Consider the following 72089-nt stretch of genomic DNA (forward strand, 5'->3'; position numbering starts at 1 on the left):
TGGGCGGGCGCCCACTCCCGGGGCACTTGGAGGAAACTCTCGCTCACTATCTGCGCACACAGACCAGGATATCGGGCCGGCAGTCTCACCCTCTGAGTGAAACCCCCGCCCCCATGGAAAAGCATTGGAATTGGCTCTCGCTCCATCCCTGTGCGCGGCTTTTTCAAGGTGCTGGGGCAGCCCGAGATTCCGCTTTTGGTCCACACAAAGGCCCCTGACTCTGCCCCTCTGTGGGATAACACAGGCACCCACTGCTGAGGCACTTGGAGGAATCTCTCGCTCACTATCTGTGCACACAGACCAAGATATCAGGCTGGCCGCCTCACCCTCTGGGTGAAACCCCCACCCGCACAGAAAAGTTCCAGTGTTGGAATTAGTTCTCGCTCCCTCCCTGTGCGTGGCTTTCCCAGGGCGCTGGGGCAGTCCGGAGATTCCGCTTTCGGCCCACACAAAGGCCTCTGACTCTGCCTCTCTGGGGGATAACACGGGCGCCCAATCCCAGGGCTTTGGAAGGAATCTCTCACCCACTATCTGTGCACGCCGACCAGGGGATCGGGTAAAATGGCTGCCCCACTTGTCTTTCTTTGTCTGGGTTTGGCACAAGTGTTAGCTTGTATTCCCCAGGTTGCCACAGGAACAGTTTTTCCTTGGCTTGGATCTTCGTGCCACAGCCTGGTTTGGCTGTTTGTGCCGTGGCCTGGATCTATTCACCCCCTTTGCCCGCCTTAGTTTCTATATTCTCAGTTCCCAGTGAAAGCCGCCCTGTTTAGGTTAGTGAGGAAGGCAGAGCATTTCTTACTCCCTATTTCCTTCGGGGTTTGGTTATATATTTAGCCAATTTTTCGCTCGACCATACCTTCGGGTGTTTTGCGAAACATCTGGAGTCTCCAAGGATGGGTTTTTCTGTTTCTGGTTGAAGATCTTGTTGAGTTTTGGGGGAGATTTATCAGTATCACTTCCTACCCTGCCACTACTCTGACGTCATCTCTCAGTTACTTTGTCATCAAAGAATGCAACAACAGGCATTACCTCATTTCTGCCTTGCCCAGCTCCTTGTTTCTTTTCCTGTGTCTTTGTTACTCCATAACCCCCAGAGTGATATGAAAAAGAATATAGTAAGGTTAAAAGATGGGAAAGTTGTTTGTGTTGTACATTCTCAATTATTAAAAGGTGAACATTTTACTATTTGTAAATATATTAAGATCGTATTTAGCATGTTTTTTCTCTAATATAGTAGATGAACAAGAAGGTCTTCCTAAGCCCATGACACTGAAGATGACAAAGTGGGAGAATAAATTGATTTGAAAAATTGACTTGATGAAATGGAAAATATATTGAAGGGCATTTAGAAGTAAACCAAAAACTTCAATATCAAAAGCTTATCTGAAGGACAACTTCATGAGCAAAAACAATTACAAGGTATGTACAGATCAAAGGTCGATGTTTTAAACAAATGCAGGGCTATTATATAAAACTGATTGTCATTGCCCTTATTGGACTTCTGACCAATGCCAAGTGCAGTTGTGGAAGCACGGGTGTGGAAGCCTCAGGCACTGCTAGTGAAAACATAGATTGACGCAGCCATTCTATGAGGAAATCTGGTAGTGTTTGGTGAAATTCAGTGTGTACACACCCTATGACCCAGTGGTTCTTCTTTGAAGTAAAAATCACACAATGTAGGATAAGTACTCACACTGATCTGTAAGGGGGCATATTTAAAATGTTTATGACAGAATTATTGCGCTAGAAAAAACTGGAAGGAATCTCAAGAAATGAGCAAATGTAGGTACAGAGCACAGGTTTCTAGCCAGCAGTGAGAAGCCATAGACTAGACGTACATGATGCAACATGGACAGACCTTAAAAACAAAGACCTGTGCTTAGTGTATGTGTGTATACATGCACACGTCTGTATATATGCACATATTGGTATATGTAATAAATAAAATAGAATTCTATTATCCATATAAATCCATACATATATATTATACAACTATAATATGTATTTTCTATATATACATATCAAAGGATGTATTAAACATATTTAAATGGTTGCTGGAATGGGGATGGAGAGAAATGGGAAAAGGGATAAAAAGAATAAGTCAATTACAATGCTAGGGCCTTGTGACTGCTAATGACAGTGACTCCAAATGAGTGTTAAATTAATTAAACAAGGAGGTCTTTGACTGAGGTCAAAGACTGAGGTCTGTGTAAGCAACCAAAACCTAAACCTGTAAATACCTATGAGTTAAGAAATCAAAGCCTAAGACAAACCAATCACAAAGAGCCAACTAGGCTTTCCCAAACAAATAAGGCAAACAGATAATTCCCTTGCTTGGCCTTTACCTTGTTTCTGTAACAATCTTTCCCTGAGCTCCTGGGGGAGAGCACCCCTAACCACTCCAGTTTGGCGTTACCCAATTAATTACTCTCCTAACTGTAACACCTTGTACTCGGTCATCTTCCTGCATATTGTGTATTTATGCTTTCTTGGTGGATCATTAATCTTCTATATCTTGTTTTTTTGAGCATGATTCTTTTGCTTATATTCTCTCCATCAGTTTGGTGGTTACTCATCTCATTTATCATGCCAGTAGGACTGTGTAATAAATGTTTGTCAAGCACTTATTATGTAATAGGTTTTGTGTGTAAGAAAAAATACAATTAAAAATGAGGCCTTAGGTAGGGGGTATCAGGTCCCAGACATTGAGCCCAGGTGCAAAAGACATCACCAAACTCGAACCCCTAGCCAGAAGAGCAGGACCTAACATGCAGGCCACTGGCAAGGAAGACTGGGTAGGTGGCCAGATAGTGTCATCCTCAGAAATAGCAAACATATGACAGGGACAGAAAAAAAACGGTAAGTCCTTAGTTCTCCTTGTTGGAAATAAGGGAAAAGACTTTCTCTTCCTTTTTTTATTTACTTTTTTTCCTTTGAAAATCAATTTAATCTTATTTAAATTAGAAATATTCTGTTTCTCTCCCAAACTCCCTCCAAGCAAAGGCCTCCTCATCCCCCTTCCTCTTAAGTATGAGTTGTTTGGATTTTTTAAAAATAAAAATTGGATATATTTAAGTTGTACAACGTGGTGTTTTTGGTATATTTACTTAGAAAATTTGTAGTTGAGTTCTTTCTCTGTCTTTTTGAGATGTATATAAGTGTTTTAAAGACTAAATAAGCCTCTTCCCAGGTTTGTGGCTCAGGAAGGTCTTTTTCAAGGACCCGGGAAGCATCTCTTTGAAATATAATCATCAAGGAAGACAGCACCTCTGTTTCCCAGTTTCTGTGCAGGGCAAGAGCAAACCATCAGCGAGTGCCTTGCTCCACGTTGCAGAACTACCTTTTGTCACAAAGATATTAGAAATTTATATTCCTTTGGAAAAAACCAATTAGCTAACACAGATGGTCACTCCAATTACCAAGTGAGTTTAGGATGAACTATGTGACAAATGGTGCTGTCAAGCCCACTTATTTGAGGACAAGTTATTGTTTATCTTGAGAATATGTCTGTAATGGCTTGTATCTGCTTGGCGATATAAAAAGGTGAGATTTATTTCTGTTTTCACAATCCCTTTAGCAAATTGCCGGTGATGTGCACCACATTGTGATGTAATGCTCATTCAATGGTAAAATTGTTTCCTTTGTCTTCTACCTTTACTGAGAAGTGTTCTGGGTTCGGGAGAAAATTTATTTTTAATTATATTTTTCCAACATGTGCAAGAATTAAAAGTTATATAGTAAAGAGTTAAATAATGCTTAGAATGATTTATTCCATCACAATACTCACATCAGTCTGTGCTTATAGATGAGTTTATGCTTCCATAAATATGTCTAATGTTACCCCCTTCTCTCGTAACTGAGCATTTAATAGCCAAACATCTGCTGCTTTGTTGAACAAAAGGTGGCAAGTTGATCCATGCAGCACACAGTTGGCATCAATGTGTGCTAAATTTATAATCCAGGTACACCAGCTGCCATGCCACAGCCAAGATTGTAACTTTGAAACTAAGAAAGCTGCACTCTGTTACATGAAGAGCTCAGTGCTTTCATGATGCTTGTAGAGGGTTGAGCTCTGCCTTCCACCAATGAGTATCATGTAGTCCTCCTCTTGCCTACCCCTAAGATTGGGGCTGTGACCCTGAACTGCAGCATAGCCCCTGGCACCTCGGAATCTGCAGGTAAATTAGCCTTTGGGGGCCTGCATTCTTGCTCAGACTTTGGAATATTATTCATCTATTCATCCTCTTTTACTTCGAGCTACCACTGGCCAATACCACAATATATTTCATTCTAAACTATCCCCGAAAAGGGGTGAGAGAAGGAATCACTGGTTGGGAAGGAACCGTCTCGCACAATAGCCAAGTAATTGGGAAGGCAGGGGCAGAGAGAAATGCCATACGGGAGGCAGCAAGAAAGGAAACGTTAAAAAGGAAATTATGGTAACCATGCAGCTAATACAGTATTATGTTCTGCAGGTAATTCTGAAGCATGTGTGTGAGCACATATACATATGTGTGTGCATGTGTATTTCAGCTCAATTTCTTTAAATATAATAATTCAAACCAGCCAGCAAAGTTTAGTTATTTATTATAGCTATAGTTTCTGGATAGCTTTAAGGGACAATATTTATAATCCTTTCTGTTTTCAAACCAAGCCTGTGCTTCTTATATGTCTTAGCCCTCTAGATGTCAGGTAGCCAGCACCCAAAGGTAGAGCTCTAGACAGGACAGCCCTGTTTATAATTGAAGTCTTCTCTCTCTTTTTATTCTAATTTGTTAAGATGAAATTGGTTTGCAAAACTATATAGGTTTCAAGTGCACAACTCAACAAACCACCATCTGCTCCCCCAACCCCCGCATTGTATGTCTCTGTTCTTAGCAATGTCTCTTTCTGTCCCCATTCCCCCGCCACCCTCTTTGATCTTTTGCTCCCTGTTTGAGCACTTATTCTTGTCTGGCTTCTTTCTTCATACAGCTGCTGAGCCCTTGCCTTGCCTACAATTGGGATCTCAGTGCTTACTCTTCAGAAGTACCTGAGGACAGGTACACATTAGTTTTGTTTTTGAATGTTGGCTATCCTTCTTGGACATAGCTTTATAGGCCCTATAAGTAGCTGTATCTCTTATCCAGACACTTCTAAAAGATAATTTATAATGTTTTATATGAATTGATTTATTCTAAATTGCTAGAAGTTTTGTTCCTAAGTATTTTAACCAATATTCCATCATATATCCAAAATGTGTTTAAAATGTCCACTGACTGCATTTGGGAATATTGATTATGGAAAGCAAACAAGAGTGTATTCTGGGTCACATAGAATTAATGAGGTACAATTTATTTTGTTTACTTGTACCAGATGTGTATTAATCATTGACAAAAAGATCCACATAACCAATGCAGGCCTAGAGAGGTCTAGAGTAAAATAATAATTCTGAAGTAGAATTAGAGGTCAGAGTGGCAAAGGTCAAAATCTAAGAAGTGTGTGTTATTAAAGAGTTGTGTTCCAATTTTTACACTGCAAAAGTGGTAAAATCAACTGGCGACCTAAGCATTTCAGGTCAATGCTTTATCCATGGTGCCACCACAGGTTAGAAAGAGGGAAAATCAAAAGGGATGGGCCAGCATATTGGATCACTTGCCTAGAGAAATGATGGTCAGAAAAGGGGCATCCTAGGGCAGTTCAAGGCGGTGAAAGGTGGTGAAAGGGACAAAGAATGAACAAGAAATATTTCCATTTCTTTTCAAGGCAAAGGTGCCATTAACTTGACAAATGGCTAGTTCATGTTTGTGCTGTTGATCACATACATTTATAATGTCAGAAAGATGTGAAGTGACAATGAGAAATAGGGTAGTTTGAACTAACAAGAAATAAAAAAAATGAAAAATTGTCTTAAAAGTTTCCTAGATTATGTGGAATAAAAAAAGCCATGAGCCTTTGCCACCCTCTGGAACTCCTTAGTCTTTGAATATCAAAATCAGAAGAGTTAAATTTATCTAAAAATATCATCAGCACCCAAAGTCATTTATTTCTAGAGGACAAGTCTTATGTCCATTAAAAGAGTATGCCAAGTGCTTTTGATAAATACATCCCCAAACCTGAAATACATGTCCCTGGGCTAGAGATTGAGAGGGATAATATAAGAGACAAAGCAGCTTGGAGGATTCTTGAAAGAGGCAAAGTGGAACGTGACAAGATCTGAGATAGAAATGAAGTATACCTGTTGTCAGATAGACCATCATAATCTTGCAGAAAAAGGCTCCATGTCCTTAACATGAAACGCAAGTAACAAAGAAAGACCCAAGGGTGCGCCTCTGTGAGACATTGTTTGAGTGGCCAACAGCTGCAGGGAAGCTGAGTCATACAGCAATGACTACTCAACCTTCAGTGGTCCTATACACAGGGTCTTTGATGTTGGCTGTGTGAATTTTTATGTGGACTTGTGTTCACCAGTAACTAGAATCAAGCCTAAGGATGTCTGTCCCAGCAATGATTTAATCTTGGCTATGCCCTAAGATTTTGTCTAAAGTCTAGTCCCGATCTCTCTTAAGCTATGTGGACACTCAACTATCATATATACAAAGTCCAGTGATACCCATAAACTCAGGAAGTGGTGTAGACCCTCTCTTCTTGATAAAGGTGAGGGAAGAATTAGCTTTTGGGAGAAGCTGAGTGAGCATCTCAGTTACATTTTTATTGAATCAAACAAATGATAGATGTTCCATAAATGGTGCTGATTGTCATTACCATCATTATTATTTCATTCAATGTATGTTGCTTATTATTATTTTATTCAATGTATGTTTATAATTCAGTAAATATTGTTTAAATTTAAGAAATGATTTTTGAAATGACTCCTTAAAATATTGTAATAGAGAAATACACAAACAAATGGAACTCAAAACTGAAATGCTCAAAGGCCAATCTTCCTTGTAATGTGCTGGGGTGGGACTCGTTTTTGGCTGGCTGTTTTAGCATATTATTTGATATTGAAAAATGCATCTAATATTGAAAATTTTATTTTCTTTGGCTTAGTTAATATTTGCTTTGTAATTCCGGGACACATTTTGTGCATCAGTTGGCCACAATTTATTTCTTTGTATGTAGTTCATACTCTTTCCTTCTTTATGAATATAATAGTGATCTAACTGCCATATCTGACGCCCTTAATTTTTACCCCAGGATTGGTTCAGATGATCTATCTGTCTAACAGTTTCCACTTTATCTTTTACTTGTCCAAATGTTCTTTCCTAAAATTGTATTCTTAACGGAAAAGACAAGCCTCTCATTCATTCAATTTTAGTGTTTATCATATCCCTGGCCTCAGAGAACTTAAGAGTGTACTAGAGGAGAGAGAGATGTTAATTAATCAATTTATTTGTATGCAATTACATAACTATATAAACTAATGTAAAAATTTCAATATGATAAATTACGTGGAAAAAGACTCTCAAGACTCTAAGAGGATATAGCCGTAATGGTGAACCTTTTTATAAAAACCACTCACTTTTGCAGTGCTGGTCAACCTGGTCCCTCCTGCCCACTAGTGGGCATGCCAGCTTTTATGGTGGGCTAGCGGAGCAAGCAACCAAACTGTGCCGCTCTTGGCCTATTGTGAGTAAATAGTTATTATGTTGACTGTTTGTTTACACAATTATTTACTCACTTAGCTTGTCATTTAGTGAGGTAGAGAGTAACTAACCAAATGATTACAATATAAGTATGAAAGTTCAAATGCCAAATTATAATAGTACAAGATGCCTTTATAACATATAATAGAAGGAAAGCTTCCCTGAGAATGAAATTCTTAAGCTGAGAGCTGAAGGATGGATAGATATTTAAGAAAATCAGGGAGGGAGTTAATTTCAAGATGAAATAACAGAGGGCCAGTGTTAGAGAAGGGCATATCAGATAATGTGTACTACAAGATGAAGATGGAGAAGTAAGTAGAGGCTAAGCCGCGCTGGGCCTTCTAAGGAGGATGTGTTAGTCTGTGTTCTCTAAGAAGCAGATGCCAAGACAGAATTTTATTAGGGGGAATAACTGCGAGAAGAAATAAGAAGGAATTGGGGAAAGCTGGGCGACCTTTCAGACCATAAAGTAAATTGAGTGGAAGCATCTTAGACTGAGATTCAATCTAAGGACATTGCAGTAAAGCTTTCGGGGATACCTGGCACCAGTGTCCGCAGATGGAAGAGTTTGTGTTTCTCAGGAAGACATCTTCCTTAGTAATTGACGGGGAGAAGTCCATGGGCATCATGGCCTTGAATAAAAGAAGAGACAGATTAAAAAAGCCAGCAAATTTGTGTTTTGCTAATTGCATCTCTGACCTGCCAATGCAGTTACATATAGAGAACAGAGCAGATGCAAATTTCTTTACAAGAATAGCTTTTCTTTGAACTTTTCAGGGTACTTTTTGATATACAGGCATTTTATATTTTGCTGTGGTCCAGTTTGTCAGTATTTTCCTTTTCATTCTCTTTCTTGTTTATACTGTTTAATCTGCACCTATGCAGCTCTGTGTAGTAGTTAAGAGCATATGGAATTTAGACTACCTGGGTTAAAATCCTGTGCTAATCATCATATAACTTTAAACAATTTCTTTATAAAACCAACATTTATTCAGTTCTTACAACTTAACAGGTACAGTGTAAATTTTATTTCTTTGGTATTTGTTTTATTGCATTTGTGTTGGCCTTTTTTGTTTTGGTATTGGTATTTCTTTTCCATATTTTGTACTTACAATCATTTTGTACTTTTGCATTTTAGATGTGCCTTTTGGGGTAGGTTTTGTGTTTTTATTCAGACTGACAATCTTTTTTTTAAGTAGAGCATTTATGTATTTGTGCTTGAAAAATCATTAACATGTTTGGAAGATTGCAGAAAATTATGTAAGAAAATTCCATGCAAACAAAGGGCAGTAGATTTTTCTCTGTAAAATGGGCATAAAAAGCTTTTTAGGGTTGATAGTTACTGCCTTACTTTTAGAGAAAGATAACTCTAGTATTAGTGTAGAGAAGACAGTTTCTAAGATGTAAAAGTAATTAGATGTATTTACTGAGGAAGGGCAGAGCTATAGATTTTTAAACGTTATAGCTTACAAAGATGTGTAATCAGTCATTTCTATAAGAAATAAAAATGACTAAGGAGACTTCTGCTAGGGGAAGTAATAGTTATTGTTTTAGGTAGGTTGAAGTTGAGAACCTGGAAGTAATCTAGGAAAAGAGATCCAGGGGTTTAACATTTAACGTTCATGTACATCGTCATGCCTCCTGACCATCCAGAGTACGATCGTACAAAAATTTTCATTTTAAAAATGTATAAGGCAACATTAAAAAATATATAAATATATGTTCTTTTTGTTTCCATAAATTGGTTATTAAACAAACATGATTTTAAGTTAATAAAACTGTAATTGGAACTAATTTCAGTTTTTGAAAAATACTCACTCCTGAGGGTCAGCGAGCATGAAAAGAACTCACTACTCAAAGGGTTAAATCTAAATTTTATGAGTTATATTAGAGTATAAAGTGTTGCTTATTGAATTACCAACACGTAGGTGGTAGAGGTGATAGTTGAATTTATGTGAGTATATGATTTCAAGGTAAGAGTGCATCTATGGAAAAGAGGGCCAAAAACAGACCCTAGGGAACAGCAACATGCTGAAAGATAAGCAGAGCAGACTAGGAAGGAAGAGGTGGAGAGAGAGCATTGTGACAGTGGGTCGTGATGGAAACCCAGGAGGGAAAGTGTCTCTCACAGCAGGAAGTGACGATGACTGTCAGAGACCTCAGAGTAGTTTTCATAAAGTAAGAAATGAAGAGAGATCACCTATTGGGTTTAGAAAACTGAAAATAATTTGGAAATCTTAGGAAGGACATTTACTGAGAAGTACCAAAATAAAAATTCTTGCCCCGGGTCACAGGCACTTGGGCTGTTCTTTGCAAATGCACAAAGGCACTGTCTAACCATTGTGTTTCTGTGTGCTTCGGTGGCAGGTGGAGACTGAACAAATCCCACCAGCTGTGACAGCCACTGAAAGTGCTGCTGTATTCTGGCAACAAAAGTATCTGTCATCAATCAATCAGTCTTCTCATTCATCTTGAATCCTTACCACCACAGTCCCTGAAATATAGGAGATACTTATTTGTTTAACAGACATTACTTTCCATTGGCTCTAGACTAAGTATTGGAAACACAGAGACTGAGTTCTTCTATATGAGCTCCTTTTTGACTATTTGGAGAAATGACACACATTAGAAAGCTGACTATTCTTCCAGTAATAACATAGTCTATTAGGTAAGGAGCAAAGGTATACCAAAAAGCCATATATGTATTATTTCAATACATATATGTAGCTTAAGTCTTTTAGATCTAGAGTAATTATTTTTTACTTCTCTGTAGTGGAATACAAATAGTTGGATACATGTGCTTCCATGAAAAATTACCAATATAATCAAAGATTATCTATGAAAAGATAAGATCCTTCACTGTAAATTTAATACCTGTCTCAGATCTTTTCTGTAATAATTGACAGGTGCTGAATTATTATTAGGTTATGTATAAAAAGATCCAATGAAGTGATTTTTATTGTGTCAACACAAAACCAATAAAATTAATTAGATATAAACATTTGATTATCTTTATTTGTTCTGCAACAAAGATATAAAATATCTGATGTGCACTTCCATTTGTTCTTCCTGCAGTTATGGTGGACACTGTAATCAATAGTTACCTTTTTCTTTCTAGTCGCAGGTGTGGACACAGACTCTATTTCAGCACACTGTTCCAGGCAGCTGTTGCCAGTCAGTTCACATTGGTGCATGTCACAAAACCTGTTGGTTCTCCATGATCTGCTTAATGTAAAGCATCTCTTAAAAATATAACATAAATGACATAATCAATCATTTTAAAGCAAGTCTCTTAAATGTGTACCTGCTTAATAGGTATTGAATGTAACAATATAGCTAGCATTTATTGATAGTTTATTACATATTAAGCACTATATAAGTACTTTCCTTATGTTAGCTAATTTAAATTTCAGAGTACTAATAAGTAGATACCATTGTCATATCCATTTTCCAAGAGGAAAACTGAAGCACAGGATGATTGAGTGAGCTGTGTATTGAACAGGAGACCTGGGATTCATTCTGGCCACTGAGCCTATGAATTAACCACCGTGGACCAACCTGACCCTGTCTCTGTAGATGTGCCTGAACACTGCTTTATCCACAAAATTAGGAGAAAACCAATACTAACAATCTGATTTGGGCTAAGGCATTTGAATATATACGTATTTTCAGGAAACATTTTTGGAAGTTAGACCACATGGTCAATGTGAAGGTTAGCTGCTGCAGTGATACCTCCCTTTTGCTGGTGTGCTATGGTCTGTGGAACACATCACAGGCAAAGTCAGGAAGGAGCAAACTCAGTGTCTGTGCTGCTGCTCACCTCTCCAGGCTCAGGGCCACTGGGCGTCGGCAGCGCTTCTCAGAATCAGTACACATATCCATTGCTGTCAGCATTGTCAATTAAAATAATATATTCGGAAACTGGTTTGGCAATAAATACCCAGTTTTGAAAATGTTAGTGTTTTCTGACCCAGTAATCCTAACCTGAGGATAACTTCCAAACAAATCATTTAAAAAATTAATAACAACAGATATTTAGCCAGCAAGATTATTTTAGCAACTTAAAGTTATAAACAACTATTATGCCTCAGACAAAGGTGATATGGAATGAACTATTATAAAAATTTTATTACCATTCTCATGATCATAGCTTTAAATATTAGTAATAGCATAGAATAATAGATGCCAGGAATGAAGAATTATTGCCATAGTAAGTTTCATGGCTTTAAATCAAAGAATCAATGGTAGTTGAAATGAAAATTATAATAGTGAACCCAGACGGCTTCATGTTGATAAATCAGTGAGAAAGACGGGTCTGCCATGCGTGTGTGAGTGCACGCATAGATGGCAAATTTCCAGGGGCTGAAGCTGGTTCAGGTAGGAGTTTTAATAGACTTGCTTAACTAAGGAAATTCTTCCAGAGAGAATTACAGATGGTTGGCCTGATGCCAGAAATCCTAATAATGTCAAGATATTGACTTGTGGCCAACGGATACAGTCGCCAAGATGCCAGGCCTTCCTGACATGACCTACTAGGCTAGTTATTTAACATATCAGAATAGACAGTGGACCTTGCAGAGTGACAAAGAGGGAAAAAATCAAGTTGTTTCAAGTAAGAGGTAATATGTGTGTCACAGTCCCATTGTTGTGTATAAAATATCCAGGAAAAAAGAAATTCTTCAATGTCTTCTATCACAACTAGTGACTAGAGTCTCTTAACTCTTGCAAACCAAAAATTAGGGCAATTTGTTACTTTAATGTATCCACTGCACATTCATTATGTGTTAAACAGTCTGTTAGGCTCTTCCCAGGTGTTAATTCAATCTTCACAACAGCCTTACTGATTTATTTAACAAGTAACCACAAGAAAGGCACTGCTCACAAAAAATTAGGGGATATTTCAAAGTGAATATAAAGCGATAAAAAAAGAAGCACTTTATTTTTTTTTTATTAAACAAGAACATCAGAAAAGCAAACGACAATACAAAGAAAGTTGTTTGATTATGCAAATGAATGCAAACTCAATTATCGTGATTGAGTAGCAAGTGACATTGGTGGGGGTGAACAGAAGCATGTCAAACTGGACGAGAGTGCCACACATTGTTCCATAGGGTGTATGGTCACCCAAGACTGCCAAAACACACTGACAGCAATGGGGCATGGACAGGATCAGACTGTCCAGCAGTTCTTATGGGATCCTCTGCCACTCTTGCTCCAGGACAATTCCCAGCTCAAGAAGTGTTGTGGGAGGCATTGGACGGTTTGCCAGACATCTTCCCAGTGCATCCCAAGCATGTTCAATGCGATTCAGGTCTGGAGGACCTGAAGGCCAGTTCATGTGTCCGATTCCTGCCTCCTGAAGCATGTTGTTAATGAGATGTGCACGGTGGGGCCTTGCATTATCGACCATGAGAAGAAAGTTGTTTCCAACCGCTCCAGCATAGGGTACCACTGGACTTCATCTCAATATCTGACAGCACTCAGCGATCCGTTTCTGATGACGTGGAGGTCGGCATGACCACCAATGCTGATGCCAGCCCATACCATGATTCTACCACCACCGAAGGAGTCTCTTTCTCGCATGAAACATGGATTCTCCCATGTTCTTCGTTCATGCCAGATCAGAACACAATGATTGTCAGGCTGCAGACTGAACTGTGACTCATCAGAGAAGAGGTCTGTTGACCACTCATCATTGATCTAATGACGATGCTCATCAGCCCACCTTCTATGGGTTCCACGATGTTCAACAGATAACAATGCATTCCATTGGTTGCCAGGCATGCAGTCCAACATATGGAGCCAATTTCTTATGGTCTGGGTGCATATCCATCATCTAGTGGCAGCAAAAATCTGTCCTCACAGCTCTGTTGCATTGCTGTGCCTATTCCTTCTTGCCAATAAGGTCAAGTAGCGGTCATCTTTTGCTGTTGTGGCAGATGAGCAACCCTGTCCTTGTCTTCTTCATACTGTTCCAGTCTCTTGTAGCGATTCCACAGTCTGCTAATCACGCTTTGGGATATTCCAAGTGCTGTTGCCACTGTTGTCTGTGTTTGACCAGCTTCAAAACATCCTATGGCTTTCCAGGCTTTGCATTCAGCTAAATCATGTTACAGAGGTATTGCAAGGGCTGGGAAATTGCAGGTTGTGCATTTTCAAGATCAGGGAACGTGGAGATACTCCAGTACGTTCAGTCTTTTGGGTTTTTTTTGTTTTTGTTTTTGTTTTTTAAATTTTTTATTTATTCATTTTAGAGAGGAGAGGGAGAGACAGAGAGAGATAGGAGAGACAGAGAGAGAGAAGGGGGGAGGAGCTGGAAGCATCAACTCCCATATGTGCCTTGACCAGGCAAGCCCAGGGTTTCAAACTGGCAACCTCAGCATTTCCAGGTCAACACTTTATCCACTGCACCACCACAGGTCAGGCAGTTCAGCCTTTTGTATAGTGCATTTTCACCAATGAAATAAAAGTTGGGTTTGCATCTCATTTGCATAATTGAGCAACTTTCTTTGAGTTGTCGTTTCCTTTTCTTATGTACTTGTTTAATTAAAAAAATTAAATACTTTTTTTTATTGCTTCATAGTCATTTTGAAATATCCCCTAATTTTTGTGAGCAGTATATTATCATTTTCACATTATAGGTATGGAAAATAATACTTGGACATTTGGCAACATACCTGATGAAATGGAGCAACTATCTGCTAGAGGTATTTGAACTCAGATTTGCCTGATACCGGAGCTGTCTCTGCTAATTCACTTTGACCCCTAGAGGAGTAGAGGGCTTCCTTCCTTTCTGTTTTGTAGTTTGGTAACTTTGGAGCACACTGTTCAGGTTTCCTTGAAGAAAAAATTTGTTGTCAACTGTAAAGAGTGCGACCCTCCCGTATAGAACGTACAGCCACAGCCCCATTCAGCATTCAGAGGCCACATTCGTCTGGGAAGTTCCCATCAATGACCGAGCACAGTGCGGGACTAGGGCTTAGAATTTCTGCCCAATTTCCTCCTCTAATGGACAATCTTTGCTCGAGAACTGCCTATTGGCTTAGGCTGCCTATTGTCTCTTCAGAAACAAATCATTTCCCCCCCTCGCACTCCCTCCAAAAAAAAAAAAAAAATTACCTCTGGAATCAGAAAAGACACTAAATTAAAGGATTTCTTAAGTATTTTTTAAAAGTATAGTTGACGTACACTATATTAGTTTCAGGTGTGTAAATAGTGATTCAACATCTGTATACCTCATGATGTGCTCCCCATGAGTAAGTCTAGTAACTGTCACCATTTATTACAATATTACTGACTGTATTCCCTGTGCTGTACTTTACATCTCCAGGGATTACTTATTTAGGACCGGAAGTTGGTAGCTTTTATTCCTCTGCACTTTTCCATCCATCTCCCTGTCACCCTTCCCCCAGGCCAGTCTGCTTCTTGTTTGTTTTTCTTCTAGTCTTATCTTCACTAAACTAATTACACCACATCCCACAGTATTAGGACTCTTTCTTCGTCTGTAGGCCCTTTCCTGTCTTTAATTCAAAATGTTTGGATAATAAAAACCCTTTAATATACTTGGGAAAAAATAACAAGCATCACTAAAGAACATAAATGCAGACAAAAGCATTTTATCTGCAACAACCGCCATTCACAGCCCTTTTTCCTGGAAGTAAACACTTGTCGATATTTAAGACAGTGTCCAGGAATTCTCTGCTTTTGCAGACAATTTAATGCACTTGCACTACCTCTTATGTCCTTTTCCCATTCTCTGTCCATGTTTAAAATAGATTATGTGTCTGTGTGTTTGTCCTGTCAGTAATCTAACTTGAAATTATATATGTAAGCTTAAATTGATTGATTTTTACAAGTGAGGAAATTATAAGATCAATAGTGTATTTTTCTTTTTTAATCTTTTTTTAACCTTGATCATTTCCTCTGTCAATTTTCTGTCAGGTAAATTTATAAATTGTCATGATTTGTAACATTTTCATTGAGTTCTGAAGTATGAAAACATTTTCTTTTTAGCTTGTGGATTCACTCTAAAAATTAGAAAAATATAACACTTGTTATGATTAAAAATATTAATCATTGTAGAAACAAATAGTATTACTCATAGAAAAAGAAATGTAAGTATAAATAACAAATTGCTTTGTAGATAAAGAAGAAACAAGCATTAAAGTGAATAAATTCTGTTTTCACCTACTGCATTAATTATTTACTATTGTGCCACATTTTAGTTTCCATTGTTGCAGAGCTTTCTGCCTTTTCTGTAATTTCAACTTATCTTTGTTTGTCATTGTTGATAGACGAGGTTCATGGTTCATATTATTTATACCATATCATTAAAATTTTCTAGTCCTTGGCCTATTGGCTCAGTGGTAGAGTGTCAGCCTCGCGTGTGGTTGTCCTGGGTTCAATTTCCGGTCAGGGCACACAGAAGAAGTGCCCATCTGCTTCTCCACCCCTCCCCCTCTATCTTCTCTCTCTCTATTTCTCTCTTCTCCTCCTGCAGCCATGGCTCGATTGGAGTGAGTTGACTCTGGGCGATAAGAATGGCTCCATGGCCTCTCCTCAAGTGCTAAAATAGCTCAGTTGCCGAGCAATGGAGTAACGGCCCCAGATAGATAGAGCATCCTCCAGTAGGGGGCTTGCCTGGCGGATCCCGTTGGGGCACATACAGGAGTCTGTCTCTGCCTCTCCACTACTCATTTAAGAAAAAAAAGATTTTTCAAGTTCTTATTTATATATTAATTATACATTTTGTGTGCCCACTTATTTACTAAAGATTCTGACTTACTGTTCTAATTTGAACTGTTTGTGTTCTATTCCTGCTGCACAGCTGGTAGTTCATTGTACTCCTGGGTGGTCTCATTGTTGGATTCTATGTCCTTTTTTCTGCTATAGTACATTCTGAATGAATTTCAGGGCAGGGATGATAAATTTCTAAATACTTATGTTTCTGAAAAGCTATCTTTAATTTATCTTCATATTAATTTGCCAGTTTGGCCAGGAAGAGAATTAAGGACCAAATTTATTTAATTTTTCAAATGTTGAACACATTGCTCCCAATGGCTTCATTTTCCTGTATCCAGTGTTGATAAGAAGTCAGGAGCCTTCTATAATGGAGGTCACTTTTCTTTTATCAGTTTCCTTCAGATGAACTCTTAGGTTGTCATGATGGACTGGCCTGACTGTTGCCCTACAACCAGCCAGTTCTATGCTTGAAGTCTCTCCAGCGTTATACTGGAATAGTGTATCTTTCTCTATCACTGACTCTCCCAAGGTGTATGCAGAGCTAGAGTCTTCTCCATGACCATGATATGATGCTGCCCAGTCTTTACCCTCTAGAAATTCTTAAAAATGTATTTTACTCATGACAATTTATTTTGCCTTAAATTATATATGTGTTAAAGCCTACTATTACAGTTATTCCAGTGGGATCTTTGGAGGTGGGAAAACATCGCGTATATTCTCTGTCACCTGAAACAGGAAACACTTTATTGCTGCTATCGATAGATCCTCAATGAAGGAATCTACCTGTATTCTTGAACCATGTGACTACAATTACTACTTGTGATTATTAGCCTAGTGTGTAGGATAAAGAAAGATAAGATTATCATGAGTGGTCTTTTTTAAAAAAATTTTTTTTATTAATTTTAATGGGGTGACATCAATAAATCAAGGTACATATATTCAAAGAAAACATGTCCAGGTTATCTTGTCATTCAATTCTGCTGCATACCCATCACCCAAAGTCAGATTGTCCTCCGTCACCTTCTATCTAGTTTTCTTTGTGCCCCCTCCCCCTCCCCCTTCCTCTTTCCCTCTCCCCCCCCCCTCGTTACCACCACACTCTTGTCCATGTCTCTTGGTCTCATTTTTATGTCCCACTAATGTATGGAATCATGCAGTTCTTGTTTTTTTCTGATTTACTTATTTCACTCCATATAATGTTATGAGTGGTCCTTTTTTAACAGACAGCAATAGAAAATTAAACCACATCTAAAATTTGATTGATAGAAAGTATCAAGCAAGGTTTTTATTCATGAGAAAGTGAACTGTCTTTTAGAGTCATCAGTGCTTTACTCTAACTTTTTTATCCATTAAACTAAAGTCTTTTTTGACTATAAGTATTTGCTTACTCAAAGTGGAATTTTAAAATAAGATTTTGAGGGTGTTAGCAGATCTAAAGGAAGGTTAAATAGTGTCAACCTAAAAATAAAATAGCCAGTTATCTGACTTGCACTTATTTGGGAATGGCAGAAAATCGCAATTTGAGAGAAGAAAGTTATGACGAATCATAGGCAATTTTGAAGCAACAAAGGAAGGTTAGCTTTTATTAGGTTTTAGAAAGAAATGGGGGATGGTTGTTTTAAACAAAAGTACAATATATTGGAGAAGAACTAAAGTTTGAGGTCGTGGTATTTTCTCATTGGCTGCATTGGTGGTGAATGGGTTGTTGCTGCGGCAGGAAGAGATCTTTCTTCCTTTTCTTAAAAGCAGGAGATAAAACTTTCATGTGAAAAATATCCTCCTTTGTAAAAATAAATCTTATCTTTCTTCTTCTTGCTGGTTATGGAGGCTGCAACTTGTGGTATGTGCATGAGATCTGCACCTGCAGGGTTTCCTGACTCCACTGACATGAGATTACCTTTGTTTACTTTCACAACAGTGGACATGGAAAACTAGCAGAGATCAGGGGAGCTCTAGGAGTCCCCTGCGGTCAGTATTTGTGAACCCTTTTTCAGAAATTGTCAGCTTTATTGACTCCCATTTGCTGTATCTGTTTTAAATTCTTGGTAGAGAGTTACTTATTGGCTCAATTTTTGCTAAGAATCTGCCCCTCAGTTAGGGGTAGAGTTCCATGATACAGTCAATCATGGATATCTGTGGGGAAGTTACAGAATCCCTGCAGATACCAAAGCCCACAGATATTCAAGTCCCTTAGATAAAATGGTCCAGGATTTGCATATAACCAGCACACATCCTCTTGTATACTTTAAGTCATCTCCAGATTACTTATAATACTTAATAGAATGTAAATGATATACAAATAGTTTTTATATGGTATTATTTAAAAAATAATGATGAGAGAAAAGAGTCTGTACATGCTCATTACAGATGCAAACACCATTGGCTTAACTACATAGTACATGTCAGCAACAATTTTTTCAAATATTTTTGATCTGAGGTTGGTTACATTTACGGATACAGAAGCCATGGATATGAAGGGCCAACTGTATAAAGAGAGGCAAAGCTCAGCCCTTAAAAAAAAATGCTACCAATATAAAGCATTAACAAAAGGCCTATGTCTTGTGTGGTATCTGTGGCTCCCACTTCGCTCAAACAAACATTTCAAAGTGCAATGCCACAGTGAAGCTCACTAGCCCCTGGACCCAAAGGTACAAACCTCCTTACAGTAAACTTCCCCTGCTGCTATTGCTAAATAGAAAATTCATTAGCTCATGTTGGCAATCAAATCTTGCCTTCATTCTATGTATTTTTTAAGGTTTCAGATGAAAACCATACTAGGGTCTTAGAAAGCAACAGGTAGTTTTTACATTGTGCTGTTTACTTGCATTTATATCCCTTCCAAATAAATAAGCAAATAAAACCCAATAAAATTGAGAGTCAATCAACGAAATGAAGGAAACAATAAATGATTAACCTTAAGGAGGCATTTCATGAATAAGTCAGTTGGCTCCAAGAACTGCCTTTCAGTAGCTTTCCAGTTGCATGTTAATATACAGTTCTAAATTGGAGACAATGTTCTCCATGCTTAAAATAAAAGAAGTGGGCAACTCAAAAAGATGACATAGGTCAATTGCCCCTTTTTATAGCAAGACACCAGTCTCAGAAAAGAGGAGTGGTTTTCTAAGACTAAAGAGTTTGCTATTGCATGAGGCATACTCCAATGCAGACCTCCTAGCCTCAAATTCAGGGCTCTTGGAACTAGTTTCTAAAATAGTATTGCAGTATTTCAAGAGACTTCTATTCCATCAGCTATTGAAATCTTTTAGTAATAATTGGGGTTATTCTACTGAAAAAAAAAACATCTTTCTGCAGTCTATAAGAGAACTATTTTTCACCAAAGTTATTTCTATTTTATGTTTTAGAATGAATATTTGTCTGGAGAGGTTAAAATTGTCAGAGATATTAACGGTTATTTTCAGGACATTTTATAAAGCTAAGCAATATGACTTAAGCCTGTTGCTTTGAAATTTTAATTAATAATTCATTTTAATATTATTTTTTCTGAAGACTTTGGAATATCTAGTTACATTTACCAAAATGCCTTTAATAATTTCTTTATTAAATTTTTAACCCAAATACTTATTTAAGCAGAAAATAGAAACTGGCTATTTTTTAATGTTAAAAAGAGATAGAGCTTAATTATATATGGTTTCTACTTTAGAGGATTCATAGGATAGATAACTAGAGGGAAAGCTCCATTAAAATAATTATAATACAATGCAATAAGTGGTGTAGTAGAGAGAAGAATCAGAGTGTTATGAAAGCACATAGTACTTGTCACAGGGCGTATGTGTGTGTGACTGATTATAGTTTCTTTCCTTAAAATTTCATAATTTGGGAGTTTCAGTATTGTTCTCTAATGGGACAAGTGCCCTATTGTGACGACATGCGCATTTTTAGGAAGATAGATGTTAAAGAACATAGATCTTTGCTAGCTTTTTTGGAGACATATTTTTCTTCTCTTTTAATTTGATAACAAGATGTCAACAACACAGACTAGAATATCACAAGTTTTATAAAAGGGCTACAGACAAGGCTATGGAAATTGATGGATGGAAAAGGTCATTTCTAGATGGGAAGAGTAGACGCCATTGAAAATTTGGTCATTTAGCTAGGTAAACGTATGATCAAGATGCGAGAAATTATCAATGTGTAAGTATGAAGGCTGTTTCTAAAATGTGAATATCATGAATATGCTTAGTGCTTATTTTGCACTTATGGAGAAATTGACTGTATCTGTGTGGTTAGAGCATAGAGTACACCAAGAAAAGTGGTACAAAATAAGTTTTAAAAAGAAAATTAAATACTAAATGAATAGGTCATTAAAAGGCAAGATGCTGATTTTGCACTTTGTCCAATAACCAGTTTGGACCATCAAAAGTATCTGGACCTGAGAGTTATGGTGTCAAGGTTGTATTTTAGGAAAGCTAACTTGCTAGTCTCAGTAGTCTGGCTTGGAAGTGAGAAATATTGGAAGCAATAGAGATCAATCAGAATACCATTTCAGTAATCTAGGAAGTATACTATAAAGACCTAGACTAAGTAGGAGTAGAAGAGATAGTTGGGATTTAATTCAAATTACAAAAAATTTTGGCATTATATATATCTACTCCACATATTATTCACACCTTACTAGGTATTTTAAATTTCATATATTATATATAATATATGCTATATGTGTGTATACTCCCATGACAAATATATTGGAAGAATAAAGTGTATTTCTTAATGAAAATCATTCAAAATGTCATGTTTTTCAGAAAAAACAGGAAATAGAGTGAATCTGAGTGGATCAATACAATAGATTTAATTCTGCCTTGTAGTTAGGGGTGTTAAGGGAATGAGATAGGAGACGGCAAATTAAAATGTAATGATCAACGGATTCAGGTTTCAGGAGAATGTGTTCAGGGAAGAATTCTTTGTCAGAGAGACGTATGGTCCAAATTAAGGAAGGATGCTAAGGAGCTGAGTATGTGGTAAGATTGGAAGATTTCTGAGGATGGAAAATATATCTCTTTTCTTCCCATTTATGACACCCTCAGTCTTAATCATTTGAATCTGAATTTTCTCATTGTAAAAATGGGGCTAATATTATCTAATGGTTGTTGCTAATTATTAAGTGAGAAAATGAGTGTCTTGGAACAATAGTGTTTATTTTTTTATTTTCATATTTTCTTTTTATTTAAATTATTGTGTTTACATAGATTCTAGTGTTTCCCAAAATGCATATCCCTCCCCCATATTCCCCTCAACATCTCCCTTACCCCCTTCCCAATATCTCCCTCCCCCCTTCCCTTCAGGTTTATCCCATCCTATCATCCCCTTTCCCTCTGTCTGCTTTTCTTCTGGTCCCTTTGATCTCTCCTCTGTCTCAATTCTGTCCTCAGTTCACATTGTTTCTGGATTCTTCAAATGAATGAGGTCATATATTTTTCTTTCTCTGCCTGGCTTATTACACTTAACATAATAGTTTCAAGTTCCATTCATGTTGATGCAAAAGGTAATATTTCTTTTTTTCATGACCCCATAGTATTCCATTGTGTATATGTACCATAACTTTTTAATCCCCTCATTCACTGACAGACACTAGGGCTGTTTCTAGATCTTTGCTATTGTGAACAACACTGCCATAAACATGGGGGTGCATTTCATTTTTGAGTCACTGATACGGTGTTCTTGAGATATATTCTTAAAAATGGGATGGCTGGGTCAAAAGGCAGTTCGATTTTTAATTATTTGAGGAACCTCTATACTGTTTTCCACAGTGGCTGCACCAGTCTGCATTCCCACCAGCAGTGCAAGAGGGTTCCCCTTTCTCCACATCCTGGCCAGCACCTATCATGAGTTGTTTAGTTAAAGAGTATCATTCTGACTGGTATGAGGTGATATCTCATTGTGGTTTTACTTTGCATTTCTCTAAATATTAGTAATGTTGAACATTTTTTTATCTGTCTATTGGCCATCTGTATGTCCTCTTTGGAGAAGTGTCTATTCATTTCTTTAGCCCATTTTTTTTTATTGGATTGTTTGTCTTCCTGGTGTAGAGGTTAAATTCTTTATAAATTTTGGTTATTAACCCCTTATCAGACGTATTGATGAATATGTTCTCCCATTCTGTGGTTTGTATTTTTATTCTGTCCATATTGTTCTTAGCTGTACAAAAGCTTTTTAGTTTGATATAGTCCCATTTGTTTATCCTGTCTTTTCTTTCACTTGCCCATGAAGATAAATCAGCAAATATATTGCTGCAAAAGTGGTTGGTGAGCTTACTGCCTATGTTTTCTTCTAAGATGCTTATGGTTTTACGACTTACATTTAAGTATTTTATCCATTTTGAGTTTATTTTTGTGAATGGTGTAAGTTGGTGGTCTAGTTTCATTTTTTTGCAGGTAGCTGTCCAGTTTTCACCATTTGTTGAAGAGGCTGTCTTTACTCCATTGTATGCTCTTACCTCCTTTGTCAAATATCAGTTGTCCATAGAGCTGTGGGTTTATTTCTGGGTTCTCTGTTCTGTTCCATTGATCTATATGCCTGCTCTTATGCCAGTACCAAGCTGTTCTGAGTATAATGGCCTTGTAGTATAACTTGATATCAGGAAGTGTGATACCTCCCACTTTATTCTTTTATTTTTCAAGATTGCTGAGGCTATTCATTTTCTTTTTTGGTTCCATATAAATTTTTGTAATATGTGTTCTATATCTTTGAAGTATGTCATTGGTATTTTCATTGGTATTGCACTGAATTTATAAATTCCTTTGGGTAATATAGACATTTTAATGATGTTTATTCTTCCTAACCATGAACACGGTATATGCTTCTACTTGTTTGTATCTTCCTTGATTTCTTTTATCAATGTTTTATAATTTTTTGAGTACAAGTCTTTAATCTCCTTGGTTAAATTTACTCCTAAATACCTTATTCTTTTTTGTTGCAATAGTGAAGGAGATTGTTTCCTCAATTTCTCTTTCTGACGGTTCTTTGTTGTTGTATAAAAATGCCTCTAATTTCTGTATATTAATTTTATATCCTGACACCTTGCTGAATTCCTTCATCAGGTTCAGTAATTTTTTGACTGAGACTTTAGGGTTTTCTATATACATTATCATATCATCTGCAAATAATGAAAGTTATACTTCTTCTTTTTCAATTTGGATGCCTTTTATTTCTTCTTCTTGTCTGATTGCTGTGGCGAGGACTTCCAGGACTATGTTGAATAAGAGTGGTGAAAGGTGGCACCTCTGCCTTGTTCCTGATCTTAAGGGGTTTGCTTTTAATTTTTGCCCATTGAGTATGATGTTGGCTGTGGGTTTGTCATAGATGGCCTTTATCATGTTGAGGTATATTCCCTGTATTCCCACTTTGCTGAGAGTTTTGATCATGAATGGGTGCTGGATTTTATCAAATGCTTTTTCTGCATCTATTGAAATTATCATGTGGTTTTTCTCCTTCTTTTTGTTTATGTGATGAATCACATTGATTGATTAATGAATATTGTACCATTCTTGCCTTCCCAGAATAAATCCCACTTAATCATGATGTTGATTTTCTCATGTATTGCTGGATCCGGTTTGCTAATATTTTATTGAGGATTTTAGCATCTAAATTCATCAGAGATATTGGCCTATAATTTTTTTTCTTTGTGTTGTCTTTGCCTGGTTTTGGAATCAGAATTATGCTTGCCTCATAAAAGGAGCTTGGAAGTCTTCCTTCCTCATGAATTTTTTGAAATAGCTTGAGAAGGATAGGAGTTAGTTCTTCTTTGAATATTTGGTAGAATTCACCTGTGAAGCCATCTGGCCCAGGGATTTTGTTTGTTGGGAGTATTTTGATAACTGTTTCAATCTCATTTGTTGTAATCAGTCTGTTTAGGTTTTCTGATTCTTCTGGATTGATTTTTGAAAGATTATATGTTTCAAGAAATTTGTCCATTTCACTTAGGTTGTCTAATTTTTGGCACACAGTTCTTCGTAGTATTTTCTTACAATATTTTGTAATTCTGTTGTGTCAGTTGTTATTTCTCCACTCTCATTTTTAATTTTCTTTGAGTCCTCTCTCTTTTTTTCTTGGTGAATCTGGTTAAAGGTTTATCGATCTTGTTTACTCCTCAAAGAACAAGCTCTTGAATTCATTGATCCTCTGTATTGTTTCTTAGCCTGTATTTCATTTATTTCCACTCTGATCTTTATTATTTTCTTCCTTATACAACCTCTGAGTCTTTTTTTTTTTAATAAATAAATTTTTATTTTCATGGGGTGACATCAATAAATCAGGGTACATACATTCAAAGAAAACATTTCCAGGTTATCTTGTCATTTAGTTATGTTGCATACCCATCACCCGAAGAGAGATCGTCCTCCGCCACCCTCCATCCAGTTCTCTCTGTACCTCTCCCCCTCCCCCTCTCCCTTCTTCCCTCCCCCCACCCCCCATAGCCACCACACTCCTGTTCATGCCTCTTAGTCTCGCTTTTATGTCCCACCAATGTATGGAATCCTGCAGTTCCTGTTTTTTTCTGATTCGCTTATTTCACCCTGCACAATGCTACCAAGACTCCACCATTCCGCTATAAGTGATCCGATGTCACCATTTCTCCTAGCTGAATAATATACCATGGTGTATATGTGCCCCATCTTCTTCATCCAGTCCTCTATTTTTTTTACAGTGATTAAAAGCCTTTAAGCAAACTCTTGGCCAATACAGCAAGAATCCATAAAAGAGTAGTGTCCTTAACATGTTCACCAAGTCCAAGTTGGCCCCATCACCATGCCAAATCCCTGAAAAATGCAACCCAACCACAGTTCAGTCTGTTAGGAGCTGTCACAGGGAGCAGGAGTCCAGGAAAGTTTCCGACAGGAAAAGTCCGCATGGCACTGGAATTGTTGTCACCATTCTATACTTTGCAGCTCATGTCCAAGTCCCAATGACCGCTGCTTCTAGCTGGTAATGATTCAGGTAGACTGGTAAAAGCCATTTGCAGCATGCATGGATATGGAGCTTCTGTTCTCCTCTGCCTGGAGAGATGAGACCAGGTTGCTTTTCCCTGGAGCTCTGTGACTGTGGCCTGGTAAAGAGAACCTTGGGATACACTAAGCTGGGTGGCAAAGGTAAATTCATAATACAAGTTGGCAAAAGGAGGAAAGAGAGCTCTAAATTAAGAGTAGGTCCCAGCCTGAAATATGAGTGGGGCATTGAGGTAGGAGGGATAAAGGAAACACTATATATTAAGCAAAGCAGCAGAAAATAGGACTATCAACACCCACAACAGAGATCTTCAAGGGAAGAATAAAATACCTGACTATTCAGGCAAAACATAGTTAAGTGGCCCTTGTGCGAATGAGATCAGTTTACCTGCTTCTTGGAAGAAATACCCTAGGCTTGTCCACAGTGTCGTAGATGGGGCCGACGGCCCTGGGCACCTTCAGCCTTCAGTGGCAAACCCCAGCTTTCTGGGCAAGGTTAGGTCATAGGTGGCTGGAGCAGGGCTGGAAGAGACTGAACCCTCCCTTAGAGGAGCGAGGGGGAAGCCTACCTTCCAGTGTCCCTGTTTCCTCACAGCAGAGGCATGTAAGCCTGGCAGGCTTTAGCTCAATGACCTTCCTTTCCACTATTGAAGCAGGACCCAGATGGCATCCTATGAGACCCCTTTGGGGTGTTGGAGCCTTTAAGGGTGTATCCTAAAAGCTGGTAGTTCCCCCTGATCTCTATTGGGCTTTTTCTGCCTCTAGGTATCTTAAAAGCCATTCTCAGAAGATCTCGCTGAGGGGTTTGAGGATTCTCATCTGCCTATATAATTCTTTTCCATATATCTGGAGCTATTTGGAAAAAAGACAGAACAGTGTTATTAGCTAGATCTAATAAAGAAGGTAGTAGTTTGCAGGCGAAAAAGATTTGGTGTCTCCTGTTCATCAGCATTCAAAAGAAATGTAATTTTTTTTTTTAAGTAAAAAGCATGATATGGTAGACCCGTTGGAGTCATTGGCTTGGTGTGCAGGATTCCCAGGTTTGATTCCCGGCCAGAGCACACAGGAGAAGCGCCCATCTACCTCTCCACTCCTCCCCCTCTCCTTCCTCTTGGTCTCTCTCCTCCCACCCGCAGCCAAGGCTCCACCGGAGCAAATCCACTCTGGACACTAAGGATGGCCCCATAGCCTCCGCCCCAGGCTCTAGAATGGCTCCAGTTGTAACAGAGCAACATCCCAGATGGGCAGAGCATTCCCCCCGGTAGGCATGTCAGGTGGATCCCAGTCAGGCGCATGCAGGAGTCTGTCTGACTGCCTCCCCATCCCCATCCTCAGAAATATACAAAAAATAAATAAATAAAAGAAAAAATACTAAAAAAAAAGGGGGGGGCATTCCCTTGTGCTAAAGCTCCAGGGAGCATGGAGTGAGCTTGAGTATGTCCTATGAAACATGGAGCTCTATGTTTACATATAAGTCTTTGAAGAGGGAGGAACTGCTGAAATAGTTTATCAGCATTTGTCCCTAAGACAGCAGTCTTTATAGTGGGAACACCATACGTAAATATTTGCTGTCTGTCTATAGATTAAGGGGGGAATATGGCAAATATTGAAAAGCCATGATCTTTGTGCCCCTCCCCTCCCCCAGCCCCCTACCTCTCCTCCCCCCACCCTGTAACCCCAACCCTGTTGTTCATGTCTCTGAGTCTCATCTTTATGTCCCACCTATGTATGGAAACATATAGTTCTTAGTTTTTTCTGATTTACTTCTTTCACTCAGTATAATGTTATCAAGGCCCATCCATGTTGTTGTAAAAGATCCTATGTCATCATTTCTTATGGCTGAGTAGTATTCCATAGTATATATATACCAAAGCTTTTTAATCCACTCGTCCTCTGATGGACACTTGGGCTGTTTCCAAATCTTTGCTATTGTGAACAATGCTGCCATAAACATGGGGGTGCATTTCTTCTTTTCAAACAGTGCTATGGTGTTCTTGGGGTATATTCCTAAAAGTGGTATAGCTGGGTCAAAAGACAGTTCGATTTTTAATTTCTTGAGGAATCTCCATACTGTTTTCCACAGTGGCTGCACCAGTCTGCATTCCCACCAGCAGTGCAGGAGGGTTCCCTTTTCTCCACATCCTCGCCAGCACTTATTCTGTGTTGTTTTATTGATGAGCGCCATTCTGACTGGTGTGAGGTGATATCTCATTGTGGTTTTAATTTGAATTTCTCTAATAATTAGTGATGTTGAGCATTTTTTCATATGCCTATTGGCCATCTGTGTGTCCTCTTTGGAGAAGTGTCTATTCATTTCTTTTGCCCATTTTTGGATTGGATTTTTTGTCTTCCTGGTATTAAGTTTTACAAGTTCTTTATAAATTTTGGTTATTAACCCCTTATCAGACGCTATGTCAAATATATTCTCCCATTGTGTAGTTTGTCTTTTTATTCTGTTCTTATTGTCTTTAGCTGTGCAGAAGCTTTTTAGTTTGATAAAGTCCCATTTGTTTATCCTGTCTTTTATTTCACTTGCCTGTGGAGACAAATCAGCAAATATATTGCTGCGACAGATGTCAGAGAGCTTACTACCTATGTTTTCTTCTAAGATGCTTATGGTTTCACGGCTTACATTCAAGTCTTTTATCTATTTTGAGTTTATTTTTGTGAGTGGTGTAAGTTGGTGGTCTAGTTTCATTTTTTTTCAGGTAGCTGTCCAGTTTTCCCAACACCATTTGTTGAAGAGGCTGTCTTTACTCCATTGTATGCTCTTACCTCCTTTGTCAAATATCAGTTGTCCATAGAGCTGTGGGTTTATTTCTGAGTTCTCTGTTCTGTTCCATTGATCTATGTGCCTGTTCTTATGCCAGTACCATGCTGTTTTGAGTACAATGGCCTTATAATATAACTTGATATTTGGAAGTGTGATACCTCCCGCTTTTTTCTCCCTTTTCAGGATTGCTGAGGCTATTCGTGTTCTTTTTTGGTTCCATATAAATTTTTGGAATATGTGTTCTATGTCTTTGAAGTAAGTCATTGGTATTTTCATTGGTATTGCATTGAATTTATAAATTGCTTTGAGTAATATAGACATTTTAATGATGTTTATTCTTTCTAACCATGAGCACGGTATATGCCTCCACTTATTCGTATCTTCCCTGATTTCTTTTATCAATGTTTTATAATTTTCCCAGTACAAGTCTTTAATCTCCTTGGTTAGATTTATTCCTAGGTACTTTATTTTTTTGGTTGCAATGGTAAAGGGGATTGATTCCCTGATTTCTCTTTCTGACAGTTCATTATTAGTGTATAAAAATGCCTCTGATTTCTGAGTATTGATTTTATATCCTGCCACCTTGTCAAATTCTTTTATCAGGTCTAGTAGTTTTTTGACTGAGACTTTACGGTTTTCTATATACAATATCATGTCATCTGCAAATAATGATAGTTTTACTTCTTCTTTTCCAATTTGGATGCCTTTTCTTTCTTTTTCTTGTCTGATTGCTGTGGCGAGGACTTCCAGAACTATGTTGAATAAGAGTGGTGAAAGGGGGCACCCCTGCCTTGTTCCTGATCTTAAGGGGTTTGCTTTTAATTTTTGCCCATTGAGTATGATGTTGGCTGTGGGTTTGTCATAGATGGCCTTTATCATGTTTAGATATGTTCCCTGTATTCCCACCTTGCTGAGAGTTTTGATCATGAATGGGTGCTGGACTTTATCAAATGCTTTTTCTGCATCTATTGAAATTATCATGTTGTTTTTCTCCTTTCTTTTGTTTATGTGATGAATCACATTGATTGATTTGCAAATATTGTACCAGCCTTGCCTCCCAAGAATAAATCCTACTTGATCATGGTGTATGATTTTTTTCCATATATTGCTGGATCCGGTTTGCTAATATTTTATTGAGGATTTTTGCATCTAAGTTCATCAGGGATATTGGCCTATAATTTTCTTTTCTTGTGTTGTCTTTGCCTGGTTTTGGAATCAGAATTATGCTCGTCTCATAAAAGGAGTTTGGAAGTCTTCCTTCCTCTTGAATTTTTTGAAATAGCTTGAGAAGGATAGGAGTTAGTTCTTCTTTGAATATTTGGTAGAATTCACTTGTGAAGCCATCAGGCCCAGGACTTTTCTTTTTTGGGAGTTTTTTGATACCTGTTTCAATCTCATTTGTTGTAATTGGTCTGTTTAGGTTTTCTGATTCTTCCAGATTGATTTTTGGAAGATTATATGATTCAAGGAATTTGTCCATTTCATCTAGGTTGTCTAGTTTTTTGGCATACAGTCCTTCATAGTATTTTCTTACAATATTTTGTATTTCTGTTGTGTCAGTTGTTATTTCTCCACTCTCGTTTCTAATTTTATTTATTTGAGTCCTCTCTCTTTTTTTCTTGGTGAGTCTTGTTAAAGGTTCATCGATCTTGTTTACCTTTTCAAAGAACCAGCTCCTGGTTTCGTTGATCCTCTGTATTGTTTCTTTAGCCTCTATGTCATTTATTTCTGCTCTGATCTTTATTATTTCCTTCCTTCTAGTAGCTCTGGGCTTTACTTGCTGTTCTTTTTCTAGTTCTTTTAGATGCAGGGTTAAGTTGTTTATTTGAGCTTTTTCTAGCTTCTTGAGGTATGCCTGTAATGCTATAAACTTCCCTCTCAGGACTGCTTTTGCTGTGTCCCATAAATTTTGAGTTGATGTATGCTCATTATCGTTTGTTTCTAGGAATTTTTTAATTTCTTCTTTGATCTCAATGTTAACCCATTCATTGTTTAATAACGTGCTATTTAGTTTCCAAGTGTTTGAATGTTTTTCTGTTTTTCTATTGTGGTTGATTTCTAGTTTAATGCCATTGTGATCAGAGAAAGTGCTCGATATGATTTCAATCTTCTTAAATTTGTTGAGCCTGCTTTTGTGCCCTAACATGTGGTCTATTCTAGAGAATGTACCATGATAGCTTGAAAAGAATGTATATTCTGCTGTTTTAGGGTGAAAGGTTCTGAAGATATCTATTAAATCGAGTTCATCTAATGTGTCCTTTAAGTCTGCTGTTTCTTTGTTAATTTTCTTTCTTGAGGATCTATCTAATGATGTTAATGGGGTATTGAAATCTCCTACTATTATAGTATTGCTGTTGATCTCGCCCTTTAAGTCTATCAAAGTCTGCTTTATATATTTAGGTGCTCCTATATTAGGTGCGTAGATATTTATAATGGTTATATCTTCCTTTTGGATTGTTCCCTTTATCATTATGTAGTGACCTTCTTTATCTTTAACTATGGTCTTTGTTCTAAAGTCCATTTTGTCTGATATAAGTATTGCTACCCCAGCTTTTTTTTTCATTGCCATTTGCATGAAATATTTTTTCTATCCTTTTATCTTCAGTCTGTGTGCATCTTTTGATTTAAGGTGTGTCTCTTGTAGACAGCATATGTATGGGTCCTGTTTTCTTATCCATGCAGCTACCCTATGTCTCTTGATCGGATCATTTAATCCATTAACATTTAAGGTTATTACTGATATGTAATTGTTTATTGCCATTTTTTTTCTTTAAAACTGTTTTTCTCTTTTGCTATATTCTTTTTTTCCTTTGATCGGTTTACCACAGGTCCCTTAGCATTTCTTGAAGCCTTGGTTTGGTTGCAGTGAAATCCTTGAGTTTTTTTTTGTCTGTAAAGCTTTTTATTTCTCCTTCAATTTTAAATGATAGCCTTGCTGGATAAAGTAGTCTTGGTTGTAGGTTCTTGTTCTGCATTACTTTGAATATTTCTTGCCATTCCCTTCTGGCCTCAAGTGTTTCTGTTGAGAAGTCAGAAGTCATCCTTATGGGGGCTCCTTTGTAGGTGATAGTCGTTTTTTCTCTAGTAGCTTTTAATATTTTCTCTTTATCATTTAGCTTTGGTAATTTAATTATGATGTGTCTTGGTGTTGGTTTCTTTGGGTTTCTCCTTAACAAAGTTCTCTGTGCTTCCTGAACATGTGAAATGTTTTCCTGCCTTAATTGGGGGAAGTTTTCCACTATAATATGTTTGAACAAAATCTCTATCCCTTGTTCTTTCTCTTCTTCTTCAGGAACCCCTATGATGCAGATGTTATTTCTCTTCATGTTGTCACAGAGCTCTCTTAGAGTTTCCTCAGACTTTTTGAGTCTCTTTTCTTTTTTCTGCTCTGATTCCGTGCCTTTATTTATTGTGTCCTCTAACTCACTAATTCGATTCTCTGCTTCATCCATCCTGCTTTTAATTCCTTCCATTGTATTCTTTATTTCAGATATTGTATTTGTCATTTCTGACTGATTCTTTTTTATTATTTCAATGTCCTTTTTTATATTTGTTATCTCTTTATTTAGGTTTTCGTAATGGACATCTATGGTGGTTCTAATATCTTTAAACATCCTAACAATCGTTATTTTAAACTCTGCATCTGGTAATTTGGTTATATCTGATTCACTTAGGTCCTTTTCTGGGGATTTCTCTTGGTTTATTTGTGTTGTATTTCTCTGCCTCCGCATTTTCTCTTCATGAGAGTGGCTGTGATCACGTGCTCGGGTGCACAAGGGTTGGTGGCCTTGGCCTTTGCCCCGCCCCCGTGTATGACGTTATGCTCGGTCCTGAGGGCACTGGTGAGCACCTTTGCTCAGCTGTGGGTCTCCGCCTGTTTCCGAGCTTTCGCCCTGCCCTTGCAGGAGGAGCCCAGTCAAGGAACAGCTGCTAGCCTTGGCTCTACTGCCCGGCAGGGCTGCGTGCCCATGCTCAACTTCGTAGCGGAACTCTGCCTTTTCTGGGCTTTTGGCTCCACCCTCGCGGGAGGAGCCGGCTACCAAGTCAGACCGCAAGCCTGGGTTGCACGGGCGGGGCAGGGATGTGCTCCTCTGCCCTTGCTCCAGGGCTGGTTTCTACCCTTTCTGGGTTTCCCGCCCTTCTCCCGGAGGCTAGATTACAGGCTGCTGGCAGCTGAGCTTGGCTGCTTTTACACGCCCCCTTCTCCCTAGCCGGGCAAGATTGAGCTCACACCTGAGCCCACTAGTGGCCAGCCAGCTTCCGCCCCTGCCAGCAGAACCGCGCTTTTGTCTCCCATTGCCGCCCGCTCTCCGGTGCGCCCTCAGCCGCGTGGGTGAGGGCGTTGCAGCTCGGACCCTAAGACTCACTACTGTAGACCCGAAAGCTCCCTCCTTCTATGCGGCTCTGCTCTGAATGCTGCGGGGGAGCTTGTTTGGCTGCTCTCCTGCTTCCCTTTGCTGGTATTGCTGTTTCCAGGGGAAATATTCACTTCAGCTTTGGGGAGTGACTCGTCCCAGGGGTTAGGGTGGCTATCTCCCAAAATGTTTCTCCCTATGCCTCCTAGATTGCACTCTCTTCCTGTTACTGTGGTTCTCTCCCCTCTCCCTCCGTCCCCCGGAGCCCCGGGTGAGTGTTTGTGAGAGAGATGTTCTGCGTGGTCCCTTTAAGAAGGATCCTGGGTCTGAGAAATCAGACTCTCTCACAAACAGTATCCTGACTTGTTTCCAGCTAAATACTGTCCTTACGCTTCTTCTGGGCTCTGGGGCTGCAGGCTGGGGCTTTGTTCCTGGGGCTCAGGACCCTTTCCCCTCTGCTAAACTCACTTCCCGCCATGCAAGTCTCTCCCTGCTGCCGTTCGCTCCGAGAAGCTGGGCAGCCCTCTCCGCGTTTCTGCGTTTCCGCTTTTCCTACCAGTCTCTGTGTGGCTTCTTCAGCATTCCTGGGTTGAAGAGTCCTTTTAGTTTAGTCCAAAGTTGGTTTTTCCAGCTGATAGTTCATAAAATTAGTTTGTAATCCACATTGGTTCTGGGAGGTAGATGCTGGTACGTCGGCCTACTCCAGCGCCATCTTGTCTCCCTACTACCTCTGGGTCTTACTCGCTGTTCTTTTTCTAGTTTTTTTGTATGCAGGGTTAAGTTGTTTATTTGAGCTTTTTCTAGCTTTTTTTTTTTTGTACTTTTCTGAAGCCGGAACCGGGGAGAGACAGACAGACTCCCGCATGCGCTCGACTGGGATTCACCCGGCACGCCCACCGGGGGGCGATGCTCTGCCCCTCCGGGGCTTCGCTCTGTCCCTCCGGGGCGTCGCTCTGTCGCGACCAGAGCCACTCTAGTGCCTGGGGCAGAGGCCATGGAGCCATCCCCAGCACCCGGGCCATCTTTGCTCCAATGGAGCCTTGGCTGCGGGAGGGGAAGAGAGAGACAGAGAGGAAGGAGGGGGTGGGGGTGGAGAAGCAAATGGGCACTTCTCCTATGTGCCCTGGCCAGGAATTGAACCCGGGTCCCCCGCACGCCAGGCCGACGCTCTACCACTGAGCCAACCGGCCAGGGCTTTTTCTAGCTTCTTAAGGTATGTCTGTAGTGCTATGAACTTCCCTCTTAGGACTGCTTTTGCTGTGTCCCATAAATTTTGAGTTGATGTATGCTCATTATCATTTGTTTCTAGGAATTTTTAAATTTCTTCTTTGATCTCATTGTTTACCCATTCATTATTTAATAACATGCTATTTAGTTTCCAAGTGTTTGAGTGCTTTTCTGTTTTTCTGTTGTGGTTGATTTCTAGTTTAATGCTATTGTGATCAGAGAAAGTGCTTGATATTATTTCAATCGTGTTAAATTTGTTGAGACTGCATTTGTGCCCTAACATTTAGTCTATCCTAGACAATGTACCATGAGCACTTGAAAAGAATGTATATTCTGCTGCTTTAGGGTGAAAGGTACTGAAGTTATCTATTAAATTGAGTTGATCTAGTGTGTCCTTTAAGTCTGCTGTTTCTTTGTTAATTTTCTTTCTTGAGGATCTATCTAGTGATGTTAGTGGGGTATTGAAAAATTCTACTATTAAGTATTACTGTTGATCTCGACCTTTATATCTATCAAAGTCTGCTTTATATATTTAGGTTCTCCTCTATTAGGTGTGTAGATATTTATAATGGTTATATCTTCCTGTTGGATTGCTCCCTTTATCATTATGTAGTGACTTTCTTTATCTCTTACTATGGTCTTTGTTCTAAAGTCCATTTTGTCTGATATAAGTATTTCTACTTATTTTCATTTCCATTTGCAGGAAATATTGTTTTCCATCTTTTCACCTTTAGTCTATGTGTATCTTTTGTTTTGATGTGTGTCACTTGTAGACAGCATTTGTATGGGTCCTATTTTCTTATCCATGCAGCTACTATATGTTTTTGATTGGATCATTTAATTCATTTACATTTAATATTATTATTGATATGTAGTTTTTTATTGCCATTTTATTCTTTAAAGTTATATTTCTCTTTTACTATATTCTTTTCCCTTTTTGTTCTGTTTACAACAGGCCCCTTAACATTTCTTGCAGCATTGGTTTGTTTGTAATGAATTCCTTGAGTTTTTTTTTTTTTTTTGTCTGGGAAGCTTTTTATATCTCCTTCAATTTTAAACATTAGCCTTGCTGGATAAGAAGTCTTGGTTGTAGGCTCTTGTTCTGCATTACTTTGTATATTTCTTGCCATTTCGTTCTGGTCAAGTGTTTCTGTTGAGAATTTGAATGTCATCTTTATGGAAGCTCTGTTGTAGGTGATAGGCTCTTTTTCTCTAGCAGCTTTTAATATATATTTTTTTATATCTTAGCTTTGGTATTTTAATTATGTTGTGTCTTGGTGTAGATTTCTTTGGGTTTCTCTTTAATGGAGTTTTCTTTGCTTCTTGAATTTGTGTGACATTTTTTCTGCATCAATTTAGGGAAGTTTTCAGATATGATTTCATTGAATAAGTCTGTATCCTTTGTTCTTTCTCTTCTTCTTCAGGAACTCCTATGATGTGAATATTGTTGTTTCTCTTTAGGTTGTCACAGAGCTCTCTTAAAGTTTCCTCAGATTTTTTTCAGCCTCTTTTCTTTTTGCTGCTCTGCTTCCATGTTTTCATTTATATTGTCTTCTAAATCGCTAATTCGATCCCCTGCTTTATCCAACCTGCTTTTAATTGCTTCTAGTGTAGTCTTCATTTCTGATATTGTATTTGTCATTTCTGACTGGTTCTTCTTTATTATTTCAATATCCTTTTTGATGCTTGTTATCTCTTTATTTATGTGCTCATTATGTCCATCCATTGTTGCTCTAAGATCTTTGAGCATTTTAATAATCATTTTTAAAACTCTACATCTAGTAGTTTTTTTATTTTCATCTCACTTAGTTTATTTTCTGGGAGTTTCTCTTGTTGATTCATTTGGATTGCGCTTCTCTGTCTTCCCATTTTGTCTGTGTATACCCTCCTGATTTGGGTGTGTTGTTTGTAGAGCTGGCTAAGTCTAGGGTTGGTGTTGTCTGCCTCCAATTTTCAGTTGTGTTATTTCTAGGTCTTCTTGGGTTGGCATCAGCTGTTGTTTGTAATCTGCTGTCAGATTTGGCTTTTATAGTAGAGCCGCTTTGAAGTCTTGATTTGTTTTGGAACAATAGTATTTATTATGCACTCAAATATTGCATGCGACCACCTGGATGAACCTAGAGGGTATTATTCTCAGGGAAATAAGTCAGCCCAAGAGAGACAAATGCCATAAAGTTTCACTTATATGTGGAATCTAAAGAGTATATTAAAGGAACAAAATAGAAAAATGGACTTATAGATTCAGAGGACAGATTGATGGTTGCCTGAGGGGAGTAGAATGGGGGACTGGGTGGAAAAAGTGAAAGGATTAAGAAGCAGAAATTGGCAGTTTCAAAATAGTTGCCAAGATGTAAAGTACAGCATAAGGAATATAGTCAATGATATTGTAATAACTACACATGGTGCCACATGGATTCTAGAAATATTAGGGGAACACTTTGTGATGTATATAATTGTCTAGTCACTAATACAATAATAATACTGAGTGTAAACTGTTACTGAAAAATAAAATTTTAAAAATAAATAATACATGGTCGAGAAGTAAGAGATGGAGGATAGTGACTTCTAAATGGCGGATAATAAGGGGGAAGTGAAAAGGAATAAAATTGTACCCCAGACAGAAACCAGCCAGATTCCTGACATAGAGGATTTATAAAATACTTTTCTAAATGGAACTTAAAATATGAGTTCCATAGCTGACTATACTTTTATTCTTTGGGAAACAGCTTTTGGGACCTAACTAACCCCAGTTAAATGCAGCCACAGAAATAATAGCACCATACATCTTCAAATTGGCAACTGAATTAATCTGTATTTATATCTATATTAGGAAGCCATAATTCAGTCTCATGGAATGCCCAGTTAATGAGATGTTTTGTCTTAGTGAGTTTCCCCATAAACCATGTTTTAAAATCTAAATTAAATGAGAAAGCCAATTTCCTAGGGATCCCTGGGATTTTGCCCATAGACAAATTCTTCTAAAATTGCAAGATATTTGCGACATTGCTTTAATAATGTTCTTTTATTAAAATGCCTATGACAATTTAAAATAAAGCAATGCATACTTATAGGTATAAAAACAAAGAAAAACTATAAACATTTTAAAATCCAGTGTGCACTGTAATTGTCTTTCCCTCACTATAACCTGCTGAGTGATTTGAAGAAAATTTGTGATCTGCAGTGCACCCTGCAGAGACTTGAGCATCATCTTGCTGTTTCCATAAAAGTAAACAATCAACTCTGCTTCGGCTTCCCACACAATTACAAAATAATTAAGCTTAGCTCTTTAAGGATGAGTTTGGAACTAGAACTGACCTCTTCTTGGCTCAACAGTGGTCTGAGGGCAAAACAATTATAGAAGATTATCTTAACCATGCACACACAGAATCACCTAAGTTCTTTATAACAGTATCTATAAAAAGTGCTGCCATTTTTTTCATGAATTTTAAGTTTTCTACTTACAAATAAGAAGAAATAGAAGTACATTTTTTTTTTTGACAGAAGGTGACACACATATGAAATCTCTCACTGAGTAAAATCAGAACATTAGAAGCCAGGGGGAGAATGAAAAATCTACCCCCTGAAGAATAGACAGGAAACCAGTAGGTTATGAAAAGAAGGTTTCTAGAGACCCTCAAACCACTCTATGTCTCCTGTCATCTGCTTCTTTGGCTGTTTGTTTTGGTGACCAGGAAGTAGAAGAAGAACTTACCCTCATATACCTCTTATAAAAGAAGTGAAATAAGATGCTCCAGATAGGTGCACGTACATGACTTCTGAGTGATGGCTGTCCTTATTCTCTCCTGACTTGCTGATGCTGGTGAGTTGTCTGGACTTTGCAGAAAAATAACTCCTAGGATGATGTTGCAACCAACTAAACCACACAGCCAGAGCCTGTGTTTAATATTTTTGCCCTGTTTCTTACTACTCATTATGCCTAATTGTTATTAAATTGCTATATATGTATATGAAAATTTATAGATTATGTCATTTTCCTCCAGAAAGGATGCCTCATATCCACTGATAGACAACTAGAGTGAGTGTGTCACACAACCCAATAAGGGACTGAGTTGACTTGATGTCAGGTTTAAGCCTGTGTAAGATTTATTCTACTTCTGCTTTCCCCTTGTTCCTAGGGTGTAGACTTTCAGGGTCTACATCAGGAGCCCTCCCTTTTAGAAATTCCTAAAAAACAAATATTTGTCCTTGGCATTATAAGAAGGTAGAAAACACTGGTCTGTGTTTCAGATTCTTTTTTCTCGGATTCTAGCCTCATGCCTTTATGCATCTGTAAAGAACTTGAAAATTATCTTAAAGATAAAAATGCTAGCTGTGTGCCCTAGTTCTCTGTATTTTGCATCTTTTGGAGATGTTTGCCCCTTAATGCTTGGCTTCTTCAGAAGTTCTATATTCAGATTTTTAACACTCTAGTTCCATTTAGTTTTAGAAAACTTTGATGGAGTCTATGTTTCTTAAGAGTTAGATTCTCACTTTCTCTCCACCACCTCCCTGCCAAAAATGGGCAAATTCCTTGAGAAAATATACATTTGGTAGGTTGAGTTTGTCATAACAAACTTCTCTCCATGAACTTGACCCATTAATTCTGGATTGCCTCAATGGCTTTCCAGTGTATTCAGTTTTTCTTTTTAACCCAAGTGTTTTAGCTGCTCTAAGTAGGAGCATTAATCTCCTTTAGGCTATTCCATCATAGCCAGAATCACATACATATTTTAAAAATCAAGGTACATACATATACATTTTGATGTAAAATAGGTAATATGCTTTCCACACACATAAACATGGCCCTTTAGGCCAGATTTTGATTCGTGATTTCTACCAAATGTACAAAAATGTCTTTTATCCCAACCATGGAATATTATTACAAAGAAGATAACACTATCTGCCCCTCATTTTATGAAGCTGGAATAATTTGTAATCAACAATTGACAACAGCAGTATGATAAAGAAAACCAGAGTTCAATTTTAGTTATAGACATAGATGCAAAAAAATTATGAAGTATTAATAAAGCATATCCATAGATTAAAAAAATAAGTTGCTATATCCTGACCAAACTTGGCTTATTATAGTAATTGAAGGTTGGTTAAATATTAGAAAATTGGTTAATATGATATATTACATTAAGAGAGTATAGGAGAAAATTTCTGTGATCAACTCAATAGATATCAAAACAAAATCAGTTAAAAACAAAGAAGCCATAAACAAACTATAGAAATGATCTCTGAAAGTATAGTCTTAAGAAGCCATAAACAAATAAACTCAGCAAAATATAAATTTTGGGGATACAACACAGAATAAGACAAATACCCTGACCTTGGATATAGATAATAAATAAGTAAATTATTATTCAAACAAGATAACAGAGTATGATTAGTATTATAAAGGGAATAAATCAGGCAATGAAATAGAGAAGAGAGGCCACATTATGTTGGACAATTAAGGAAAGTCTCCAGGAATTGAGCTAGGTGATGAGCCAGCCATGCAAAGAACTCGGGGATAAGCATTACAGACAGAGGGAAGGACAAATGCTAAAGCCAAGAATTTAGAAGGGACTTCACACGTTTTTGGAACAGAAATGAAATAAGTAAATAGGAGTTCAGAAGGAAAAATAGAAAATATATTTAAAAATGAGTTTGGAAAGCCAGGTATTATATACCTGGTCCTTATATACCCTGGTACTGAATCTGGATTTTGCTTTCAAGATATATTTGAAGCTATTGAAGAGTTTTAGGTGGAGAGGAGAGGTAACATGATTTGGCTAACATTCTTTTAAGAGATCACTCTGACAGAGCTGTGGAGAACTCACTGGAAAATTGCAAGAAGGTGATAGGAAAGCAGTCATGAGGATTTTGCAGTTGTCAGATGAGGAATGACAATGACTTGGGGCAGCGGGTGTTGGGGATGATAAAGCGATGTCCAAACAAGAAGACTTGATTATGGATTGGGTGAGGGTTTTTGGAAAGCTGCTAAGTAAAAAGAACAATAGAATGAATTTGAATTTCACCATAGCAACTAACTGCAAGGACACAAGAGTGACAATTTAAAATATGAACAAGGAAGAGATTGGGTAAGAAATGTGCCAGCACAAACAAGTAAATCAGAAAAAGCTAAGAACTATATGATTTCACACATAGGTGGTTCTGAGGGGGAGAGGGCTTAGGGGAAAAGGAGAGGGGAGTAAAGAAGGACAGATATATAGTGACAGAAAATGATTTGACTTTGGGTGATGGGTATACAACAGAATCAAATAGTTCAAATGTTATAGAAATGTTTACCTAAACATTTTAATTGATCAATGTCACCCCATTAAGCACCCTAGTAAAATTAATTTTAAAAATTTTAATTTTCTAAATAAAATTATTTAAAATTTTTTGGAAATACAATTTAGTTCAATTTCTTATATATAGTAAAAAACATTTCCGAGTTTATCACTGACTAAAAACAAAACAAAACAAAAACACCCAGAATGTAGCTTCAGTAGTCACGGCCACCATCGCCGCCATTCAGGTACAGGTTCCCATTAGATTTGGACAAACCATAAAGAAACAGTGGAGCCAAAAAATGATGGGCCATTTCTTTATTCTAGCATCACGAGTAAACACACACTGCACACCAAAACCCACTCACACATTTTCCGGTTCCACAACCAGAAGAATCTTTTCTGGTTTTCTCTAGAATCAAAGGCCCCCACCAGTCTAAGTCACCTCTGGTTCCCCATCTGCCAACATGGCTTCTTATCTGCAAAACTGGCTTCTCTCTCCTTCCCCTCCATCTTGACTTCTTCTTCTCTTAAAACTTTTTGGTGTGAAAACCCTTCCTCCAGCACACATTAGCATTACAATGACCCTTCCCAAGCAGGATAGTAATTAGCGATATCACGTTCCTGGACAGTGCCATTTTTAACAATAAAAGTGAGCAAACTAAAAAAATACTGATTTTACAAACTCATTTGCCCAACACAGAACCAATATACAGTATAGAATAAAATACAAATATCTATTTTTTTTGGGAATGTCTCTAATCTTAAAAAATACTAAAAGAACAAATCAATGGAAAAAAAACAAAAGATTTGACAATGAATATTTAAAAACTTATTAATACTAAAAATATAATTAGCTTAAAAATACAAATGATATGGCAGGCCAGTTAGCTCAGATAGTTAAGAGCCTTATCCCAAAACAATGTGTGGGTTTGATCCCTGGTCAGGGCACACAGGAAAGCAACCAAAAAATGCATGAATGAGTAGAACAATAAATAATTCCCTTCCTCTTCCCTTCTCTCTTCCTTCCTCTCTCTGTCTCTCTGAGAAAAAAATAATCAATAAAAATAATTAAACCCAGCCCTGGCTGGTTGGCTCAGTGGTAGAGCGTCGGCCTGGCGTGCAGAAGTCCCAGGTTCAATTCCCGGCCAGGGCACACAGGAGAGGCGCCCATCTGCTTCTCCACCCCTCCCCCTCTCCTTCCTCTCTGTCTCTCTCTTCCCCTCCCGCAGCTGAGGCTCCATTGGAGCAAAGATGGCTCGGGTGCTGGGGATGGCTCCTTGGCCTCTGCCCCAGGCGCTAGAGTGGCTATGGTCACAGCAGAGCGACGCCCCGGAGGGGCAGATCATCACCCCCTGGTGGGCATAGTGTCGCCCCCTGGTGGGCGTGCAGGGTAGATCCTGGTCGGCCGCATGCCGGAGTCTGTCTATCTCTTCCCCGTTTCTAGCTTCAGAAAAATACAAATAATAATAATAATAATAATAATAATAATAATTAAACCCTGGCCAGATAGCTCTGTTGGTTGAAGCATCATCCTGGAGCAGAAGTTGATGGTTCGATTCCTCAATCAGGGCACATACTGGAGCGACTGCTTGTTCCTGTCTCTCCTCTCTCCCAGCCTCGCTTTCTTTCTCAGAAATAAATAAATAAGTAAATAAATAAAATAACAAGACGAAGAGTTAGCAATATAAATTTTTAACAAGGATTGCTATTCCATATTTATCAAGGGTAAATTAGAAGTGTAAATTAGAGATGTTTAATAAATCTAAAGACTAAGGATACAGGAGGAAGGATCAGTTACAAAACCACTCATATAATAAGCTCCAAACGAATACTGGAAGGTTGAGAATGGAGTGGCCTAACCAAAAAGGGACACCTTAAAACAGGGGTCCCCAAACTATGGTCTGCGGGCCACATGCGGCCCCCTGAGGTCATTTATCCGGCCCCCGCCACACTTCTGGAAGGGGCACCACTTTCATTGGTGGTCAGCATCCATATCCTGTGCTCCTGGAGTACTGTATGTAGTAGCGTCGCTCACAGTACAGTACTACTTCCGGTGACGCGGGGTGGACGCGTCACGGCTCCGGAAGCGCGTCATATCACTTGTTACGACTAGCAGTGACAAATATGGAACTGGACATTGACCATCTCATTAGCCAAAAGCAGGCCCATAGTTTCCATTGAAATACTGGTCAGTTTGTTGATTTAAATTTACTTGTTCTTTATTTTAAATATTGTATTTGTCCCCGTTTTGTTTTTTTACTTTAAAATAAGATATATGCAGTGTGCATAGGGATTTGTTCATAGTTTTGTTTTTTTTATAGTCTGGCCCTCCAACAGTCTTGAGGGACAGTGAACTGGCCCCCTGTGTAAAAAGTTTGGGGACCCCTGCCTTAAAATGTGTGAATTTTATCTAAGGGATAGTGGGTTGATGGTCAAAGATAATTGTATGACTAAAAAGATGATCTGGCAGGGAGTGGGCCAGTGTGGGCATGACCAGAAGCAAAAATTCTAGTTAGAATCTTGCAGAAACCAGATTATTTTACGAGGTTATAAAAATATGGAACATAATCTCTTCATGGAGTCAAAAATACTATTACGAGAGGCTTCTAGGAAGTTGTTCCGTCCCTGAGGTTTTATTTATACTTCATTTACTTCTAGAAAGTAACTCTGTTCTCTACGTATCTACAAAAATCTTCTCTTGATACAGTTTTCAAGTTATGTATGTTACATGTGTTCCCCTGCTCCAGCCTTTTCTATTTTTAGCCAAATGTCTTTCAAGCTAAAGTGCTTTAGATTTTATGCTTCATTTTATGATTGTGAAATTAAAACTGCTGACTTTTATGGATATTGTGTCTACATTTGATTCTGGTTGTTAAAAATTGGGGCTAAGCCTTTGACCCAGTAAGCCTCTTTCCTGGAACTTTATCATATTTAATCCTAAAGGAGATAAGATATCTGGAATAAAATAATTATAAGTGATTAATTGGGTAACATAATTATAGCAATAAAATAATATATAACCATTAAAATAACTGTTATAAAGACTGGAGCAACAAAATTATTCTTATGAATTATGTAAGCAGAGTATAAATGTATATCTACACTATGGTTAAAAAATTCTAAAAATGATATATATTGGAGGGACAGGTCTGAAAAGGAACAGTGAAAATAAAAAGGTTGACTCACAGAAGTGATCAAACAGCAGTTATCAAACTGTAGTGAGCAAATAAATCATCTGAAATGTTTAAACATTCACATTCTCAGGCCCACCCTAAAAGATTTGTAGTCAGATTTCTCGGAAGAGGGACTTCAGAATGTACGTGCTAATAAAACATTTTAAAGTGATTCTAAGGCAGGTCATAAGAAGTTCACAGTTTGGGGTACTGTAACAGGATCATGGGTGATTTAAAGGATTACAGCCGCAGTTTTACAATCCACTAATGTGGTTCTGTTGTTTGCTCCACAAATAGGAAATATGGGGCAAATCAGGAATATACTGCAGTTGATCGGCCAACCTGTAGTCAAAATGTAATGGACTGAATTTTACACCATTGATGTACAATTATGAGTTATGTATTTCTGACCCACCTTAGTCATTTTTTTTTATTGCCTATGTTTGTGGGATGCTATTTTCCCTGTCTACTTCCTGGGAAGAGATTGATACCATTTGCTAACTTACTACTATTCAGTCCTCTGTAGTGAGCAGGGCAAACAATAAATTTATATCATATCATTAATTAATGAGGACTTTAAATGTAGTTTATAATGGAAGAGGACTGCGTTAAGCCTGCTGTCATGGATTCAGTACCCACATTTCTGGGTGAATCTAGCTTTGCTGTATCTCGGCTATCTTCCTTCCTTCTCAGACTTGTAGAAAGAGTCTATGATCCAGCACACGCATATCATACCCTGCTGTGTTCTTGCTTGCATTATGCCTAGGGAACTGAATTGCCTCTCTCGTATCAACTCACTAGTTAGCTTCCTGCTTTGAAGGGACTTATCAGCAAGAAGCATATAGCTGTAGCTTGCTGTGATTTAATTAATGATCTCTACCTAAATGACCTCTGTGCTTAGAACTATGCCTGGCACATACTTAGAAAGTGTACAACAGAGGTTAGTGGTTACCCACTCTATCTGCTGGTCTGGATACTTTAAGTATCAACCTTGCCCCTAACCCTAAACATCCCTGCATCTGCATTAAATACTTGGACTTTAAATGCATAAGTTAACCACTATGACTTCATGAGGGCCCCACACCTCATGGTTTTTCTAGTCCTTGTTTTATCTTTCTCCTCATCTATTCATGGGGATGTAGTTCCAGCAAGCCTGTACCCAAGCTCATCATATTAACAACAACTTGATTAGAAATTATATGTAATTTCTAATGTAGACACAGACAAGGAAGGCACATTAAACACATTAATAGTTCCCTACCCAAAGTAGTCGTCTAGGCTAACTGTAGTGAGAAGGAAAAAGAAGAAGTCCTATGTTAGGTACTTGGCACACATAATTAAGTTTATTCTCACAACAATTCTGTATTATAGGAGGAAACTGAAGTTTGGCAATAATAGAGGTTTAAATGAAGTGACAGAGGCAAAACTCCAACTCATATCTATGTGGCTATACTGTATTGTTTTGCCACTAAATTACAATGCCACTCACCTTGTCTGGTTTGTTGAATTTAGTTTGAAAGGCAAGAAACAAACCACTTAGAAGGAAAAGACTATTACTAGCAGCCTAACGTCAGAAAAGCCAAGCCTTAAGTGAAGGGTTTTTTTTTCTTTTGCTTATTTGTTCTTTGTTTTTATAAAATTGTATATCTCAACTATCTGACTATTGCCTAACCTTATATTTTTATCAAGGTCAAAAATAATGACAGAGAAGAAATATGAGGTTTTAAGTGGAGATACTATGAACACATTCTCAACATAAAATAAATGTTCAGAGCAAATACAGAGTTGAACAAAATGATTAATTGCTCATTAAAATTTATTAAACTTGGTATTAAAGTATGTCAAGGGTGTATAGTTCTGAAAGGCTATTGGATATACCAAGAGTGTGTGAAAAATAAGAAATGGCTATGTGGTCATTCTTCCATTCTGTAAATTTAATAGCATGGGAACCAGGGTATAATGACTGGCACGATGATACAGATCAAAAGTGAACAACACAGCAATGCAAATTAAGAGACTGGTATGGGTCTGCCTTTGAATAGGAATGATGATGAATAAGCAAGGTCAGGTCATGTGAGAATTCTTCTTTTACTTAAGTACTCTAAGAAGAGTTTTAAATAGAAATTAAATTGTAGTTTGTCTTTTAAAGATTTCTGTATATTTTTTCATTAAAATACTCATGGAGACAGTTAATGATAACACCTTTAAATCATCCTGAGAACTAAGCTTCTGTGTCCATCGTTAGAAAGAGACCCAGAGGCATTTCCATGAACCACTAATAGATAAAACTGGACTGAGAAACAAATTATGACCTATGTATTGAGTCCTGGTAGAAGGAAGTGGTGATCAAGGATAATAAGAAATCATCAATACAAACATAGTTTATTTTAATTCTTCCCAAATTGGAGACTTTGGATAAAACAACCTGAAGAACTGCAGATTTAGCCTGTGGGTAAGCTTTCCTTACAGTTAGCACCAGGGCCACATGCCACCTTTTATCCCTCATCAACACCCCACCTTTCTCATGCATCAAGGAAACAAACGGTCAGAGTACAACATGGCAGGTAGGAGAAGGAGAAGACTAACAGTGTGCTATATTTCCTGATGTATCTTTTCATTATATGCAGTGATGTATGTGCAGAGAGAGACAAGAATAATGTCAAGGTAAATAAAGCAGAAGCTTGTAGGACTTTTTATACTCTGTCTAATGGAAAAAGAGCCACAGATATTTTTATCTCAGATTTATTTGTTAATGTACTAAAATTTACATCTTAATTTATATCAAGACCAATACAATTTTGTTAATTTAATGTGCTTTTAACTGTTACATTTAGTTCTTAACACTACCTGGTTTTTATAATCGTGCTTGTTATTTCCATTATTTTATTTGTAGTTATTTTTGTTTTTAATTTATTTTATTTATCCTTTTCCATTTCATTTCTATTTCATTGTTCTGACCGTTGATTTTTGTTCTGGTAGCCCATCAGCCCATTTTCTAGGATTATATATTTATAATGTTTTAAAATGTTTGGTAGTGCTAGTCTCTCTTACCAAGTTTTTCAAAAATGTTGATTCACTTATTTGAGGTTGCTTTTTCTCTCAGAATTATTTTAGCTATTCTCAAATGTATCTAAATGCAATTATGGATAGTGATATTGTGATGAAAACAAAAATTACTTAAGGAAGAATTGTTACTTCTATGAAATTTATTCACATGTGGGACTCCCTGGAATACTTTATAATTTTATTGAAAATTTTAACATTTCTTACATGTAGTCCCTATACATTTCTTGCTTATTTATTTTTAATTGTATATAAGATATTTTATTTCTTTGTAACATCAAGCTGGTATTGTTACTATGAAGTAAATGTATTAACATTAGAAATCTATGATGAGAACTTGGAATAAAATAGAGCATTGATTAATAGGTAGATGATTCAATCAAATAATGCCTTTACCTGAGTAGAAGCTATAATTTTAATGACTTGAAAATTAGGTAATGTTATGACTCACATCTAGAGACAGAGACTCTATGACCATCTCCTTATATAACTTACAAGATTCCTATTACTAATTTTAATTTGAATTAAGTCTACTGCATTATTATCACAGACAAGAATATGGTTATATCACAGCAGTATTTCTATTCATTAGGAAACTTCAGCAAAATCTGGGAAAGCAAACCCAAACTTCTTTTTTTTTTTTCTTGTATTTTTCTGAAGCTGGAAACAGGGAGAGACAGTCAGACAGACTCCCGCATGCGCCCGACTGGGATCCACCCGGCACGCCCACCAGGGGCGATGCTCTGCCCACCAGGGGGCGATGCTCTGCCCCTCCGGGGCATCGCTCTGCTGCGACCAGAGCCACTCTAGCGCCTGGGGCAGAGGCCAAGGAGCCATCCCCAGCGCCCGGGCCATCTTTGCTCCAATGGAGCCTTGGCTGCGGGAGGGGAAGAGAGAGACAGAGAGAAAGGGGGTGGAGAAGCAAATGGGCGCTTCTCCTATGTGCCCTGGCCAGGAATCAAACCCGGGTCCCCCGCACGCCAGGCCGATGCTCTACCGCTGAGCCAACCGGCCAGGGCACCCAAAATTCTTTTTAAAATTTATCCCAAAATTTGAATGAGACAAGTTTTCCTAAGTGAGTAAACACCTGATCATTTAGGAAATCTAGAAGTAGGAATATAATAGTGTGAAGAAATCAGAATTAAACATTTTTTACTTGAGAAAAAAACTGGTCTTCCCAGTAGCTGTAAACAATGAAGTCAATATATTCAATAACCTACCAAGATCTTTTACACAAAATATATAAAGTATCCTCACAACAAGCAAAGTCATACCCTAAGCATTACTTAAAGACGGAGAAAGCTAAAATTTCAAAATGACTGTGAGGAAATGAGAAAAATCAGTAGATATTAGCACCATGGACCCAGAGCAGGAAAAGTACTGAAAGGAATAATGGCTTTAAACTCTCCAATTTGACAAAAGACATAGCCTACAGATTTAGGAAGCAAATAACTCTAAACAGAAACACCCCGTTCCAAAATTCACACTGAATGCATTATAGTCAATCATCTGAAAACTAAACAAAACAAAACAACAACAAAAAATCTTGAAAGCAGTGAGGAAGAAAAGGCACCAAGTCTGCAGGAAAGGAACTGCTGACCCACTGACTGCATCCAGTGAGAACACTCTTCAGAAAAGAAGAAGGAATTAAGACATTCTCAGACGAAGGGGAACCAAGAGAACTTGTTACCAGTAGACCTACCTTAAAGAATGGCTAGAGAAAGTTTCTAAACAGAAGGAAATGATAAAAGAAGTGACCTTGAAACATCAGGAATGGAAAAAGAGCACAGTAAACAAAAATATGGGTTAATACTTCCCTTCTTCTTGGGTTTTCTAAATTGTGTTTGACAGTGGAAGCAAATATAGTCTGTCTTATGTGGTTCTAAATACGTGTGGAGGAAAGATTTAAGACAATTATAAGAAGAGGATGATAAAAAGGATGTAAAGGGAGGTAAAGTTTTTATATATCACTTGAATGCTAAAATGACAATACCAGTAGACTACGTAACTTATGCATATGTAATATAATGTTTAGAACAATAACCAAAATAGCAATACAGAGTGATACAGTAAAAAACTGCAGATAAATAAAAATGAATTTTAAAAAATTAAGTATCCCACAGAAAGGCAGGACAGAAGAAACAGAGACATGTAAAATAAACAGAAACAAAATGGCAGACTTAGTCTCAACATACCAATAGTTACATTAAATGCAAATGGTCTAAATACATCAATTAAAATACAAGATTGACAGAATGATTTATGTAACATGTCCCAACTGTCTCCTCTCTACAAGACAATCATTTCAAATATAACAATATACACAGGATAAAAATAAAAGGATGGAAAAACAACAAAGAATTGATGCTTCTCATCTCTCTCTCTTCCTGCCTGTCTGTCCCTATATGTTCCTCTCTCTGTCTCTCTCTCTGTCTCCATCATACACACACAAAAAAGTCAACATTCGCCCTGGCTGGTTGGCTCAGTGGTAGAGCGTCGGCCTGGTGTGCAGAAGTCCCGGGTTTGATTCCCGGCCAGGGCACACAGGAGAAGCGCCCATCTGCTTCTGCACCCCTCCCCCTCTCCTTCCTCTCTGTCTCTCTCTTCCCCTCCTGCAGCCGAGGCTCCATTGGAGCAAAGATGGCCCGGGCGCTGGGGAAGGCTCCTTGGCCTCTGTCCCAGGCGCTAGAGTGGCTCTGGTCACAACAGAGCGACGCCCTGGAGAGGCAGAGCATCACCCCCTAGTGGGCAGAGCGTTGCCCCCTGGTGGGCGTGCCGGGTGGATCCTGGTCGGGCGCATGCAGGAGTCTGTCTGACTGTCTCTCCCCATTTCCAGCTTCAGAAAAAAAAAAAAAAAAGTCAACATGGCCAAAAGGAAAAATAGACAAGGCCACAATTATATTGTGCAAATACTAAAGTAAAGCAGGAGCCACTATGTTATCAATTTCAGAGCAAAGAAAATTACCAGAAATAGAGAAGAATGTTATACAATAAGAGGTTAATCCACTAAGAAGATTTAGCAATCTTAAATGTACCAAACCACAGAGTTGCAAAATATCAATATGTTTTAAAAAAGTCAACATGGCCAGGCAGTGGCACAGTGGATAGAGTATCAGACTGGGATGCAGAGGATCCAGGTTCAAAATCCTGCGGTCACTGGCTTCAGCGCAGGCTCATCCGGCTTGAGTGTGGGGTTGCTGGCTTGAGTGTGGGATCAAAGAGATAATCTCATGGTCACTGGCTTGAGCCCAAGGTTGCTGGCTTGAGCAAGGGATCACTCACTCTGCTGTAACAGGGCACATTTGACAAAGCAATCAATGAACAACTAAGGACAGTAAGGAGCTGCAACAAAGAATTGATGCTTCTCATCTCTCTCGTTTCCTGCCTGTCTGTCCCTATATGTTTCTCTCTCTGTCTCTCTCTCTCTCTCCATCTCTCTCTCTCTCTCTCTCTCACACACACACACACACACACAAAATCAACACAGCCAAAAGGAAAAATAGATAAGGCTGCAGTTATATTTAAAGATTTCATCAGCTCTCTTTCAACAAAAGAACTTCTATATAGAACATCAGGAGGAATATAGAAGAACTAAATAACATTAACAAATGGCATGTAATTTACACTTACAGGACACTCCACTCCACAAAGCTAAATACACATTTATTTAAAGCACCATGGAACTTATCCCAAGTATAGTATAACCTGGCCATGAAACAAATCTCACCCAATTTAAAATAATTAAAAACACAGAGTGTGTTCACTGACTACATGGAAGTAAACTAGAACTCCATTATAAGAAAGATAGCAAAAGAATCTCCAACAGTTGGAAAGGGAACAATATATTTCTAAATAATCCATAGATCAAAGTAAATAAAAAAATAACATTAAGCAAAATTAGAGTGAAAATACAATAGATTAAAATTTGTGTAACAAACAAAACCAAACCCAAACAACTCAATCTAAAAATGAGCAATTGAGCCTGACCAGGCGGTGGCACAGTGGATAGAGCGTCGGACTGGGATGTGGAGGACCCAGGTTTGAGACCCCGAGGTCGCCAACTTGAGTGTGGGCTCATCTGGTTTTAGCAAAGCTCACCTGCTTGGACCCAAGGTCGCTGGCTCGAGCAAGGGGTTACTCGGTCTGCTGAAGGCCCACGGTCAAGGCACATATGAGAAAGCAATGAACAACTAAGGTGTCACAACGAAATACTAATGATTGATGCTTCTCATCTCTCTCTGTTCCTGTCTGTCTGTCCCTATCTATCCCTCTCTCTGACTCTCTCTCCGTCTCTGTAAAAAAATAAAATAAATAAAATAAAAACGAGCAATTGACTCAAGTAGATATTTGTCAAAGAAGATAATACAAATAATCAACAAGCACATGAAAAAAATGCTCAAGATCACTAATCCTTAGGAAAATGCAAATCAAAACCAGATACTGCTTCACACCCATTAAGATGGCTATCATCAGACACGTTGAAAAGTAAGTGCTGGCGAGGATGTGAAGGTATTAGAACTCTCGTGCATCGGTGGTGGGGATGCAAAATGGTGTAGCTGCTATAGAAAGTAGTATGGTTGTTCCTCAAGAAATTACATATAGAATTCCCATAGGAATTCTACTTTTGGGTACGTCCCCAAAAGTAGTGAAAGCAGAGATCCCAACAGATATTGTTATATCCATGTTTATAGCAGCATTATTCACAATAGCCAAAATGTGGAAGCAATCCAAGTGTCCATCAGATGAATGGATAAACTAAATATGATATACATATATATGATGAAATATGATTTAGCTTTAAAAAAGAAGGAAGTTCTGACACTTGCTACAATATGGATGAAACTTGAAGACATACAGTCAAATAAACCCGTTACAAAATGACAAATATTGTATGATTCCACTTATGTGAGGTACTGTGCCTGAATAGTGCAATTCGTGGATACAGAAAGTACAATAGAATGGTGGTTTGGGATGAGGTGAGAGAAGAATGAGGAGTTATTGTTTAATGGGTAGCGAATTTCAGTTTGGGAAAATGAAAAGGCTCTGGAGATGGCTGGTGGTGGTGGTTGCAGAACACTCTGAATCATGCAATGGAACTGTACTCTTAAAAGTGGTTAAAATGGTAACTTTTATAATGTGTATATTTTATCACAATAAAAAATTGTGGACATAGGTAAAGCAATGCTGAGAGGGAAATTTATAGCATTAAATCCGAACATTAGAAAAGAGGAAGTGTTTCAAATAAAAAATCTAAGATCCTACTTTAAGAAATTAGAAAAATAAGAGCAAAATAAACCCAGAGCAAGCAGAAGGGAGGAAGTACTAATGATAAGAGCAGATATCAGTAAGGAAAAGAAAACAATAGATATATTAAAGCAAAGAGCTGGTTCTTTGAAGAGTGTGATATTATTGACAAACCTCAACCAATACTGACAGAGGGAAAAAAAGAGAGATTTAAATCACTGAAGGAGAAATGAAAGAAACCTATCAATGCCGACTCTCCAGAATATATATATATAGCAAGTATTCTGTTTGAGACACATTAAGTTTGATATATATTATGAAACTTCCAAGCCATAAAATAGGCACTAGGATTTAGATGCTTTGGTGCACAGGGACTCTTGTTGAAACCAGCCTGAGCAGGTCAAAATGTTTTTTTGGTCATTTTCCATGTGACAGTGCATCCTTCATCTGAGAACAAACAAACCTGATTAAACTATAATATTATGTGGAGTGCATTGCACAGCAAGGCTTAGTCTGTTTCATTCCACAGAGATCATTTTTTTAACACAAAGGAAATAAAATGAGAGCATGCACGTTTCCTTTCATTGTGTCATGAACATTTTTGTATAATTGCTACTTTGTAATAGCTTCATTAGTGAAAGAATTAGCCACCTCTACATCCTAAATGATGTCATTGTTGTCAGTGTAAATGAAAGAAGGTCGCCTCATAGAAGAAAGGAATGACAAGTTTATGTTGTCTATGCACCTTAACTGCCAATGAAGCTTGTTTGTCCAGCTCCTCCCAAGACAGCTGGGGCTGCGTGGTTGACTGGGAAACAAGTGCTCCAGTTCTGCTCAAACTTTTGAAACTTGAAGTAAAACATCATTAGAATGCAGAAAAATCAGAGTAGGTGATAGCTGATTGCTACTTAATGTTGAGTAGGAAACAGGGTCTTGGTTAAGAAACACTCAGACTGATGTCTGTCTCCAATGTCTGAACATTTCACTCACTGATTATAAAAAGGGTCTGTTATATAATAACTCGGCCCCTGAAAGGGATAAAGTAGTCCCTACTGACTTTTGGCCACAACTTACGCTAAAATGCCAGGGAGACACCACCACGGATTTTGTTTAAAGTCACAGGATTTTCTGCAGTTACATGCAAGAGTGTTTCTCAACCTTTTGGCAAATTTAGGTCACCCATTTAAAGTACATTTTAAGAAGATTATCCAAATGGAAAACAATAGTACAAATATAACAGTGTATTGAAAAAATTGATAATTCCAATGATTATTTCAGGTCAATGAGAGAGTTCAAATGAAATTATTTGAACTCTTTCATCATGGTTTCTATACCTGGTTTAGTCATAAATGGCTGTAGTTAACTAATGGGGTCATATTCAGTTACTATATTCTTAACTTATTTTTTTATTAAATTAGAATATTTTCATTTAAATTCTAGTCACCAGGAGTGGACAATAATCTTCAGTATATCTGTTTGATGGTTTTGAAGGATCAGATTCAAAATTGACCTAAAATGTATAGACATTTTTCAGTGACTACAGGTAATATCATCTCAAAAGCTGCAAAGTCAAGTGTCTTCACATGATAGGTAATGTTAAATGGGTCTTTATCCACTCTCTGTTTCATTCAACTCTATAAAGCATCCTTCAGGTTTTGATTAACCATTCTCAATAGTGTATATCAACAGTTTCATTCTCTAGCAGGTGAAAAAGCCGTCAGGTACTGGGAAAGAGTGAGACTCAGCAATCAAGCAGTCCGCAACATGGCTTCATTTTCTTTTGAAACCTTAATATTTTATCCATAACTTAAAATTTTGTGATAGGTTAGCATGGTCTCATAGATCCAGGCTGTTCAAAATTCTGCCCATTTCAATAAAAAACAGTTTATGTACATCACTTAAACTCTTGGAAATGATCTGGCATTATTAGAAATGTTTCAAGTGTTTCATTTCACTCATTTGCATACATTTATAACAATCTTCATTCTTATGTTCATAACGTCATTTCTTTGCATAGCATATTGAGGGAAATACATGCTTTCATAGCATTCACAGTTATCTTGTTTTCTGTTGACCCTGACTTGAGATCAGGAGTGGGCTCTGCAGCCGGAATGCCTGGGTTTCAGTCCCAGCTGCACTACTTTCTAGCTGTGTAACCATGGACACTTACTTATCCTCTTAGTTTCTGAATGCAGAAACTGAGGATTGTACTAAATAGTAACAAGTTCATAGGTCATAGCAGGAATTAAATGAGTCAACTCATATAAGGGTTTTAAAGCAGTGATTAACACATGATAAGTACTCAGTACAAGTTACCCTCTTATATGTAAATAGCACAAAACTGGAGGATTTATTTAAATATCAGTGATTTTATCTAACTGTAGTATATGTAATACATGTGGTTTTAATTACTTTTCTAAATAATTATGTTTTGTTAGTCATAATTTGTTTCGACTAATTGAAAGCAATTGGAAGAAGAAATCTTGAACCTAGCTTGAATAGAGAAAGGTGTGCATTGCCTCCCATACACTCCTGGAGATTTCCCATTATCCTGGCTGAATGAAGAATCCAAACAGTACTAGCAATAGAAAATCAATCTCTTTTTTTCTCTCTTTTCAATTTCTTGGTTCTGCTCTTCAAATTTGGCTTTCTTCTCAGGGGGAAAAAATGACTATTGGCCACTCTGTCCTTATAGTTCTTAACTATCACAATCTCAAGAAAGAAAGACTATCCCCTCATGACATCCTTATAAATCCCCATGTAAAATAAATACATGAAAGTGTCTTTATAGGAAAATCAGTCTCCATAGTTAATCGCCCCTTTCAACCTTCGGTCTAGAGACAGTTCTTATTCCTGGATAAAATTTCAGGTATGTTGTATATCTTTTCATTAATAACAAATAGTTTTATCTCCCAATGTTAAAAAATCCAGGCTAATATTAAAGTCGTGATGTTTCGTCTACTTTACCACTTCTTCCTTTCGCCGGCATGGCTCCTCTTCAGGCAGGAAGACGGGTGCTGCTGGTTTCCACACCGTTTTCTGTCCTTGCTCTCTATACTTCTTCTGCCTTTTGCTGAACTTCTTTTGAGTCCCCTAGTTTTGGAATAGGGGGACACAAAAAGAGGCAAGGAAAGGAAAGGTTTGCCCATAGGATACAGCCATAATCTGGCATCGGCACCCTCAGAGAGTACAGATGTCCAAATGCTTATTCTTTTTTTTGATTGAGTCCTTGTTGGATACTTGCTGGTGACTCTTACCTGCAGTTCCCTGATGCTCACAGAGATCTCATCGTGCTAAATAAGCACATTATTTCCTGCTCAGTTCCTGCATCCTCAAAGGCATCCCAACACTCACTCTGGAGGGTCTACTCCTGCTTCAGGGAGCATCTTGATTTTTTATTTATTATTTAATATACGCAAGCCCAGCTGTCTTCCACAGGGTCAACACCTGGCTTTTGCATGCCTCCCATCTTGCCCCCAAACTCTGGAAGTTCTGGCCACTCCTGTGCTGGGCTCGGGAATGAGCTTGCCTGCGGGCAACACGACTTGTCCCTTGACTCTCATAATTTGGTCGGGCCACTCCGCTGCCCCCAGACCACTGCTGTGTGAGTTGAGTAGATACTGTTTTCTGATTCTGGAGTTGTCTTGGTAGCCATGTGTTTGGTTGGCTCTTCCACCAAGTGCATTTTTTAAACTTAGCTTCACCAATAATATAGGTTATATTTTGGCCTCCAATTTTATTGTTTTATTTCTCACGTTGTTCAGAATCTAGGTAGGGAAAAGTGTTGTCTTTGTTGGATGGATGGGGAGTCTCAGTGATCTTCAGACCACCAAACTGAGAAATACTAATCTGTTGGGGGAAATATAGAATGAAATGGGAGAGGTTCTGGGACATGGCTTCTGCCTTCAGAGTTTTAGTCTAATTAAAGAGCTAGACAAGCAAGTGAGCATGTATAGTTGAAAGTACTGAAAATGATAATGGCTTTATTTATTATTACCGATACATCAGGCTTTGCATATATTTTTTTCATTTAATCTTCACTGCAACCTTGATTTAGAGATGATTATAATCTCCATTTTAAAAATCAAGGGTCAGAGAATCCCAATAACTTGCCCCAAGTTAGGCAGAGTCAGAGCTCAAATTTGAACCTAGGTCTTTCTGATTTCAACTTCTTAATCAGCACCCTTAAAGGCCTTACATGACTTTCAGAAATTTACAGACTGATAGAGAGCCAGACAAGCAAATCTTCAATTTCAGGATAGAGCTTAGTAAGAAAGACATTATTTCTATCCAATGCTTTGATGTGGTGAATATTATGATGGAAGGTCTTTCTTCACAAGCTAATGTCATTGCTGGGTGATGACAGAGTGTCTGTCTTAGTGTGAGCTGCTATATAACACAGTCCCACACACTGAATGGCTTATAAACAACAGGAATTTATTTCTCACAGTTCTGGAGGCTTTGGAGGCTGAAAATCTGAGATCAAGGTAGCAAAATGGCTGGGTCCTGGTAAGAAATCTCTTTCAGGTTGCAGATGGCTGGCTTGTTACATTTCACATGGCAGAAAGAGAGTGAGTGAGCTCTCTGGCCTCTTCTCATTAGGGCACTAATCTCATTTATGAAGGCTCCACCCTCATGACCTAATTACCTCCCAAAAGTCCTACCTCCAAATACTATCACACTGGGGATTAGAGTTCAACATATAAATTTTGGGGGAATCAAACATTCAGTCCATAATAACGTCTTAGGACTAAATGTATTAATCTGCATGAATCTTAAAATTTATCTCTTTCTATTACCCAAACAGTTCAGATACCCTTCACTGACCATTTGTGTGTGCTCACCAAAGCTCGATGCATTTGTATATATATATTCTGAAATATAAGAAAAGTCTATTCAGAGTCAGAAAACCTTACCACTCCTGAGATTTCAAAAGGTTTATTTTTGGCCCTGGCTGGTTGGCTCAGCGGTAGAGCATCGGCCTGGCATGTGGAAGTCCCGGGTTTGATTCCCAGACAGGGAACACAAGAGAAGCGCCCATCTGCCTCTCCACCTCCCCCCTCTCTTTCTATCTCTCTCTTCCCCTCCCACAGCCAAGGCTCCACTGGAGCAAACTTGACCCAGGTGCTGAAGATGGCTCCATGGCCTCCACCTCAGGTGCTGGAATGGCTCCAGCTGCAATGGAGCAATGCCCCAGATGGGCAGAGCATCACCCCCTGTGGGTATGCCTGGTGGATCCTGGTAGGGCGCATGCAGGAGTCTGTCTTTCTGTCTCCCTGTTTCTCACTTCACAAAAATACAAAAAGAAAAGGTTTATTTTGACTATACTTTATTACATATTTAAAGAAATATAACTTTAAATTTCACAATAATTATAAGATTAGATTTCTGATTTTGTTTTAAAAGTGATTTTTATGCCTCCATTCATTTGATACTTATAATGATGCATTGGAATAGATTATTATTATTATCAACATTATAATTGGTTTTATGTTAGGAGGAAACTAAGGCTCAGAGTTATAGGGTGGCTTGCCCAGTCACACAGTTCGCGGCCGGCTGGACTCTCCTCTGGTCGTAAATCTTCCTCTGCCACCTCAGTGCCTTGGACACTGCCAGCAATCACTCGAGCTTTTTCTTGGCCAGTTCCTCCAGAATGATGGATATCTTCAAAAAGTTGCCAATGTGACTGCAAGAGCTGATGATTGGCTGGCTAGAAATAAAACATACATCAGATACTGTGGTAAAGTACAAGTGCATTTATAGAGGCATTGTTTTTAATCATGGGAAGCTGGTATGACAGGCAATTTTTTGAAATATTAAATTATGTTTTGCTTTTCCAGCTATAAAAAAAAATAAGAAGGAATGAGCGGTATTTATGTTTTATACTTTGTATTTGCCTCCCTTCATTCCAAAAAGGCAACCGGGACTTTGCATTCCCTTCCTTTGGGTGTAATTTCTAAACACAACAAAATTACTGACAGAAAATCCTTTTTAAGGCCTTTTTGGAAGCTTAAATTCATGGTGACTTATCACAAGCAGAAAGGAAGAAAAGCCAGCCTCTACCAGGGTGTGAGGTAGAAAAAAGCAGTGAAAGAGTTGGGCTAGCCCACAAAATTTAAAACGGCACGGCCATCTGCTAATTTGTGGTGTATTTGCAATGTCAAGTGTGATCTGAAATATTCATGAAAACAGGAAGAAACCCTGAGAGCGGCAGACTACTTGATAAAAGCTCAGGAGGTTGGACCCAGCGTACTGAGACTAGATCATGGACAAACATTTGAGGGCCTGACTCTGCTACAAAAGCCCCAGAGCCACAGGACTTCAGAGTTCGGTAAGATGGTCGGTCGATAGGTCTGTCAGCTCTTCCAAAATGTCCCAAAGGCATAAAGTTTTACAGAAGCCCCATCACCATGCTTCTCTGAAGGCAGGGATGGAAGGAGGGTTGACTGCTTTTCTAGACTAGGTGTATGTAAACTGGAAGTCAGATTTCATTTTGTTTAAAAACAATAAATCATATACCTGTAAGTTCTTGTGGTGGAATTGGATTGTTGAAACAAACTTGACAAATGTGGCTAATTTGTAACATTGAGAGGTGTGTACATGGGGCGGTCGGGGGGGGGGGGCTCATAATACTATTCTCTTTTTGTGTGTTAGAAATTGTTCATAATAAACCCTTGTTTAAAATCAACACGGTAACAGTTTTTGCACCCCTATTTTGTAGAATAAGGTTCTTCTTGGCCATGCTGGAAAAAGTTTAGGAAGTACAACGTGAAGCGATGCCCCCTGTGGGCTTAGAATGGAGAAGCGGCAGTGTATGTGAGATGCACTTTCCATCCTGTATCAAAACTCTCCAACTTCTATTTTTATATAACCAAAGTTATCACAGATCAAAATATGCCATTTTAGTTATCATCACATAGAACAAAAATGTCATGCTTTTGTGGGAGCAGATTAATAATTTGAATCAATAGCCAAATATTTGATCATAAGCAAAGTTATTGTCCAGTATTTGATTCTATAAACTTTTTTCAACCAAAACCTGAATGAAATGTTTCTGCTTGCTTTAGTTCCAGGAAAAGCACTATTAGGGACAGAGATAAAATTGAACTACAGTCCCCTATCCATAACGCTGCCGGACACAGATAATCGGGTTGGCTGTGCTCCTCCAGACTAGAAGCAGATGAAATGAGACCTGGCCCGGATACTCACCAGAGTTTGAAAGTGGAATTTTATTTCCAAAATCTGACAAGAGCCCTGGTAGCCAACTCTTGTTCCAGACCCTGTCCATGAGCCCTGCCGGAGCTCCTGATGACTGCTGATGGCACAGTCAGCCCTCAGGGCTCCAGGGCTCTCAGAGTCTTCTCCTTCCGGAGCACTTGAGCTGTCAGACTCACTGATGCTCCTGAGTAGCAAACCTCTTTCAAATTCGACCATAGGACCTGCAGCTCAGCAGGCCCAGAAGCCAGAACCGGCAAAGACCTTTCTTCCAGACTAGGTGTCTAACACCACAGTCCCCCTGATGAGGAAAGTCCAACTGAGGGAAAACCACACCACAGTCAGAGAGCCAGGAGCAGACCTCCAAGGGCCACCTGCTCTCTCAGTGGGGGTGGTCTGGCCAGAACCAGTCAGGGACCAACAAAAGCTTCCAATAGCTCAAGAAGGTTTGAAACTAGCTCCCGTGGAGCTTGAACTACCCACCAGCTCTCCACAGACGTGCATAGCCCAACTATACTTAGGACCAGCCCAAGTGAAGCTCTTCCCACAGAGAAAGCAACTTCTACTTTGAAACTGCACCCAGCATGAAGGCCCTTGAGAATTCCTTGTCCCCCAGGGCTGAGGATGGAGTATCAAAGCCTGAAAAGGCTTCAAAACCTCCTCCCACTCCCAGGGTCTCCAAAGCAACATGTGGGAAGAAAATATTACAACTTTTTATTTATTTCCATTGTTATCTAATGGGCTAAAAAGAAAGTATGCTTCAATAATAGACAAGTATGATGGGCAATGGGATCCTCACTTGATCTGTGTGTCACTTGCAGTCTAAAAATAAATTCCACGACTCAGAGGGGTTGACAGCTGCTCACACACACATGTGTTCAGGTACATTGTCAGCATGGGTCACATACGTTTGGTATATATACATACTTTTTATCAATTTGGTATCATAAAGAGTAGAATATTTATACTACTGAAATTTCTATTGACAAATTGTGACAATAACATCTACTTTATGTATTCCTTTTGTTTCTGTTTTGTGCAACATAGTTCCCTTGTTATCTTGTTAGAGAACCTAAAGGAGTAACTGTTTTCTTTCACTAAATGACAAGTGCTCCAAATTTGCTGACCTTTTCTGTGATGACAAGTAGCTGTCAATAGAATGCTGCCAAAAAGAGATCCTCAAAAAAGATAACAAAATTCATTGTCTCCTTTCAAGGTGAAGGTGACATTCTAACAATGAGTGAGAAAGTAATTGTTTTTTTGTTTTATTTTTAATCCTGCTATGGAGAAAAAATGTTGAAAAATAGATGTTTAGAAATGTTCACACAAATGCAGTCAAGACTATACATCTCAGGCATCAACTTCTCATATCTTACACTAAAAAAATAAAAATAAAAATACTGCAACAGAATTCTCTGATTTTAAGATCTTCCAAATGAAGAGCTTCAGTGATTTTTTAAAAACCCTTTGATTACAATTTTAAAATAAGATTTCTTCTGACTCATTTTGAAAATATCTGATTTTGACATCCGGGAAAGGGAGAATTTATTAAATTTTAACCATGCAGGTGAACAAGAAATGTGAATGGGACCATGAAGTTAATATAATTTAGAAAGTGCAGCCAATGATGTACCTCCTCTGTGGGACCCACAGATCTGTTGGAAACTGTGCAGCAAAGACAGTTGACAAAACCAAAAATGAAAATAAAATGAATAGGACTAGATGTTTTATTTCTGCAACATAAGAGATTAAGCCAAAATTTTGTTTAAAGATGGAGTGTATTTCATCACATCACAATTCTAAAAATGTTATTAACAGTTTAGTGAGATCTTGAATACAGACTTTTGTGTTATTAATAAACAATATAAATATATTTTTTAGATTTTTAATTTTTTTTTAAGTGAGAGGTAGGGAAGCAGGGAAGCTGAGAGACAGACTCCCACATGTACCCTGATTGGGATCCACCTGGAAAGCCCCCAACAGAGTGATGCTCTGCCCATCTGGGGCCGTGGCTCCATTACTTGACAACCAAACTATTTCAGCACCTGACACAAGGCCATGGAGCCATTCTCAGTGCTCAGGGTCAAATTGTTCAAACCATTAGTGCCATGTCTGTGAGAAAGGGAGAGAAAGAGATAGAAAGAAGGAGAAGGGTAAGGGGTGGAGAAGCAGATGGTCCCTTCTCCTATATGCCCTGACCAGGAATCAAACCCAGGACTTCCACAAGTCGGGCCAATGCTCTAGCACTGAGCCAACTGGCCAGGGCTCTAATTCATTTTTATTACATTCTTTGTACAATGTCTATTTTGGTAAATGGTTTGTAGTGCCTATAATGCCTACCACTGTATTACATATATGTATATTACATATGTGTACACCTATATACAGACACACACAAACATATGTAAAGAGAGAGAGGGAGATCCAAAAATGCCCCTGGGTCACACACAGGAGATCCAGAATATCTAGCCATAGCTCTTGGACCACAACTTGGAACAAGGCTCTGAGGCTGATGCGTTTCCATATATAGATATATCCCTAGCACAAAACTTGGAAACTTGGCTATATACTAAATGAATGTTTGATGAATTAATGAAAATTTCAATATGGCCAGAAGTTTGCATTGTTCATATATGAATATAGCATGAATTAGTTCTTTTTTAAAATTTATTGTGTTTACATAGATTCTATTGTCCCCCTGAATGCGTCCCCTCCTGTGTTCCCCACACATCCTCCTTGCCCTCTCCTCGCAATGACCTCTCCTCTTCCCTCCCGGATTTGCTTTTCTGCTCTCTATAATGCTGTGTTATGTGTGTATAATTTCACCAATCTCTTTCCTTTTTCTGATCCTATCCTCTCATCCCCTTTCCCTCTGTCCGCTTTCCCTCTGGACCCTTAGATCCCGCCTCTGTCTCTATTTCATTCCTCAGTTCATATTGTTCATTAGATTCCTCAAATGAGTGAGGTCATATGATATTTTTCTTTCTCTGCCTGGCTTATTTCACTTAACATAATAGTTTCCAGGTCCATCCATGTTGTTGCAAAAGGTAAGATTTCCTTCTTTTTCATGGCCCCATAGTATTCCATTGTGTATATGTACCACTGCTTTTTAATCCACTCGTCCACTGATGGACACATGGGCTGTTTTCAGAGCTTGGCAATTGTAAACAACACTGGCATAAACATGGGGGTAAATTTCTTCTCTTGAATCATTGATGTGGTGTTTTGGGGAGATATTCCTAAAAGTGGCATGTGTGAGTCAAAAGGCAGTTCCATTTTAAATTTTTTGAGGAATCTCCACTGTTTTCCACAATTGCCGCACCAGTCTGCATTCCCACCAGCAGTGCAGGAAGGTTCCCTTTTCTCCACATCCTCACCAGCACTTATTATGTGTCATTTTGTTAATGAGTGCAATTCTGACTGGTGTGAGGTGATATCTCATTGTGGTTTTAATTTGCATTTCTCTAATGATTAATGATGAGTATTTTTTCATCTGCCTATTGGCCATCTGTATGTCCTCTTTGGAGAACTGTCTATTCATTTCTTTTGCCCATTTTTTTATTGGATTGTTTACTTCCTGGTGTTGAGTTTTACAAGTTCTTTATAAATTTTGGTTATTAACCCCTTATCAGATATATTGTCAAATATGTTCTCCCATTGTGTGTTTTGTCTTTCTATTTTGTTCATATTGTCTTTAGCTGTGCAAAAGCTTTTTACTTTGATATAGTCCCATTTGTTCATCCTGTCCTTTATTTCACTTGCCCGTGGAGATAAATCAGCAAATATATTGCTGCAAAAGATGTTGGGGAGCTTGTTGCATATATTTTCTTCTAAGATGCTTATGGTTTCACGGCTTACATTTAAGTCTTTTATCCATTTTGAGTTTATTTTTGTGAATGGTGTAAGTTGGTGGTTTAGTTTCATTTTTTTGCAGGTAGCTGTCCAATTTTCCCAACATCATTTGTTAAAGAGACTGTCTTTACTCCATTGTATGCTCTTACCTCCTTTGGCAAATATCAGTTGTCCATAAAGGTGCGGGTTTATTTCTGGGTTCTCTGTTCTGTTCCATTGATCTATATGCTTGTTCTTATGCCAGTACCAAGGTGTTTTGAGTACAATGGCCTTGTAGTATAACTTGATATCAGGAAGTGTATACCACCCACTTTATTCTTCTTTTTCAAGACTGCTGAGGCTATTTATGTTCTTTTTTGGTGGCATATGAATTTTTGAAATATGTGTTCTATATCTTTGAAGTATGTCATTGGTATTTTAATAGGTATTGCATTGAATTTATAAATTGCTTTGGGTAATGTATACATTTTAATGATTACTATTCTTCCTAACCATGAACATGGTATATGCTTCCACTTGTTTGTATCTTCCTTGATTTCTTTTCTCAATGTTTTATAATTTTCCGGGTATACGTCTTTAATCTCCTCGGTAAATTTACTCCCAAATACTTTTTTTTTTTTTTGTTACAATAGTAAAGGCGATTGTTTTCTTAATTTCTCTTTCAGAGAGATCATTGTTGGTGTATAAAAATGCCTCTGATTTCTGTATATTAATTTTATATTCTGACACCTTGCTGAATTCCTTTATCAGGTCCAGTAGTTTTTTGACTTGAGACTTTAGGGTTTTCTATGTACAGTATCGGATCATCAGCAAATAATTATAGTTTTACATGTTCTTTTTCAATTTGGGTGTCTTTTATTTCTTCTTCTTCTCTGATTGTTGTGGCTAGGACTTCTAGAACTATGTTGAAGAAGAGTGGTGAAAGAGGGCACCCCTGCTTTGTTCCTGATCTTAAGGGGATTGCTTTTAACTTTTACTCATTGAGTATGATGTTGGCTGTGGGCCTGTCATAGATGGCCTTTATCATGTTGAGGTATGTTCCCTGTATTCCCACTTTGCTGAGAGTTTTGATAATGAATGGGTGTTGGATTTTATCAAATGCTTGTTCTGCATCTATTGATATTATCATGTGGTTTTCTCTTTCCTTTTGTTTATGTGATGAATCACATTGATTGATTTGCAAATGTTGTACCAGCCTTGCCTCCCCAGAATAAATCCCACTTGATAATGATGTATGATTTTCTTTTATGTATTGCTGGATTGGGTTTGCTAATATTTTGTTGAAGATTTTAGCATTTAAATTCATCAAGGATATTGGCCTATAGTTTTTTTTTCTTCATGTTGTCTTTGCCTGGTTCAGAATTATACTCACCTCATAAAAGGAGCTTGGAAGTCTTCCCTCCTCTTGAATTTTTTGAAATAGCTTGAGAAGGATAGGAGTTAGTTCTTCTTTGAATGTTTGGTAGAATTAGCCTGTGAAGCCATCTGGCACAGGGCATTTGTTTGTTGGGAGTTTTTGATAACTGTTTTGATCTCATTTGTTGTAATTGGTCTGTTTAGATTTTCTGGTTCTTCCAGATTGATTTTTGAGAGATTATATTTTTCAAGGAATTTGTCCAATTCATCTAGGTTGCCTAATTATTTGGCGTACAGTTCTTCATAGTATTTTCTTACAACCCTTTGTATTTCTGCTGTGTGAGTTGTTACTTCTTCCCTCTCTTTTCTAATTTTATTTATTTGAGTCTCTCTCTTTTTTTCTTGATGAGTCTGGTTAAACGTTCATCAATCTTATTTACCTTTTCAAAGAATCAGCTCTTGGTTTCATTGATCCTCTGTATTGTTTTTTTAGCCTCTATTTCATTTATTTCTGCTCTGATCTTTATTATTTCCTTCCTTCTACCTCCTCTGGCTTTACTTGCTATTCTTTTTCTAGTTCTTTTAGTTGCAGGGTTAAGTTGTTTATTTGAGCTTTTTCTAGCTTCTTAAGGTATACCTGTAATGCTATGAACTTTCTTCTGAGGAGTGCTTTTGATATGTCCCATAAATTTTGAGTTGTATGTTCATTTTCATTTGTTTCAAGGAAAGTTTTTATTTCTTCCTTGATCTCATTGTTGACCCATTTGTTATTTAATAACATGCTGTTTAGTTTCCCAGTGTTTGAGTGTTTTTCAGTTTTTCTATTGTAGTTGATTTCTAGTTTCATGCTGTTGTGGTCAGAGAAAATGCTTGATATCATTTCAATCATGTTAAATTTGTTGAGGCTCATTGTATGCCCTAACATGTGTTCTATCCTAGAGAATGTATCATGAGCACCTGAAAAGAATGTATATTCTGCTGCTTTAGGGTGAAAGGTTCTGAAGCTATCTATTAAATCCAGTTGATCTAGTATGTTCCTTAATTCTGATGGTTTTTTGTTAATTTTCTTTCTTAAGGATCTATCTAGTGATGTTAGTGGGGTATTGAAATCTCCCACTATTATGGTATAGCTGTTGATCTTGTCCTTTATGTCCATCAAAGTCTGCTTCATATATTTAGGTGCATAGACATTTATAATGGTTATATCTTCCTGTTTGATTGCTCCCTTTATCATTATGTAATGACCTTCTTTATCCCTTACTATGGTCTTTGTTTTAAAGTCTATTTTGTCAGATATAAGCAGTGCTACCCCAGCTTTTTTTTTTCATTTCCATTTGCATGAAATATTTTTTTCCATCATTTTACTTTCAGTCTATGTGTATCTTTTGTTTTGAGGTGGGTCTTTTGTAGACAGCATATGTACGGGTCCTGTTTTCTTATTCATTCAGCAACCCTATGTCTTTCGATTGGATCATTTAATCCATTTATATATAAGATTATTATTGATATATAGTTGTTTATTGCTATGTTTTTCTTTAAATCTATATTCCTCTTTTACTAGATTTTTTCCCCACCCTGTTCTGTCTACAGCAGTTTTCTTAACATTTCTTGCAGCATTGATTTAGTTGTGATGAATTCCTTGAGTTTTTGGGTTTTTTTGTTTTTTTTGTCTGGGAAGCTTTTTATTTTTCCTTCAATTTTAAATGATAGCCTTGCTGGATAAAAAAGTCTTGGTTGTAGGTTCTTGTTCTGCATTACTTTAAATATTTCTTGCCATTCTCTTCTGGCCTCAAGTGTTTCTGTTGAAAAGTTTGATGACATCCTTATGGGGGCTTTTTTGTAGGTGACTGACTGTTTTTCTCTTGCAGCTTTTAGTATTCTTTCTTTATCTCTTAGCTTAGCTTTGGTATTTTGATTATGATGTGTCTTGGTGTAGGTCTATTTGGGTTCTTTTTTAATGGTTTTCTTTCTGCTTCTTGAATGTGTATGACTCTTTCCTGCATCAATTTAGGAAAATTTTCAGCTATAATTTCTTCAAACAGCTTCTCTATCCCTTGTTCTTTCTCTTTTCCTTCAGGAACCTCTATTATGTGGATATTGTTTCTCTTTATGTTGTCACAGAGCTTTCTTAGAGTTTCCTCAGACTTTTTGATCCTCTTATCTTTTTGCTGCCTTGTTTCTGTGTTTTTATTTATCTTGTCCTTTAAGTCACTGATTCGATCTTCTGCTTCATCCAGCCTGCTTTTAATTCCTTCTAGTATAGTCTTCATTTCTGATATTATGTTTGTCATTTCTGTCTGGTATTTCTTTTATGATTTCAGTGTCCTTTTTGATGCTTAGAATTTATTTAGGTGCTCATTAAGTCCATCCATTGTAGCTTTGAGATCCTTAAACATCCTAATAATCATTATTTTAAACTCTGCATCCAGTAATTTGATTACTTCCATTTCATCCAGATCTTTTTCTAGGGATTTTTCTTGTTGATTCATATGGCTTACATTCCTCTGTCTTCTCATTGTTTCTGTTTGTGGTTTGCAGGCTTGTTCAAGTTATGGACTCCTTAACTAGTAGAACCGCTTTCCTGTTTTCTATATCTTAACTGGGTCAGGTGTGAAAAGCCCTTCCTTAAGATGTCACTCTAACAAGGGTTGTTAGGTCCTGAACTGATGCTCTCCATATCTGGCCTCTGGATGTGCCCTCCCTGGACCTTCCTGGCTGAAGCTTGGCACAGACCATTGGGGGTCACTGCCTATGACTGGCCTTTATCTATCTTTTTGGAGCAACAGGTGATCCAGATCCTGTGGCTGCCTCTGCTGAGCCCAGGTGCTATTGTTAATATCTACTTTGGCTGGCTTTTATTGCTTTTTGGCCTGGAAGATGTTCATTTATATGTTCAGGTTCCTCTTAGATCTGCTTTCTGCCACCTCTTATTGGTGAGTACTTGTTGGGCTCAGTACTATAAATCAGGGTGCGATTTGCCCCTTAGCCTCAGGTGTTGTTCTATCCAACCTTCTTTTTATTTTATTTTATTTTATTTTATTTTATTTTATTTTATTTTATTTTATATTTTTCTTTCTTTTCAACCCTCAGAAGGGTGTGACCACAGGAGTACAATGGGTGTGGCCTTGAGTTTTCAAGGTGAAGTCTGTCCACAGGCCTACCCCCACTGCTGCTGCCACCTCGTGCTTTCAGACACGGGCGTTGCTGGCACCAGCCTGCCACTGTGGTCACTGCAGCTTCCACCTCACCTCCATGGGTGGGACTGCACTTGTGTGCCCCATCTGCAAGCCTTGGCCAGCCCCTAGCCTCCACCCTGCCCCCACGAGCTCCTTTGGTGCGCCTCAGCTGCAAGTCTAGGAAAATTCTCCTTCTTCCACTCTGCCCCCGCAGGTGGAACTGCATTCACCGCTTTGGCTGCAGCCATGGCCAGCCCCCAGCTTCTGCTCCTGTAGACAGGACTGCGCTTCCGCATCCTGCCGCCTCCCGCAAGCATTCAGCAGTGAGGAGTGGCGTTGTAGCTCAGACCTCAGCACCCAATTCTGTATCCCTGATGAGCTCCCTGCTTCTAAGTGACTCTGCTCTGAGTGCCGCAGGAAAGCTTGTTTGGCTGGTGACCTGCTTCCCTTTGCTGGTATAGCTGGTTCCAGGAAAAATATTCACCTTAGATTTGCGTAGTGACTCAGGCCAAGGGTTAAGGTGGCTGTCCCTCAAAGTGTTTCTCCCTGTGCCTCCTAGATTACACTCTCTTCCTGCTACTCCGGTCCTCTCAGCTCACCCCGTCCCCCATATCCCTGGATGAGTGGTTGTGAAAGAGGTTTTCTGCGCGGTCCCTTTAAGAATAATCCTAGGTCTGAGAAATCTGTCTCTTTCTCGCAAACAGTATCCTGACTTGTTTTGTAGCTAAATACTGTCTGTATGCCTCTTCTAGGCTCCAGGACTGCAGACTGGGGCTTTGTTCCTGGGGCCCAGGACCCTCCCCTCTCTAGTAAAACCCACCACCATGTGAATCCCTCCAGGCCACCACTCGCTCCCGGGAGCTGGGTAGCCCTCTCCGCATTTCCACTTTTTCTACCACTCTCAGTATGGCTTCTTTAGTGTTCTTTGACTATAGATTTATCTTGGTTTAGCCCAAAGTTGGTTTTTCTAGATGATTGTTGTTAAATATTAAGTTGTAATCCACTTTGGTTCTGGGAGGTGGAAGTTGAAATGTCTGCCTACTCCATCGCCATCTTGCCCAAGTCCCATGCATTAGTTCTTTTAAAATGTTTTAATCCAACCACAGATACACAGAGCAATGGAATAAAATTGCAAACTATTATTCCAAATATTGTAAATAAAAAAATTCCTCTTAGACCTGAGAAAAGATGCCAGATATTTCTGTTACAAACCACTAGATGGCAATAGCTTTACATTGCTCTCCATCTTCTCTCATCCTTGGAATCCTTCCCTAGTGGTTTGGGAGTTAGTACCTGGAATGCATGTTATCTCTGCAGATATTTGTCAAGGAAAAGCATATCTGCTTTAGGAAACAGTGAGATTGATATTCCTAATGCAAATGCATTTTTGGGCCTATGCCTTGTTGCATATATCTATGACTACAGCAACAGCTATCCACCAATTTTATTATCTTGAAGCTGTATATTATTATAGCAAAATCAATAAAGAATTTATTTTAAGCCATAGGAGTGCATAAAGATCTGCATATGGAAATTTTAAGATAATTGCCGTACTTTTATATAGCATTCTGTTATTCTCCTCTCTCTTCTTCTTCCACCTAACCTCATAGCTTTGGAATTACAGCATGAAGATGTGAGTGCAGCTATAGCTACAGATAAAATAGCAGAGGGTAGAGTTCTGCCCTTGCTTCTCTTCCTGGGCATCACTGTGTATTCACAAACAAACCACCTAACTGTGACTGAGGGCTGTCCAGTTCCTCTGCCTTGGAACAGATTTACAAAGAGCACCTGCAAAATTCATGAGTTTGGGCAGAAAAATGACAGAATTGGAGACAGGACAACAACTGGGCAGCATGACACGCTCCGCAGCTCAGTACCTTAGGAAAAATACTGTGAAACTTTCTTTTGAAATAGGAACAAACTCTAATAAATCAATACTTGCATGGGGCTGTTTTGTTTGAGTTTATTCATGTAGCCATACAGGGAGTGGGAAGAAATCATATCCCACGTCTGGAAATTACTGTGATTGCTAATTAGTTTGGTCTAAAGACCTCACCCTCACAGATGATAGCTAGATCTCTTAAGATTTCTTTGTTTTCTAGGAAACTTCGTAAACTATTAGCTCTAAATGACTAAAAATTTGAGAAACAAATAAAGTTAATTTAAGTTTTTTTAAAAAACCTCTTGACTTTTGAATTTGTATCTTTTATATCTCAAATACTTTTAGGTCTGATAGGTTCAGAAATGCCATTTTATTTTAGCCTCTCCCTATGCTCTGGCAACTGCCTCCTGTCCTCTCCCAATTGTTTAATCTTTCTGAGGGCAATATTAAAAATGAGAGAGCTAAAATGAAGATACTCTGAGTATTTTTTTTAAAATTACTCTTAAAATATATATTATTGATGAAGAAACAAAGGCCACAGACTTGTGTGATTTATTTAAGGTTATATTAGGCTGTTTTATGATCAAAAATAACCCAAATGATGCGTCTCCCTAATACTTTCTGCATTTGTTTAACTTAACGATCTCAGTCTAGTCCTGTTTTCTTCAGAGAGAATTATCTTGAGATTGAATCTCCTCTTGACCACTTTCAACCAATTGTTGTTGCAAATTATTATAAAAACGGACCAAATCGATTAGAATCAACGTGGTATCTCCAAAACGACCTTCATTTATTCATTTAACAAGCTCACCCAGACTGTCCAGCTTTGTGCTCTCGGGTAACAGTGTGCAGGTCTGGAAGGAACAAAAGGCCAAGGGGTCTCTTTTTGTGCTCTTGTTTTCAGGATAATCTTTAGGAATATCTTCTAGCTCACTTTCCTCACATCTTTTTGACCAGAATGAGGCCTCGTTCCTGCTCTAGTCCAACCCCTGGGAAAATGTATGGGGTTTCTGTGTCTCTCTTGGACAAATTGTGAGCGATTCCCTAGACAGGTCTGGGCATACTGTCACCTGAGTAGGAATGACTGATAAATCTTCGTAATGGAAGGAATCACAGGATAAAATTTTATAGGAGAGAGGCTGGTAAGTTTGAACAACTCGCAGGTCAAAGGCTCATGTTCCTACAGCCTGAAGGAGGTAATAGTAGAATTAGATGATTCAAATGTATCAGAAATAGGCTAGGGCAGAGGAGGTCTCAAGAACTAGATTGTGGAAGTGACTGAGAGCCTGCAGCACAGGATGACCGAGGCCATGGTGTGCCCAGCATCATGGAAGGGGCTCTGTCTCCTTGTGTCCTTGTTAGGGACGAGACGGTTGGTCTCGGGCACTGGATGCGCAGAATGTATTTGTAGCCTTCTGTTGTGTATGATTCCAGTTGTCTTCGGGTACATATTAGGCTTGTTTGCATCACTGTGAGAGGATGTGTCAGTGTCCGGGGTGCTTGTAGAAGTAATCTGGGGACTGTCATTCATGGTTCCACCACTAGACACCGAAGGACATCAGCATCATGACAGTGGGTCAAAAAGGGCCAGTTCTGTGAGGGGGTATTCTAGTGTGTCTGTCACAGTTAGAGCTTCAGGAGACTCCTGGACACGTGTCACTGACTGGAGAGGGTGTCAGAAGCCCTGGGTCTTGAAAGGTCCCAGGTACCTTTAATATTGGACACAAGAGTATGACTGGAGACACAGCTGATATTTCTGAAACTCTGGATAATAAGGCACCTTTGTGTTTGCAAAAAAAAAACACAAGTCCAACAAACAAAAAGAAACTGGTTAAATGTGGTGGTATAAGGGGGAGATGCTGCAAAGCAAAGAATAAATTATATTCTATGTCCTGTATTTGGTCTGTGTGACTAGATTACACTGTCCTATATCAAGTATGCATCACCACTACCCCCTTCCAATTGTGTTCTTTCTAATGACAGTGGAGGACAAGCAGCAAAGTCATTTTCTAGGATGCTCTTCCCCATATGGTTGAAATTGAAAGTGTGCCAATGAAAACCACTCACATGTGATTTGGAAAAGTAGACAAGAAGGAGAAGTAACTACTCCCTGGGACCATTGCAGGCTGACACCCGGATAGATATGAAGTTTATAGTAGCTTCCTAGGGAGCAATAGAAACCACCCAATTCAGCCTTGCAAAGTGAACTGTTTTGAAACACACACACACACACACACACACACACACACACACTGGGTTGGACAGAAAACACAATTAGTCTGGCTGAAGCCATGTTCCATAGACACCTGTCCAGATTACTACATTAATAAAAATGTATTTTTTAAAACCCTGAAACTAGTGTAATGTTATATGTGAATTATACCTGAGTAGTAAAAAAAAAAAAAGTAAAAAAAAAGTAGAATATGAATTCTTTTGTGGCACTAATAATTTTAAAATCTTTTTGGTTATGTTTTATCTCTGTCAGCAATGGATTTTCTAGACTCCCATGGCAACTTTTGATTATAGTGGATACAAGAAAAGAATACTATTTTCACTTCTGTCTTTAGCTGCTCCCGGCCTTTGTGAAACAAGCTGAGATTATGATCATTTATAATGGAGTGATAAACAAGAGTATAATTATTAGGGGTCCAGAAACAAGAGAGAGAGCAGTCAGAATTGAAGTCACTAGAAAAGACTGAAATGGGGACTTTCCTTTTTATTAAAAAAAATTGTAAAATGCACATAACATAAAACTTACCACCTGAACCATTTTTAAGTGTTTAGTTCAATAATGTTAAATATAGTCCTAATATTGTGCCAATCACCATAATTCTTTTATTTTGCAGTACTGAAACTCTATACTCATTAAATAAGTCTCTGTTCCTCCCTTCTTCTCCAACCCCAGCACCTGGCAGCCACCATTCTCCTTGTCGCTCTGAAGTTGACTCCCCTAGGTATCGTTTAAGTGAAATCATATAGTATTTGTCTTTTTGTGTCTGTTCTTTTTCCACTTGGCACAATATCCTCAAGGTTCATGGGATGAGGGATTTTTGAACATGCCTGCAGGACCTCATAGAATTAGGAGATGTAGAAAAGGGGACTTCACTGTGACAGAAAATAATGTGACTTTGGGTGATGGCACACATCGCAATCAACAGTTCA

This window comes from Saccopteryx bilineata, chromosome 2, assembly GCF_036850765.1.
Source record: "Saccopteryx bilineata isolate mSacBil1 chromosome 2, mSacBil1_pri_phased_curated, whole genome shotgun sequence".
Lineage (NCBI taxonomy): Eukaryota > Metazoa > Chordata > Mammalia > Chiroptera > Emballonuridae > Saccopteryx > Saccopteryx bilineata.